Below are 71,927 nucleotides of genomic sequence, written 5' to 3'. Positions count from 1 at the left end.
GGGAGAAGCAGACTCCCTGCCAAGCAGGGAGCCCGATGCGGGACTCGATCCCGGGACTCCAGGATCATGACCTGAGTCGAAGGCAGTCGCTAACCAACTGAGCCACCCAGGCGCCCCCACACCTTCTTTTTTTTTTTTTAAGATTTTATTTATTCATTTGACAGAGAGAGAGACACAGCGAGAGAAGGAACACAAGCAGGGGAAGTGGGAGAGGGAGAAGCAGGCTCCCCGCCGAGCAGGGAGCCCGATGCAGGGCTCGATTCCAGGACCCCGGGATCATGACTCGAGCTGAAGGCAGATGCTTAACAACTGAGCCACCCAGGCACCCCTACACCACACCTTTTTTATCCATTCATCTATCAGTGGACACTGGGCTGCTTCCATAATTTGGCTATTGTAAATAATGCTGCAATAAACATAGGGGTGCATATATCTTTTCTAATTAGTGTTTTCATATTTTGGGGGGTAAATTCCCAGTAGTGGAATTACTGGATTGTGGGGTAATTCTATTTTTAATTTTTTGCAGAACTTCCATACTGTTTTCCACAGTGGCTGTACCAGTTTGCATTCCCACCAACAGTGCATGGAGGTTCCTTTTTCCACATCCTCATCAATACTTGTTGTTTCTTGTAACTTTGATTTTAGCCATTCTGACAGGTGTAAGGTGATACCTCATTGTAGTTATGATTTGCATTTCCCTGATGATAAGTGTGTTGAGCATCTTTTCATGTGTCTGTTGGTCATCTGTATGTCTTCCTTGGAGAAATGTCTGTTCATGTCTTCTGCCCATTTTTAAAATTGGATTATTTGGTTTTTTGATGTTGTCTTGTAAAAGTTTTGTATATATTTTGGATACTAACCCTTTATTGGGTATGTCATTTGCAAATATCTTCTCCCCTTCAGTAGTTTGTCTTTTAGTTTTGATGATTGTTTCCTTCACTGTTCAGAAGCTTTTTATTTTGTCATAGTCCCAATAGTTTATTTTTGCTTTTGTTTCCCTTGCCTCAGGAGACATAGCTAGAAAATGTTGGTATGGCCAACGTCAGAGAAATTACTGCCTGTGCTCTTTTCTAGGGTTTTGATGGTTTCAGGTCTCACACTTAGGTTCTTAATCCATTTTGAGTTTATTTTTGTGTATGATGTAAGAAAGTGGTCCAGTTTCACTCTTCTGCATGTAGCTGTCCAGTTTTCTTAGCACCATTTGTTAAAGAGACTGTCCTTTTCCGTTTGCGCATTTTTGCCTCCCTTGCTGAAGATTAACTAATCAGATAATCATGGGTTTATTTCTGGGCTTTCTATTCTCTTCCATTGACCTAATGTGTCTGTTTTTGTGCCAACATCATACTGTTTTGGATTGCTACAACTTCGTAGTATATCTTGAAATATATTGTGATACCTCCGATTTTGTTTTTCTTTTACAAGATTGCTTTGCTTTTGTGGTTCCATACAAATTTTAGAATTGTTTGTTCTAGTTCCATGAAAAAATGCTCTTGGGAGTGCCTGGGTGGCTCAGTCGGTTAAGCATCCAACTCTTGATTTCAGCTCAGGTCATGATCTCGGGTCATGAGATCGAGCCCCGTGTTGGGCTCCATGCTGGGTGCATGGAGCCTGCTTAGGGATTCTCTCTATCCCTTTCCTTCTGCTCCTCCCCCGGCGGTCTGTCTCTCTCTCTGTCTCTAAAAAAAGAGAAAAAAAAAAAAAGAAAAATGCTCTTGGTATTTTGATAGAGATTGCATTAAATTAGCAGATTGCTTTGGTTAGGATAGACATTTTAACAGTACTTGTTCTTCCAATCCATAAGCATGGAATATTTTTTCATTTGTTTGTGTCATTTTCAATTTCTTTCATCAGTGTTTTATAGTTTTCAGAGTACAGGTCTTTCACCTCCTTGGTTAGGTTTATTTCTAGGTATTTTATTCTTTTTGGTGCATTGTAAATGAGACTGTTTTCTTAATTTCTCTTTCTGCTACTTTGTTATTAGTGTATAGGAATGCAACAGATTTTTTATGTTGATTTTATATCCTGTGCCCTTACTGAATTCGTTTATCAGTGCTAGTAGTTTTTTGGTGGAGTCTTTAGGGTTTTCTATATATAATATCATGTCATATGCAAATAATGAAAGTTTTATTTCTTCTTTACCGATTTGGATACCTTTTATTTCCTTTTTTTTTTTTTTTTTTTGGTCTGATTGCTGTGGTTAAGACTTCCAGTATTATGAAATAAAAGTGTTAAGAGTGGACATCCTTGTTTTGTTCCTGACCTTAGGGGAAAAGTTCTCAGTTTTTCACCACTGAGTATATGATGTTAATTGTGGGGTTTTTATATATGGCCTTTATGATGTTGAGGTATGTTCCCTCTAAACCGACTTTTTTGAGTGTTTTTTCCCTGACTGGATGTTTACCTTGTCAAATGCTTTTTCTGTATCTATGGAGATGATCATATGTTTTTTATCCTTTTGTTGTTGTTATTGATGTGATAAGTCACGCTGATGGCTTTGCAAATGTTGAACCACCCTTGCATCCCAGGAATAAATCCCACTTGATCATGGTGAATGATATATATATATATATCATATATATATATTTGATGAATGATACTTTTAATGTATGGTTGGATTCAGTTTGCTAATATATGTCGAGGACTTTTGCATCCCAAAAATATTGGCCTGTATTTCTCTTTTTTCTGTAGTGTTTCTATCTGGTTTTGGTATCAGGGTAATGCTGGCCTCATAGAATGAATTTGGAAGCTTTCCTTCCTCTTCTATTTTTGGAATAGCTTGAGAATAGGTATTAACTCTTCTTTAATGTTTGGTAGAATTTACCTGTGAAGCCATCTGGTCCTGGGCTTTTGTTTATTGGGGATATTTTTTTTTTTAAGATTTTCTTTATTTATTTGACAGAGAGAGAGAGAGACAGCAAGAGAGGGAACACAAGCAGGGGGAGTGGGAGAGGGAGATGCAGGCTTCCTGCCGAGCAGGGAGCTGGATGCGGGGCTCGACCCCAGGACCCTGGGATCATGACCTGAGCCTAAGGCAGACACTTAATGACTGAGCCTCCCAGGCACCCCATTGGGGATTTTTTGATTACTGATTCAATTTCATCACTGATCATTGGTGTGTTCAAATTTTCTATTTCTTCCTGATTCAGTTTAGGGAGGTTATATGTTTTTAGGAATTTATCTATTTCTTCTAGGTTGTCCAATTTGTTGACATATAATTTTTTATAATATTCTCTTATAATCCTTTGTATTTCTGTGGTGTCAGTTCTTATTTCTCTTCTTTGAGTTCTCACTCTTCCTTGCTCCCGCCCCTCTTTTTTTTATGAGTCTGGCTAAAGGTTTACCAATTTTGTTGATATTTTCAAAAACCAGCTCTTCTAACCAATCTGTTCTATTTTATTTTTAGTTTCTATTTCATTTATATCTGCTCCAATCTTTATTATTTCCTTCTTTCTTCTGGTTTTGGGTTTTGTTTGTCCTTTAGGTGTAAGGTTAGTTTGTGTATTTGAGATTTTTCTTGCTTCTCGAGATGGGCCTGTATTGCTATAAATTTCCCTCTTAGAACAGCTTTTGCTGCATCCCAAAGATTTTGGACCATTGTGCTTTCATTTTCATTTGTCTCTGTGTATTTTTTTATTTCCTTTTTGATTTCTTGGTCGACCCACTCATTGTTTAGTAGCATGTTATTTAACCTCCATGTATTTGTGTTCTTTCCAGATTTGTGTGTGTGTGTGTGTGTACATGTGCATGTGCATGTGTGGTTGATTTCTAGTTTCATAGCATTGTGGTCAGAAAAGGTGTATTGTATGACTTTAATCTTTTTTAATTTGTTGAGGCTTGTTTTGTGGCCTAACACATGATCTATTCTGGACACTTGAAAAGAATGTATATTCTGCTGTTTTAGGATGGAGTGTTCTAAATATACCTGTTAGATCCATCTGGTTCAATGTGTCATTCAAAACCACTGTTTCCTTGTTAATTTTCTGTTTGGATGATCTATCCATTGATGTAAGTAGAGTGTTAAAGTCCCCTGCTATTACTGTATTAGTATCAATTACTTCCTTTATGTTTGTTATTAGCTGTTTTATGTATTCAGGTGCTCCCATGTTGGGTGCATAAATATTTATAATTGTTATATCTCCTTATTGGACTGTTCCCTTTATAATTATATAGTGTCCCTCTTTGTCTCTTGTTATAGTCTTTGTTTTGAAGTCTATTTTGTCCAATGTAAGTGTTGGTACCCCAGGATTCTTTTCACTTCTGTTTGCATGATAAATGCTTTTCCATCCCTTCACTTTCAATTTGCATGTGTTTTTAGGTCTGAAAAATAGTCTCTTGTAGGCGGCATATAGATGGGTCTTGCTTCTTTATCCATTCCATCACCCTATGTCTTTTGATGGGAGCATATAGTCCATGTACATTCAAAGTTATATTGTTAGATATGTATTTATTACCATTTTGATATGCTTGTTTTAAGTTTGTTTTTGTAGTTCTTTGCTGTTCCTTTCTTCTCTTGCTCTTTTCTCTCATGGTTTGTTGGCTTTCTGATATACTTGGATTCCTTTCTCTTTATTTTTTGCATATCTATTATTCATTTTTGATTCATGATTACTGTTAGGTTTATATACTACATCTTATGCATATAGCAGTCTATAAACAGTTGGTTGCTTAAGTTTAAACCCATTCTAAAAGCACTAAATTTTTACTTCACCACCCTCCACATTTTAGATATATGGTGTCATACTTTACATGCTTTTATTTTGTGAATCTTTTGACTGATTTTTATAGATACACTTAGTTTTACTGCTTTTGTGCCACCTACTTTTCTTACTCCTGCTATGGTCTTTCCTTAACACTCAAAGAATCCCCTTTAACATTTCTTGTGAGGCTGGTTTAGTGGTGATGTATTTCTTTAACTTTTGTTTGTCTGGGAAACTCTTTTATCTCCCTTCTATTCTGAATGGTGGCTTTAGTGAATGGAGTATTCTTAGTTTCAGTGGGTTTTTGTTTGTTTGTTTGTTTTCTCTTTTCTTTCAGCACTTTGAATATATCATGCCACTTTCTTCTGGCCTGCAAAGTTTCTGTTGAGAAATCTGCTGATAGCCTTATGGGGTTTTCTTTGTATGTAACTGTTTTCTTTTCTCTTGCTGCTTTTAATATTCTCTATTTATCAACTACTTTTTGTCATTTTAAATACTGTGAGGTCCTAGTGTGGACCTCATTGGGTGGATTTTGTTGGGGGCTCTCTGTGCTTCCTGGATCTGGATTTCTGTTTCCTTCCCCAGATTTGGGATTTTTTTTTTAGCTGTTATTTCTTCAAATAAATTATCTGGCTTCTTTTCTCTCTCTTCTCTTTCTGGGATGCTTATAATGTGAATGTTTTTATACTTGATGGTGTTGCTGAGTTCCCTTAATCTATTTTAATTTATTATTGTTATTTTTTCTTTTTCCTGTTCAGCTTTATGGCTTTCCACTATTTTTTCCTTCAGGTTGTTGATCCTTTCTTCTGCTTCCTCTAGTACTATTTATTCCCTCTAGTGTATTTTTAATTTCAGTTACCGTGTTTTTCATCTCTGATTGGTTCTTTTTTATCTCTTTGTTAAGGGTCTCACTGAGGTCCTCCACTCTTTTCTCAAGTCTAGTGAGTATCTTTATGACCATTACTTTAAATTCTCTATCAAACATATTACTTATCTGTGTTTCATTTAGCTCTTTTGCTGTGATTTTGTCCTGTTCTTTCATTTGGGACATATTTTCCTATCTCCTCATTTTGTATAACCCTTTGTGTCTGTTTCTGTTAGAAAGTCAGCTACATCTCCTGCTCTTGAAAGTAGTGGCCTTATGAAGAAGAGGTCCTTTAATGTCCTGTAGTGCAATGTCCTTCGTTCTCCAGAACCTGGAACTTCAGGGGTGTCTCCTATGTGTGTTGTATGCACCCTACTATTGTGGCTGAGCCACATTTGCCTTCAGTCCAGTTGTCTACAATGGCTTTCTTTTCTTTTTGTGAACAGGGTTTGGGCCCTGTGTTGTTAGTGGGCCAGTCTGGGGCTACCTTGGGCTTGAGTTTAGTCAGACCAGTCATTTGCCAGAGCTGCGGTGGCACAGAGCTGCCGGGCATTCTCCCTGTGCTGTCTCCTGAGAAGCTTTCCTTGGTGGGTGGGGCTTGTAGTCAGACCAGATGTCTTCCCCCAGCCCGCTGCTGGGGCTGCAGTTGGATTGGTGGGTGTGGGTGTCTTCCCCTCTCCCTGGGGCAGGGATCACTTTGGAGTGGTGCTGGCCTCTGTCGGGGATGCCTGCACACTGCCAGCCTCATGGTGCCACTTTGGATAGACTCTTTGCAAGGGTGTGTTGGAGGAGGTGGATCCACCGAAAAACGTGGAGGGGGGGCACATGGCACCAGCAAGGTCCTCACAGGTCTAGTCTACTATGGAAGGGCCCTGCAGCTGTGCAGGAAAATCCTGCCCAGGCTGGGATGGAGGGGGTGGGTTTGCAGAAGAATGTGGGGGTGGGGCATGCTTTTGTCAAGCCAAGTGGACAGTGTTTGCACTGTGCTGTTTCCCCAGGTGTCCCTGGTATCTAGGTTGCCGGGGGTGGGGGGGGCAGGGGATGGAAATGGCACCCTCCAGCTCTTTTGTTCTTGGAAAAGTCTCCCAAAGATTCCTGCCTTTCTAGCACTTGCTCTGAGATTAGTAAATAAATCTCCTTCTCATATACCCCAGGCATTTTTCAAACTGCTGCTTCTATGCTGTCTTAGCAGGGCTGTTGGTTGTGCTATCTTGTTAAGGGGCCCCCAAACCCTGACAAACACTTGCACTTCTCTCGTGTTCTTAGAAGTTGGATAAACTTAATCACAGCTTTTGGGACAACAGGTGTCTTACCTGGCCAGATGACACCCAAAAGCTTACTGTAGTATCTGGGTCTTGAATTTTCTGTGGGTTTGCTGCCCATCCTCTCCCTCACAGATGTCCAGCAAAGCCCACAGGGTATCCTGCAGCAGGGGCAACTCTTACACATTAACATTATATCATCCATGTAATGGACCCGTTTCACTGATGTGGGAAAAGAGAACAGGGACAGGTCCCCCATACTATCCTGTGACACATGGTTGGGCTGTGCAGATAGCCTTGGGGGGTGGTGCTGGAAAGGTTTATTATTATCCCTCCCACGTGAAGGCAAACTGATCTTATCTACTAGAAACCTGTCAGAGTCTTTTTCACGAATCTCCTTGAAGATGAAGCACTTTTGCAGAAACGCTTTTTGCCAAAGCATCAGATAAAACAGTAACTGTCTGCAAATGACAAAAGACTTACAAATGGCCATGGTTATAGATCTGATGAGAGTTCATTATAATGCAATTGACCGGGGATTTGGTTATTTCTCTAACATACATTTAAAAATTATGACGATACCATTATACTAGGACATTCCAGAGTTTGGGCAATTTCATACAAATATACCCTAAATAAAGTTTAGCATTGCTTCTTATTTGACAATGCTTTCCATGAAATTTAACATGTAACAAAAGTTACAAAGTTGTAAGCAACTTAGCTTTTTTAATAGGGGAGACTTAGTTTCTTGAGTAATCAAAGAGCTGATAAAGACAAAAATGACAAAACACAGAATCTTTGTTTTCCAGGCAGATTACATCGAAGGTAAAGAAAAGCCTTTGTTTACATTTCTTATTAAGAGCAAACCAATCATCTAAGAAAACTTTCTCCCTTTAACACAAAGAAAATTCTAATTTTGTACAAGTGTACTTTTGATAGTAAAACTGTTTTCTTTTTAACTTACGTAAGTCTATTTGAATCATAGTTCAACTACATATAAAATTCCTTTTTCAATATTTCTTTTCCACAGACCTTCTCCAACTTTCTGTATCTATTCAGCGTTCATTCCCAGTCTGTAGCTGTGACTCAGATCCTCACTTCCATGGCTAAAGCTTTTTACTGTTATTTGTGGTCTTTCGGAGGCTGTGGACTGGGTTCTGGGGAAGGGAGCTCCTACAGCAAGCAGTATTTTAAATAGCCTCCCTCCCCCGCTCCCCCTTTATTTTCTTCAGTCTCTGTGAGCAATGATTTGTTTTCTCTTGGGCTGTTTACATTTCTTTTTTTTTAAAGATTTTATTTATTTATTTGACAGAGACAGAGACAGCGAGAGCAGGAACACAAGCAGGGGGAGTGGGAGAGGGAGAAGCAGGCTTCCTGCTGAGCCGGGAGCCCGATGTGGGACTCGATCCCAGACCCTGGGATCATGACCTGAGCCAAAGGCAGTTGCTTAACCAACTGAGCCACCCAGGCGCCCTTGGGCTGTTTACATTTCAAAGACACGATAAGATTTACAACATCAAGGGAAAGAGAAAGAATGCAAGTTTTCCCCCTACTTTTTTGGGATCATTGCAATTTAAAAGGTTCTTTCCTATTACTGGTCGGAAGGCAGGGCACATTTTATCCATTTTCTCATCAGTTACCATAATATCCTTCTTTTCATTCTTATCACATTCTCAGAGATGCCATCTCTTAACTCCTACTCAGGCTTTGTCACAAATGCCCAGATCTTAATCCAAAGCATCTGGAGCCCTCCTAGCTTTTTACACAGGGTATGCTAAGACCTCTTTTTTTTTTTTTTTTTTTTTTTAAGTAGGCGCCACACGCAGCTGGGAGCCCAGTGCAGGGCTTGAACTCACAACCCTGAGATCAAGACCTGAGCTGAAATCAAGAGTTGATCGCTTAACCGACTGAGCCCCCCGGGGGCCCCTAAGACCTCTAACTTACCATCCTGCCCTCCCACCTTGTCTGCCAGCTCTGAAGCCTGCAGACTGGTGGACACCAGCACGTCCTCCCCTGATAGCTGTAGCTTGCTGACTGGAGGGGGGCGTCGGTGGTGGCGTGGCGGTGGCTCGAAGAACTGCCCGAGGCAGAGGCCAGCCCACTGCATGGCCTTGCTTCCCTTCCCTGCCGAGGAGAACTGTGTGCACTTCCTCAAACAAGCCCCTTCGAGCAGCTGGTGTTGTCAGGGTGTCCTGTACTCATGCAACAGGCCACAAGCATCTGACATGTGGGCCACCCCTGCCCACACAGAAGTCACCGGCTAACCCAGGATTTCCCTGCCATGGCCTCATTCCCAGGGCCCATTTCTGCCTGGCTGGCCTACCCGTTGCTGGTTTGCAGCCTCCTCTGGAGCTTCTCCAGGGAAATCTGAAACCAGCGTCTGTTGGAGGAGGGCAGGGAGGGACTGAAGAAAAAGGCAGGCCACTCTAGGGTTGGTAGGTGGCAGTTTTAATAAGCAAGGGAATTTACATACAAGACTTGGCTGGGGGGGGGGTGCAGCAAGGCGAGTGGATCCCCACACCCACCCACCCACTGCATCTTAAAAGTTTAGAAAGAAGCCTTAACTGGGTCAGTCATGTATATCGTGCAGATGTTCTCGACACATCCCTATCTCAAGGCTGTGTCCTTGGAGCAGGCTCTGGGAGCAGGGAAAGGCACGCGGAACCCACATTCCAAGGACAGAGGAGGGGGTGAGGAGCCTCCAATCACTTGGGTCGGGCTCACACGTCAACTGGCGATCACATCTCTTGATGACCTCGCCCAACCCCTACTCAACACTTCCGCTCCAATCCCATTCCAGTCCTCATGCTGCAGCTCAGGTACCAAGTCCCCATTTTGCTTGGACAGCCTAGCACTTTGTCGGTGGAAGACCCTCAAAAAAGCCTTTCTGCATCCTTAAAAACTCCCAGATGCCAGTGCTACAAATCTGTTTGTCCACATTTTTCTCTCCTGCTCCCATGACGGAGCTTTGATAACGGTATGACTGATGTGAAAATTTAGGCTCTCCCTTAATAGAATAATACTGGCTGGAAGCAAAGGCACAAAGAAAAGTGTGGCTGCTTCCCCTGCATCCATTCTCCCTTCTCTTGGTAATGACCTACTTTTCATTTGGGTCTTACTCTTATGTCCACTCCAAGCAGCCAATGAGGGAAGTTGGTTCTACTCTTGGTTCGAGAGGTGGGGTAGATGGCTCAGGCCTAAGGAAATAAGCATCGCCTTACATCCTGTGGCCACAGTGCAGACCATGAGGCCTCATTTGAACCACTGAGACCAGAGAAGCCTGTGGTGGTGCCTCTTTGCTTGCACACCTCAGGGGGGATAGATGAGGCAAGAGGGGCTGGAGTTGCATAATTCCCTTTCCCATGTGGGAGGATAGAGCAGGTCAGAGTTGGGTATTTCTGTTTTTTCTGGTTGCTTAGGTAAAACCCAAGGTAGTTAGGAAAATAGTTTCTCCTGAGGACAGGCCTTGGTAAGGCATTTCAAAAATGGTTCCTTTCTCCCTCCTCCTGTGAAAGCATGAGGTGCTTGTATGTTTAATGTTTTGAGGAACCACCAATCTGTTTTCCACAGTGTTCGCATCTGTTACATTTCCGCCAGCAATGTACAAGAATTCCTGTTTCTCCACATCCTTGCCCACATTTGTTATTCTCCTTTTTGCTGAAAGTCATCTTCCTGGGTATGAAGGGGTATCTCATTGTGTTCTGTTTTTTTTTAAGATTTTATTTATTTATTTGACAGAGAGAGACACAGCGAGAGAGGGGACACAAGCAGGGGGAGTGGGAGAGGGAGAAGCAGGCTTCCCGCGGAGCAGGGAGCCTGATTTGGGGCTCGATCCCAGGACCCTGGGATCATGACCTGAGCCGAAGGCAGACGCTTAACCATCTGAGCCACCCAGGCGCCCCTCATTATGGTTTTGATTTGCATTTCTGGAACGACCAATGATAACATGTTTGTTAACTATTTGTCAGGACCTCTGTACATTATTAAAAAGTATTGAGGAGGGGCGCCTGGGTGGCTCAGTTGGTTGACCATCCGGCTCTTGATTTTCTTTCAGGTCATGATCTCAGGGTCGTGGGATCGAGCTCTGGCATTGGGCTCAATGCTGGGCATGGAGCCTGCTTAGGATTCTCTCTCTCTCCCTCTCCCTCTGCCCCTTCCCACCCCCACCCCCACCCCTGTGCTCTATATCTCTAAGGAAAAGAAAAAGAGTATTGAGAATCCCAAATTCATCTGTGTAGTTATAGCTAGTGATGCCACATTTAGACACTAAAACCAAGAAATTTAAAAAATATTATTTATTAGTTCTCTTATAAACAACAGTAATAAACTCATTACATGTTAACATCAGAGCAATGACATCATCACATATTATGTAGTTTCTGGAAAACTCCACCATACACTTAGAATGAGCATGAAAAAGGTAAATAACATCTTAATTATTATTTAAAACATTTGATTTCATAGGTCTTCCTCATCCCCAACTCCAAAGTGAGTCATGATAATTCAATTCAGTTTTACTCAAGATAAGTAAGACTAAAAACAAAAATTTATTTTCTGGTCTGAGATTCCTCTCAACCCAGAAAACATGTACTTGGGGCGTGGGCAACATGGACACTGGAATCTGGATTGTACTTGGTTAGTCATAGAAAGGGCAGAAAATAGTTCTTTAATCTGGATATGGACCTGCTGACGCCTGCCCATTTTAAAAATAATACTTTTCTGGCCTTTCAGAAATGAAAACTGGCTGGTTTTAACCTTTCATTAATCTCCTTAATCATGTGATTTTTGAGAGTGGGTGGGCATGGAGACCTAGAACCCAGTGGTTCTCAAAGTGTGGTCTCCAGACCACTCTCAGCAGCATCACCTGGAACTTGTTACACGTGTAAATCCTCAGCCGGCCGGTACCTGCTGACTCAGAAACCCTGGAGATGCCCCCCACCCGTGGCCGAACCAGGCCTCCAGGTAATTCTGATTTGCTAACCATGTTGCTAACAGTTTGAGGGCTACTAAGGGGCGAACTTTTCCATGTTACCTTCTGTCAGTGTGATCTCCCTCCCTGTGCCATACTGCCTTCTTCTTTCCTTCCATCCATAAACATTGAATGGATTGATCCCTTATCAGTGCTTTTATAACACTGATTCGGAAATGTAAGCATTCGCACATGATGCGTCTGTGAACATCACATTCGTGCAGACCAAATTCAGAGCATCATTTATAGCAATCCCACAGAAACTAACTCATAAGGGGGTGTGTTAGTAATGTACAGGTAGAGTTTTTTACTAGGTACAGTTCATTACCTGGGACTTAGTTTACCCTTTTTTTCCCAGCATACCTCTAGTAAAAATCCTTTTAAACACTGAAGCTCTGTGATCCCCCAGAGGCTTGGCTGCCCTCTGTCGGTGTTAGCCAAAGATTACTCTGCTATGGCTTCTGTTTAGAAGTTCAGACTGAAGGTTCAGTGAAAGGGGGCTAGTTTAGAGGACGGAGCTAAGGACAAAAAGATTCAGAGTTCTTAGAAAGCATTCATTAAGGAATGTGGCCAGGAGAATGGACTAATCAACCGAATCAATCAGAAGCTGGGGAAGGATCTCAGTCAATCACAGGATGGGGTCCAATTACATAGGGTAAGGAGTGTGTGTATATGTGTCTATTTACATTCCTGCTAGGGTTTTCCTTGGGATTTCTAAACTGGGACGTTAGGATGGAATTAACATGAAGCCACTGTTCTTTATACCATATATGGTGTGGACAGAGTCCCATGCTATTCAAGCTTGAGTGACCATGTCGACATGAAAGTAAGACCTACAGTTCTGGCGGTTCTTTCCTGTTCTTCCAGTGACCTTGGAACTACTGCTGAGAAGCAGGTCGAGTTCACTCATTGATACTACAGAGCTGGTTTTGTCATGAGGTTGCAGTTGCCCGGTGTGTCAGCGTGGGACTTCAGAGTTTTCCAAAACCGGAGAGATCACGGGAGATGCCTCTTGGGTAAGTGTTCGACTTCTTTGATTTTGCTCGTGCTTTATGACTTCTGTGAGCTGTTCTTGGCTTCTTACCACTCCTGGTTTTCTAGATTGTTCTTCTCCTCTTCCTCCTGTAGTGATACAGCTAAGTCACAGTCATAGGTGTAATAATGCACCAAGAAAAAAAATGTGATCCCCACCCTAAACCGATGTGCCTAGAGCCTTTCACATAAACCCCACTGACCTGCTAACTTAAAATTCCACCCCTGGATCCTGTTACCTTCCCACAGGCTGAAATCTGACCCCAAGGCCTCTCGGTGCCTCCAGAGGCCCAGACTGGCTGCCCTGTGGCTCCTACAGCAGGATGATGCAATCATTGTGCCGTGAGTAGATCTTCCATTTCCTTGTCAGCTCCAGGGCTGGGTGGTTACGGGTGTGGAGCCTGCGTGGATCTCAGGACTGCAGGATGGGTTCTGCTTTGGGGCTGATCCCCCAAGGGGTGTCCTGCTATTTGCATTTATTTCATCCAGAGGCTAAGGAGTCCCTCTGTCATACTCGAAAATCTGGGGTCATCCCTGCTCCATCTTCCTTAACCCTTAGTGCCAATCAGCTGGAAAATCCTGCTAATTGGACCCCCTTTATGTATTTCTTGATTCTTGTCCTCCTTTTTAATGTGTGCCCACTGACCTAGCTCATGCTCACCGTGTCTCTCCAAATATTCTGTCATAACTGCCACCATGATTCCTTGGTCCCTTAATCTAGCCTCTGTTGTAGCCAGACTGTCCGAAGGGCCAGTGCTACCATTTGTCCCTGGGTCAAGCTTCTGTGGCTCTCTGTTGCCCTCAGTATAGGGTCCGAACCCCTCTGTCTGACCTGTGGGTCTGATGGTCAGTGTCCATCCCTACAGCACTGCTCTCACCACTGCCCGTGCACCTCACAAGCTGATGTTGAGAACTGCCTGACTTCTCCGGACATTGTCCTTACCTTACCTCTCCCCTTGCTCCCCCCCGTCCCCACTTAGCAGCCATCTCCCGTCTTCCTTTATCCGGCCAGAGGCCCCGTCAACTCTTGTTGGCACCCCATGTAGGATTAAGTGTCCTTCCTTTTTGCTCCTATAACACCTCAATCTTGGGCTTTAAAAATTTGTATTTGCACTCTCTATTTTTGGCCTCTTCTCCTCCATGGGTCTGTAAGCTCCTCAGAGCAGGGGCCATTTGCATTCATCTTTGGGTCCCTAGCAAGTGCTTGGCACATAGCAGATATTCTTGTGACAGTGTTTTGTTTTGTTTTGTTTTAATTGAGATACGATTGACATGTAACATTGTGTAAGTTTGTGCTATACAACATGTTTATATATTTTTTACTATATTGTATTACTGTATTGCAACATGATTACCACCATAGCGTTAGCGAACACCTCCATCGAGTCACATAATTATCATTTCTTTTTTGTGGGGAGAACATTTAAGATCTAGTCTCTTAGCAACTTTGAAGTATATAATATGGTATTGTTGACTATAATCACTATGCTGTGCATTAGATCTCCAGAAATTATTCATTTTCTTTTCTTTTTTTTTTTTTAAAGATTTTATTTATTTATTTGTCAGAGAGACAGAACACAAGCAGGGGGAGAGGCAGGCAGAGGGAGAAGCAGGCTCCCCGCCGAGCAAGGAGCCCGATGTGGGACTCGATCCCAGCACCCTGGGATCATGACCTGAGCCGAAGGCAGACGCTTAACCGACTGAGCCACCCAGGCGTCCCGAAATTATTCATTTTCTAATTGCGAGCCTGTGCCCTTTGCCCAACATCTGTATAGGAGATATTCTATAAATTTTTTTGAATTATGTGGAGGACAGAAGGTGCAGAGAAGGGATAATAATAGTAGCAGTGCTAAGTGATTTTCATGAATTGATAGCTCCTAGTTTCTAGCCAGCACTGTACTATAAGAACTTTCTGATGATGGTAATGTTTTGTATCTGTGTTGTCCAATAAGGTAGCCGTATGAGGCTATTGAACACCTGACATGTGGCTAGTGTAGCTGATGAACTGAATGTTTTATTTTATTTCATTTATTTAAGTTTAGACTAAAATATCCACCATGTGGCCAGTGGCTACCGTGCTGGACGGTATAGTCCTAGACCTTCCCCAGCCCTTACTGAGTCCACAGGAATATCTCATCACTTCCTGCCTTGCTCAGAGCTCCCGTGGGGCAGGGCTGTAAGAATGGTGTGCTGGTAAATGATTAACAACCAGCTCTCTGAAAAAGTTGGCCTATTTCCATGGTGTACGTATCCCACCACGCCCGGTTTCGAGCTACCAACGTGACATAAGTGAACACAGAATTGGGAAGAGGTATACAGTAGCAGACCATCATATTGCAATTCCTCGATACAGATACAATAGATTTAAATAACCCTGAGAACAAATAAAGTAGTAAAATAATTAGAAAGTGGCTACTTTGGAGTATTTATTAACTTTGTTTTTAATATAACCTATGTAACTATGTTTACATACTGAATTTTCGATAATGGCTGTGCTTAAAAACAGTTCACAAAATTCATGAAAATTCAGCTTTTGGTTGTCAGGAGCCAGGGGAAGCCAACAGCTGTTGTTTATCACTGGCTCCTAGTAATTGGTCCAAAAAAAAAAAAAGTCAAATGTAGGATTTCTGTGTGGCCACAAGAGGGCACCACCAGGTGAAATTAGATTCTAGGAAGGCTTTTCTCCCTAGCTAGACCGGGTGGCAGAAAGCTCAGTTTGAGGAATGAATGTGTGTCTCCTGAAAGACCGTAATTCTGGGAGAGCTTCCGGGAACTCATCTAGTTTCAGGGTATTCGTTACGTCACAGCATAAATTCCAAACGTTTACCACTGCCAAATACCTTTGTCCCTTTGTGTCTGAAGGCTTTTTTTTTTTTTTAAGATTTTATTTATTTGACAGAGACACAGTGAGAGAGGAAACACAAGCAGGGGGAGTGGGAGAGGGAGAAGCAGGCTTTCCATGGAGCAGGGAGCCCAATGCGGGGCTCGATCCCAGGACCCTGGGATCATGACCTGAGCCGAAGGCAGACGCTTAACGACTGAGCCACCCAGGCGCCCCTAATTTTTATTTTATTTATTTATTTAAATTTTTTTTTTTAAGATTTTATTTATTTATTTGAGACAGAGAGAATGAGAGACAGAGAGCATGAGAGGGAAGAGGGTCAGAGGGAGAAGCAGGCTCCCCGCAGAGCAGGGAGCCCGATGCGGGGCTCGATCCCAGGACCCTGGGACCATGACCTGAGCCGAAGGCAGACGCTTAACGACTGAGCCACCCAGGCGCCCCTGTGTCTGAAGGCTTTTTATCTTGAAGCTACCAAGTGAAAATTTCCTTGAAGGGTATTAGGTCTTGTCAGCGCAGGGAGGGGAGGACCGACCACGTGTTGGGTTCCCACAATGTACTGAGTACCTGACCCACTTCATCTCACATAATCCCAAAATAACGCCTCAGGAAGCAGCTCATACCGTAGAGAAGTGGGTAGACTGTCAGGTATTTACATGAGCAATTCCTAATACAATAACCCTAGGGGGCTTATCCTCTGCATTGCACTAATTGGCACTTTTTAATCCACATGAGGGAAATCAAGAGTATTTGTGGGCCCGATGACCAATAGAACAATAAAAGACATCTGATGGTTTTTCTCTGTCTGGGCTAATTGTAGGATCTAAGAGCTCTGGGTTTTGGGGGATGAATCTGTGTGTTCTCAGGGTCTTCCTGGGGAGTTTAAATCAAGGTGGGTTAAATGGCACATTTATGGGATGTCCTGGATAGTCAGGACAGTGACATAGGAGGTCTGTAGGCTACTGTCTAAAGGGAGGGAGAAACTGGCCTTTCTGTGTGTGTGTGTGTGAAATGAATTCACTCTCTTGATCCTTCCTGCTATCTGTCTAGTGCAGTGGTTCTCAAAGTTTGGTACCTGGAACAGCAAGCATCAATATTACCTGGGAATTTGCTAGAAATGTAGATTTTTTAGGCTCCACCCCAGACCTGCTGAATCAGAAACTCTGGAGGCAGGGCCGGGCAGACTGTGTTTTAACAAGCCCTCCAGGAGCTTCTGATGAACAAGCCCACTCAAGTTTGGGAATTACTGGCCTAGCACAGAGTTGTCAAAACTGGATGCATGTGTATTGGGTGCCTCTGAGGAGTTTTAAGGAAATACCAATGTCTTAGTCACAAAAGTTCATATACTGTATGATTCCATTTATGTGAAATGTCCAGAACAGGCAAATCCAGAGATGAGAAGTGGATTTGTGGTTTCCAGGGAATGGGGGAATTGGGGAGTACAGGGTTTCCTTTTGGGGTGATGGAAATGTTCTGATGTGTAATGAGTTAGTGGTGGTATATACACAACGTTGCCAAAAACCACTGAATTATGCACTTTAAAATGGTTAGAATGATGAATTTTATCTCAGCTGGAAAGAAAAAGATTGATGTCCTAGAGATTCTGGTTGGAGAGCAAGCACTGGTTTAAAAAAAAAAAAAATCTCTCCTGGTTGTTCTAATCAGCAACTTGAAAATCCGAGTTAATGCAACTAAGGCCACATGTGGGTCACGTCCCAGTCAAGGGCGTTCGGTCTGAGTGTCCGCAGTAGGTGTAGTGGGGAGCGCCGGAGAGGAAAACCCAGGGGGACACTGCCCTTGATTTCCTTCCAGCCACGTGATGGGAGCAGAAAGGTCTTGGGCTCTAGATTCAGGTTGCAGTTTTGGCCTCTGCCATGCACACCTGTTTGTGTTGCTTGATCAGGGCACCTGTAGTTGTTTCAAATGTTCAGAGAAGTTCAGGAATGTTCATTAGATACGCATCGAGCCTGGCATACAGTAGGCGCTCAACCAATGCTAGTTTCCTTTGCTTTCCCATTTCCCTGCGCTTGGGTTCTTGTTGGGCACTTTGGGGATGTGTGGGTTGACCAGTTCTCTCTATGACTCCCCAAACCGCTGCAGGTTCATAGGAGAAGGGGGCGGGCGGGGGGCGAGGGGATCTCTGCCCAAGCTCTTCCCACACCAGGCTCCACCAGCTAGCTCCGGCCAGGGCTTCGTGACCCCGACCGCCTGGACTCACCATCTCCGCCGCCAGGTGAGCCCGCTCAGAAGGAGGACGCCAATGAGCAGGAGAACGCAGCCGGCCACTGTCAACAGAGAAGCAGTTCAGCAAAGGTGCCCGCTGGGCCGGGTTGCAGATCAGGCTGAGAAAATCCCCGCAGAGCAAGGGTTTCCCGAAGAGGGGTGCACTGGCGTTTCTGCCTTCCCTTCCCAGAACGCAGCTCCCACCCGACATGATTTCCTAGGAGGCTCAGGGACTGGGGCTGGAGCCCTGGGGAGGTGGGAAAGGGCTTGGCGCCTTTCCTCGAGGGGCTTGGCTCTTTCTGAGGGGCATGAAGTAACTGACAAGCATGCTCTTCACCAAGGTTCAGAGGCCTCAGTTAAGGGGGCCACCAGGGAGGCCTGCGATGGGTGAAGGAAACGTCGAAATACAAGGAGAAAGGATAGACACATAAGCATCTCTTTAAAGTGTTCCTATTTCCCAAATGCTGCCTTCCTCTGGTGCTGGAGCCACCTCCCTGCCTGCCCCACTAACCACCCGTCTTGCATGGGCTTCACAGTGCATTTTTCCTTTTCTTCCCCAAACTGTCCTGACACGTAACCGACATTTGCGGCACGCAAGGGATTGATTTGATGTGAGTGTACATCACAACACGATTAGTACCTTAGCACTAGCTAACACCTCCAACCACCCCTCCTGTCTACCGTTTCCTTTTTGCGGTGAGAACACTTGAGATTTACTCCTTCAGCAAATTTCGAGTATATAATACCGTACTGTTAACCAAAGTCACCATGCTGTCCATTAGCTCCCCAGGACGTAGTCATCTTCCAACTGGGAGTCGGTGTCCCTCCACCAACATCTCCCGGTTTCCCCCTGACCCACAGCCCCCACAACCACCACTTTGCTCTGTTTCTATGAGCTCGTTTTTTTCTCCCCCTCTCAAAGCCTGTTTTTCTCTCCTACCAGGAAACAACTGTGGGGTTTATGGGGTATTTTGTCATTTAGGATCCATTCAGGAGGAGCTTCTTGGGGCTGCTTTGAGAGTTCACAGTCCGCTTACTATGACTGATTACTGTGAGTTTGTGTTGTTAATATCCGGATTAGTCTTTTACTCGTGTAACTATTAAACAGTGTAAGGAGTGGGGCATTTTAAGCTAACCGACCAACTGACTGACCCACCAGACCACCAAGCAACATATCCCACAGTCTCTGTCTGGGGTGTGTTTTGTCAACAGAAGGCGTGCCCCCTACCCACCTGCTATCTGATACTCGGTTGTGAATATGAATGACTCCACGGTGGTAGCCGCTTCTGTGAGTTTGTGGAAATCTGTGCAGAAGAGAGATGAGAAGATGCTCGGTTTGTGCTGATTATCAGACTGCGCTAGCTGGAGAGCTTAGGACCTCTCGTGAGCTAGAGCCTCGGAGCCTGGCAGAAGGCATCTGACGGACAATCATTTCTTCTTCTGCCTTGAGATGCCATCCTCAGCCTGGCTTCTCCTGTTTCCGACACTTGCTTTTGACATGTTTGTTTGTTTTAAAGATTTATTCATTTATTTGAGAGAGACAGAGAGCAGGGGGGAAGGTGGAGGGAGAGAGACAAACTTAGACTCTACACCCAATGTGGAGCTGGACACGGGGCTCGATCTCACAACCCTGAGATCACAACCTGAGCCAAAACCAAGAGTCAGACGCCCAACTGACTGAGACACCCCGGTGCCCTGCTTTTGCTGTGTTTGAGGGTTGGGAGGTCAGAGGGGAAGGTGCTATTGCTGACCCAGCTGCGGGAGGGGCCGCCCCAGGCAAACGGTCTTCCTTCTCTTGCCTGACCTTCAGGGCCGAGCTTTTATCCTCCCAGAAATTCTAGTCTTACCTGTAGCACTTGTTGTTATCAAGGGACAGGAAGTGTCTCTCCCAGGAGGAGCATGGGTGCTTGCTTGAGGCTCTTCTTCATCACCTGGTGGAGAGAGGAAGTGATGAGGGTGGGGAATGCGGGTTTCCTCAGCTGACCCCAGACACAGTGGGGTGCCGATCTCCATTCTCAGCACTTTGTCTGGGGGTCCCACACAGTGTGGCTCTACAGCAGGGTCTGGGGCAAGTGGGTAAATGGCTCCAGCAAAGCCTGGTCAGAGGGAATTTTGACCCTGATCCTGGCTCTGTGGAATCCTGAGCAACTTCTCATCCCCAAGCTTCCTCTTCAGCCCTGGTTTCCATCTGTGGCTTGGAAACAGGTCATAATAATCCAGATACCACCGAAACATCAAATGAAGTAGAAATGCACAAAAGGACAGCTTCTCTCTGTGACAGGTTCCCTGTTCTTTGCGGGGGTTTCCAGTTACCCAGGACACTGCCCTGTCATCCTCTTCCAAGGGAAGCGACACGCGCGGCAAGTGCCCCGGCCAGCCATGTGGCTCCCTGCAGGCACACTGCCAGGGAATGTCATCAGAAGGACTCGAATGCCAACTGACCCATGGACCCAGGCACTCGGAGGCTCCTCACCCGCTTCCCTGTCCTGAGAATATGACTCCCGCTTGCCTTTCCCACTCCCAGAGGCTTCTCCAAGGACACAGCCTTGAGCTAGTGACGTGGTGTCGAGAACACCTGCAGCGTCTATGTGACTGAACCCGGTTAAGGCCTCTTTATAAACTTGTAAGATCTGGTGGGGGAGCGCGGGGATCTGTTCGTCTTGCGGCCAGCCCCACAGGAGCCCTGTATGTAAGTTCCCTCTGCTTACTCAAACCGCCACCTGCCAACGGTGCCCTGCCTCTTTCTCTGGTCTCTCCCCGCGCTGCTCCGCTTACCGGGCTGGTTTCAGATTTCACCCAGGGAAACTCCCGGGAGAGGCGGTGAGGTAAGAAACCGGTAACACTTGGGTTTAAATGTGAGCGGCTTTTGGTTGTAAAAATAGTAATACGCTTTCAGAATGAAAATAGTAGACCTCCGCAGAGGTGGGCTGTACATTTGTCTGAATGAGTGTGTGTGCGCGTGCACATGCCTGCTTGAATCAGCCCCTTCCCTGCACATTTGCACTTTTATCAAAGCTCAGGGGGGAATTACAGGAGAAGGAGCATGCTAACAGTGGAGTGCCGGACAAATAATGAGTGTGCATTATATATCAGTAAATTAGAACCGCGTGGGCGGCAGGCTGGACTTGCCCTTTTGAATGAGAGGAGGTCTCGGTAGCTTAGAAGAAGAAGTCGAATTTCAGGATCGGCTAGGACAGGGCAGCATCGTCTCCAGTGAAGTAGCATCTGGGATGCTTTGCAACACTCGAGAGATCGTCCCTCCTCTTCCACCTTCTACCATTTATCCTCACTCAGGGTATAGGGAACCTTAGGTGATAGAGACCTTAGTGTATCTGGTCTATTTTCTAGAATGAGAGAAAACGGAGGCCCAAGGAGGCGAAGTGGTTTGCCCGCGGTCACATAGCTGGTGGGTCAGGAATTCCACTCCGCTCAGCCCGATGGAAAGAGCAGGGTGATAGAGCCCAACCAGGTGCCTCCACACCTGGAAACCAACCGTTCTTACTTTCACTTATGCACTTGAGCTGGGGCTGTGTCCACTGGGTCTTCCCTGAGATGGTTTTGCAGATGCTCTTGTCAGAACCTCTCCGCAGGGCCCTGAATCCCTGCGCGCACTGGTAGCGAACTGTCTGCCCCACCACAAAGTGGTAGATTCTCTTTGAATCTTCATGTTCCCAGGAAGGAGGCTCCCTGCAGTGACCTGAAGAGGGAAAGGAAGTTCTGAAGGCATCCTGAGTGAACCCGAGTTCGACTTGCCTCTTTGTACACACCGGACCTTGGTTCTCATTTTGTTCATTCATTCAGTCTTTTTTTTTTTTTTTTTAAGATTTTATTTATTTATTTGACACAGAGAGAGAGCACAAGTAGGGGGAGGTGTAGGCAGAGGGAGAGGGAGAAGCAGGCTCTCCGCCAAGCAGGGAGCCCAATGTGGGACTCGATCCCAGCACCCTGGAATCATGACCTGAGCCGCTTAACCGACTGAGCCACCCAGGCGCCCCCATTCGTTCTTTCTTTTATTCGACCAATATGTACTGAGAACTTCTGTGTGTCAGGAACTTTGCCAGGCATTTGAGGGAAGGCACACAGACCCCATCACTCCCGTGGGAGTGGACGATGGATTGAATGAGGAAGACATCTGAAGGCAGAATGTGCTGAGTGTTATTGCTGAGGAGCAGACATTTGCTGTGGGAACCCAGAGGAATGTGCAGTTACTTGTGGTGATGGCCAGGGTTCTCATAAGTGGACAGGAGTGGGAAGGGCAGTCTCAGCTGAGGAATAAAGGTAGGCTCAAGCCCACTGGGGTCAATGAAAGGTGAAGCCCACCGTGAATGAGGAGGCACATCCCCGGGTGGTGGCTCCTGGTCATCTTGGGGCTATGGCTGAAGGACTGGAGATAGAGCCAAAGTCAGAAGGAGGGAAGGGCTGAGAGAATCTCAGGGAAATGGAACCTGGATCTCTGATCAAGCCATGCCTAAAGCTTGCTCTATGTGAGCCCTGCCAAGGCCTCTGAAAGTTCTCCATGCCCTCAAACCTTCCACTCGCCCAACTAAAACCCAAGCCTGACTGGTCTTTAACCCCAGTGATCATGTCCTGCTCTGATTTGTTCTCAGGATTCCCTACCCCACCCCAAATCTGGATATACGGGACCACATGTACCCTCTCTCCCCAGACATGTGCTCTGACCTTCCAGACCTTCCACAATCTGAATACCCAATACGACCTTTAAAAGGATCATACACATCACCCCCCTGCCCTTGCAAATCATGGCTGAACTTGTGCTTTAGTCTCAGAATAAAATTTCTTTAACAGCCAATAAAATCCATGATGGTCTGAACCTGTTTAAATTACATGTGCTTCTCTCAAATGAAAACATCCCATTAAGAGGATCTGTGGCCAGAACCAGTGGTTATCTCTTGAATAAGGACAACAAACATTGACCTCCTGAGAAACCTTGAAATAACCATTCAGGGTAATATGGGAAAAAGAGAGAAAAACAAACAATTAAATGTGTTTTGAAATGCCATTCAGACCAAAGTTGGGGTACAACATAAAAACATCATATTGCAACAGTGTCCCTGGATTTGTCTTTTTTTTTTTTTTTAATAATGGAAGCTGCAAAGAAGTTAAAATTAATTTAAAAGAAGTAATCAGTAGAAAGGTCCCTAGTAAGACCTGAGGACTTCCTCCTAAATGTGAGTTTATCCAAGTCTTTTAACTTCTCTGTGTCTCATTTTCTTCAGTAAATCAAAGTAATAACCCTGCTCCCTGACTCATTAGGTTGTGAGGTTCAAAAGAAATTATATACAAGATGATAAAGTGTTTTTGGAAGGTAATACAATTAGCATAGGACAATAGGGTCTTGTAAAGGTCAGTGGGTCCCCCAAAAGCTCAGGTTTTCCTAACGGCTCTATGTCCTCGCGACATGAGGACCCAACTTCACCGTGATTCATTTTGGAGTTGTGCTCGCTCTCCCACATCCCCTTAGCTAAGAGGTTTGCAACTTTAATGCTCACCAACATGGCACTGCATGTTTCACAACCCTGTTTATAAGGTAAACATTTTGAGGTAAATTGCTTTGCTGGCAGTTGATTACCTTGTATTGAAGGGGAAAACACAGAGCATTTCCTCGAGGGCAGGAATGGCTGTCTACAGGGCTGGGCACAGAGAGTCCCAGTATACATGCTTTTGAACTCAGATCAGTTGCACTGCGTTGAATTGAATTGAGCCCAGTTCTACTTGGCCAACTCCCAAAGCAGGAGGAAGCCCAGAGCCCATGTTGGCTTGAAATCCTGAGTGGCGCTAGAGTCCACAAACACTGCACAATCGTTCTTGTTTGCCTGATATCCTGACAGAGGAGGATTGTGGAACAGACTTCCCTCCTCCGGGGAGCACGGGGTATACCCGCGGGAGAAGGGTTGGCTCCCAGGAGTCAGCGAGACCGCGGTGCAGATCCGCCTCTTACCTGGAAGGTTACCTTGGTCCATGGGTGGCGTTTGGCTCTGCATTTCCTTCTGTTCTTTGGGTTTAGGAGTAACTTGTCCTTCTGTGCTCTTGGAGGCTAGAGAATATAGATAGAAAGAAGCAAATAACTTCACAGAGGCTTAAAATAGAAAACACTCTTTGTGTATTCATTTATTCAAAGAGCACCTTTCCACTGCCTGTGACATGCCAGGCAGTATTGGGGTGCAGGGGTTACAAAGAAGAGCCACACACACACGCGCTGCCCTTGGGGTGCTCTCAGTGGGGCCTGGCAGTATTCCCGTGCATGATGTCAGTGGCCCACAACGTGTTTCTGAAGGAACTGAAAGATTGTCTGATGCATGTGTGTCGCCCCTAAAGGGACTCCATTCCTGCCACCCACCTGCCAGCCTTGTGCGCAAGCGGCGCAATGGCCGGGAGGAATGGTGTGACTCCCCTTGTTTCCCGAAAGCAGTCCACTTAAAAGGTAAAGGGATTCAGTCTTAAAGCAAGCACAAGAGAAGCCTCCTACCACACTCCTCTCTAATGTGAAGACTTTGGCAAAGGAGTTGAGTATGGGCACCGCCGTGAGGGGCTCGGGATTCTAGCTGAGGGTCCGGGGAGGGTCTGCTGGGAAAAGAGGCAATGGGGTGCTTCAGCAGAGGTCCCCAGACCTTGCAGTCTGTGCCTGGTGTGGATGGCACAGAACTCTCTGTGGCTCACAGACACCATCTCCAGGGCTGAGGAATAAAAGGACAAATGGACCCCCCCACTTTTCACCACGTTCTAGTATCACAGAGTGGACAAAAGACCTGGTAGAGAAATCGGGCTTGTGAGAGAGCTTTCAGGATTCAAAGAAGAACACAGAATAGCAAAATCAGCGCAACTTAGGTTTAGAAAGCCCCTCGGGGGTCATTCCCTCCACATTCCACTCCAGGAAGGTGACCGGCCTACAGTCTCCTAGCGAGCAGTTCTGCCTTCTCTGCTCGCCCTTGCCAGCAGCTATGAGGTTCAGGACCCTTAGTCCACTGCTGATTCCAGTCACGTCTGGCAGTGAGGGCCACAGGCTCTCAAGCCAGGGTAAAAAGTCCAGAAATAAAGACATTCGAAGGGAACAGCTTCCTCTTCCTCTCTGCTTCCCCAGTGTAGATTTGGGGTCTCGCCCACACACCGGCCTGACCTGCCTTTGGACTTGATTTTCTCCCTGTTCCCCCAGCGCAGCCAGGGTCTTGCAGGACTGGAACAGGGGACAGTGGGGTCTTTGGGGGAATTTATTTCTCACACTCTGGAATGCCAGTTCCTGACACTGGGCTGGGAAGACCCTGGACTGACAGTCCTTTCTGCTTGACCATGTATTTGCCCTCTGAAGAAATGCCCAAAAGGCCCCATGGGAGTCACACTGAAAATTTCCGTAATAGGGGTGCCTGGGTGGCTCAGTTGGTTAAGCGTCTGCCTTCGGCTCAGATCACGATCCCAGGGTCCTGGGATCGAGCCCCACATCGGGCTCCCTGCTCAGCGGGGAGCCTGCTTCTCCCTCTGCCCCTCACCCCGCTCATGCTTTCTCATGTTTGCTCTCTCTCAAATAAATAAATAAAATCTTAAAAAAAAAAAAGAAAAAAAAATTTCGTAATAGATAAGACTCTCTGACTCAGTAGCATGAGCTTCTCTTCCCTTTATTTTTAACTCTCATCAGGGAAGGAAATGCCTCGCCCACTGCCTCCACTTTTCCACCCAGAGCTTCTTCCTTAGGGTTGCGGATATGGACACTGAAGAGGGAGGGCACAGAGGCATCCTGGGGAGCTGTTGGGAATTCACGCTGCCATGTTGCTGGGGGTGGAGCTAGGATAGGTGAGTGGCACCAGTCAGCATATGGGTGGCATGAGGTGTGAGCTTCTGTCTCCCTCTTTGCTGGGGTTCTTCTCTTTCCCTCGGTGTCACAAAAGGAAACACTTACATGTACTTATGCATTGGCATTTGTTTTCCCAGGAAGCGTGGCTAGAGTTTCCTGCACAACGCATGAAGTTGCTTAGTCTGCGGAAGCCTCTCTCACAGCCGCAATTTAACATCGTGCCCGTCTTGTATTGGAGAGCTCTGTATGTGGCATGCTGGAGGTTTGGTGGGTTATCGTCACAAAGGTCTGCAAAGAAAGAGAGGTGTGTTAGGAGTTCAGGAGGTTCCACTCTAACACTCACATACTTAACCCTGTGATGATTTCGTCACACACTTCACTTTCTTTAAAGGATTTATGGGTGCCTCCACCTCTTCCCAGAAAGAAATGAAGGCTGTCGCCACCGTCCTTTAGAAACCTTTGTATCAGAGATGGTGCAAACTTTGACTTCAACCAAGTTCCTCTCCACATTACAATTTATTTCAAACTAAATGAATAGAAACGAATGAGGTTTTATTCTGAATATGCCTCATGCTGAACAAGTATAGAAAGAGAGAAGACGACCAGAAGATATGAGGAAAAGAAGGAGGAAAGCCATGTAAATTTAATTGAGGGACATGTGTCGGCGAGAAATACTTTTCAGGAAATAAGGATTGTCAGAATTTCTATAATTAATGATTCTGTACCACTTTCCTTTTCTTTTCCTTTCCTTTCCTTTCCTTTCTTTTCTTTTCTTTTTGAGAAATATATGCAAAGTGCTCTACCCAAAGTCTGGCAAGTAGGAAGTATGTATTTTTCACTCACCTACACACCACTGAGTTTACCAAATTCCTTCTCATACCACAAAAACTTGACCCTTTCTCAGCCCCCTTCAAAAACAGACACTGGTTTCCCACCAAGGACACCTGAAATAGTGGCCAAATGCCCAAGTATTAAGGAAATAAAAGGCGCTGCTCAAATCAGAAAAATGATTCCATTGCATATCTTGCAACAAGTCCTGCTTCGAGAGATTAGATTTTTAGGGAAAAGCCACAGGCTGGATAAGGAGAGTGGCTAGGAAGGATCACAGGAACCAGCACAGGCACCACATCCAGCTGGTTGCTGCACTCGTTGCTGGCAGAGGACAGTCCAGCGATTGCTTATTAATCATCACTCCATTGGAGTGAGACTTCTCTTTGTCCTTACGCTGTGCCCAGCGTCTTGCCGTGCTGAAGACCACCCTTGTCCAAGACTCAGGATACTCCTGATCTCCGAAATCACGGAAGATGAGGAGAGTGTGGACAGCTCACCCCAGCTCTCACCAAGAAGGGTCTAAATGGAAACAATTTGAATGGCTCAAAGGGCCAGTGATTGTGAAGGGACATGTAACCTATGTACTGAATAAATACTGGTAATCATAATAATCATCATATTAAGGCAAGAAAGGTAGCATGGTGGAAAGGGGAGAAAAATGGGCTTCTAGATCCTAGCTCTACCAGCTTACTAGCTATATAGTGTCACTGCTTTTACTTATCTAAGGCTTGGCCACTCTTTCTGTAAACTGGGTATTATAATCATCGTCATCATTTTACTGTTTGTTTTATTTGTTTATTTTTATTTTTTTTAAGATTTTATTTATTTATTTATTTGACAGAGAGAGAGAGAGAGCACAGGCAGGGGGAGTGGCAGGCAGAGGGAGAGGGAGAAGCAGGCTTCCTGCCGAGCAAGGAGGCCGATGCGGGGCTCAATCCCAGGACCCTGGGATCATGACCTGAGCCGAAGGCAGATGCCCAACCAACTGAGCCACCCAGGTACCCCTTACTGTTTGTTTTAAAGATTGCATGAAATAACATACAAAGGTAACTTGCAGAGCACCCCGCACATAATAGACAAAAAATAGATGCCCGTTCTGCTTCCTTCCTTTTTTCCTCTGTCCAGGAAAGGAGAATGGTAATTCAGATAGAGGCAGGGCTGAAGTATACCTTGACTCTGTCTCCTGCAAGAGGTCATCTCTCTCTACAGCCCATATCCTCAGTACCATTCACTGATACTTGTTGTACATCAATACCAACCTATGTTTTGAGTATCAGAAGGTAAATCTGTTGCTAAAACAAGGTAATAATAATAATCCCAAAAACCAATGAAAGAACAAGGCAAGGATGTACCCTCTCATCACCACTTTTCAACATGGTGCTGGAAGTCCTAGCTAATGCAATTAGAAAAGAAAAGGAAATAAAAGATGTACAGATTGGGGAGGAATAAAACTTCCTTTTGCAGATGACATGATTGTCTACGTAGACAATCTGAAAGAACAGACAAAACCCCTTGTGGTACTAATAAGCAATTTTAGCAGGGTTGCAGGATACAAAGCTATTATACAAAAGTCGGTTGCTTTGCTATATACCAGCAAGGACAAATGGAAATTGACCTTAATAACACAATACCATTTCCATTAGCACCACCACAATAAAGTGCTTTCGTATAAATAGAACAACATATCTATAAGAACAATATAAGGAAAACTACAATACTCTGGCATAAGTAATCAAAGAACTCAATAAATGGAGAGATATTTCATGTTCATGGATAGGAAGATTCAATATTGTCAATATGTTAATTCTTCCCAACATGATCTATAGATTTAATGCAATCCCAATAAAACTCCCAGTAACTTATTGTATGGATATCAATTCTGATTCTAAAATGATTCTAAAGTTCATATGGAGGGGCAGAAAAATCCAGAATAGCCAACACAGTATTGAAGGAGAAGAACAAAGTTGGAGGACTGACACTACCTGACTTCAAGATTTACTATCAAGCTACAGTAATCAAAACAATGTGGTATTGGCGAAAGAATAAATAACACATAGACCAATGTAACAGAATAGAGAAATAGAAATAGAAATAGACCCACACGAATATAGTCACCTGATGTTGGACAAAGGAGCAAAGACAATACCATGGAGCAAGGGTAGTCTTTTCAATAAATGGTGCTAGATCAATTGGGTATGCACACGCAAAGAAACGGATCTAGACACAGACCTTACGTCCTTCACAAAAATTAACTCAAAATGGATCACAGACCTAAATGTAAAACACAAAACTATAAAACTCTTAGAAGATAATATAAGAGAAGTCTAGATGACGTTGGATTTGGTGATGACTTTTTAGATGCACCATCCAAGGCACAGTCCATGAAAGAAAGAATCGAGAAGCTGGACCTCATTAAAATAAAAAATTTCTGCTCTCAAAAGACACTGTCAAGGTAGTGAAAACAAGCCACAGACTGAGAGAAAATATTTGCAAAAGATATATCTGCTAAAGGGCTGTTATGTAAAATATACAAAGAAGACTTAAACCTCAACAATAAGAAAATGAACAACCTAGTTTTTAAAACGGGCCAAAGACCTTAACAGCCACCTCACCAAAGAAGATATGTAGATGGCGGGCGCCTGGGTGGCTCAGTTGGTTAAGCAACTGCCTTCGGCTCAGGTCATGATCCTGGAGTCCCTGGATCGAGTCCCGCATCGGGCTCCCTGCTCAGCGGGGAGTCTGCTTCTCCCTCTGACCCTCCCCCCTCTCATGCTCTCTCTCTCTCAAATAAATAAAATCTTTAAAAAAAAAAAAAAGAAGATATGTAGATGGCAAATGAGCATATGATAAGATACTGCACATCATATGTTATCAGGGAAGTGCAAATAAAACAACAAGGAGATACCACTACACACCTTTAGAATGGCCAAAATCCAGAACACCAAATGCTGGCAAGGATGTGGAGCAACAGAGACCCACATGCCTTGCTGGTGGGAATGCAAAATGGCACAGCCGTTTTGGAAGAGGGTTTTTACAATTTCTTACAAAACTAAACACACTCTTACTGTGCAATCTAGCAACCATGCTTTTTGGTATGTACCCAAAGAGTTGAAAAGTTATGTGTACCTAAAAATCTGCACACAGATGTTTCTAGCAGCTTTATTCATAATTGCCAAAACTTGGAAGCTACATTCAGCTGTCCTTCAGTAGGTGAATGGATAAGTAAACTCTGGTCCATCCAGACAATAAAATAGTATTCAGTGCTAAAAAGAAGTGAGCTATCAAGCCAAGAAAAGACATGGAGGAAACTTAAATGCATATTCCTAAGTGAAAGAAGCCGATTTCAAATGCTACATACTGTGTTATTCCAACTGTATGACACTCTGGAAAAGACAAAACTATGGAGACGGTAAAAAGATCCTGGTTGCCAGGTGTTAGGGAGGAGGGAGAGGTGAACAGGCAGCATACAAAGGATTTTTGAGGCAGTGAAAATACTCTGTAGGATACTATAATGGTGGATACATGTCATTATACATTTGCCCAAACCCGTAGAATATGCAACACCAAGAGTGAAGCCTAATGTAAACTGTGGACTCTGGGTGATAATGAAATGTCACCGTAGGTTCATCAACTGAAACAAATACACTACCTGGTGGGGGCTGTTGATAATATGATAATGTGGGAGGCTGTGCATGAACGAGGTCAGAAGTATATGAAGAATCTCTGTACCTTTTGTTTGGTTTTGTTGTAAACCTAACACTACTTTAAACCATAAAGTCAATTAAAAAAAAAAAAACTTATAAGCAATGGCTATTCCCTGAGCTAGATAAAATAATTGAAGGGGGGAAAAATCAATGAGGACTTCTGCCTCTAGCCATGACAAAATTTTGGTACCAAAACTTACCCTCCTGCTGAAAACAACTTTAAAACCAGACAAAATGTGCAAAGAAAGTGTTTCCAGGTATTTAGTAACAGACAGTACAGCACTATATTATTTGAGAAGAGGGAACCATGAAGTGAACCCCACCATTGCCATGGATTCCTTCATGGCCACTTTCCTGCCAAGTCGCACCAAAGCAGAACCCAAGCAGAGCCATGGTCTCACTGCCTGAGGAGAGAAAAAAATCAGAGTTCTAGGCTGCTGGCATGGCTGGAATTTGGGTACTCCCCCAAACAGACCCACCCTTACAAAGACTAAAACCAAACCTGTTAGATAGGAGGATGCACAGGTAATTGAACTGCCTGTAAGAACAAAATTCAATACCTCTTAAAGGAAGACAACATATTCCAGACCTTCTAAATGTATAATTCACAATATCCAGCAAGTTTTTAAAAATTCTGGACATGTGAAGAAATAGGAAAATGTGATCTTTTTTTTTTAAGATTTATTTATTTATTTATTTATTTGAGAGAGAGAATGAGATAGAGAGAGCATGAGAGGGGGGAGGGTCAGAGGGAGAAGCAGACTCCCTGCCGAGCAGGGAGCCCGATGCAGGACTCGATCCCGGGACTCCAGGATCATGACCTGAGCCGAAGGCAGTCGCTTAACCAACTGAGCCACCCAGGCGCCCGGAAAATGTGATCCATTTAAAAAAAAAAAAAGGAGTCAGTTGAAACAGACCCTAAAATGACCCAGATTTTGGAATTAGCAGACAATTGATTGCCATTTATTTTTATAAAGAAAGTTTTATGGGAACAAACCCACACTCATTCATTTACATTTTGTCTGTGGCTGCTTTTATGCGGTAAAGGCAGAGTCGAGTGGTTGCAACAGAGACTAGGTGGCCCGTGAGCTGAAAATATTTACTCTCTGGCCCTTTAAGAAAAAAATTGTCAACTACCAATTTCAAGGAAACATGGCCATAATGAGTGAATCAATAGGATATCTCAGAAGACAAATGAAAACTATAAGAAGGAACCAAATAAAAATTCTAGAACTGAAAATTATAATATCTGAAATAAGCTTCACCACACCTTGAAGACAGATCAATAGAAATTATCAAACTGATGAGCACAGAGAAAAAAATTTCAAACAAAAATTTGAATAGACCTTCAGTAACCTGTGGGAAAATATCAGATAGCCTATCATATTTAATTGAAGTCCCAAAGCAGTGGGACATTAAGAATGGGGCAGAAAAGATAGTTGAAGAAATAATAGCCAAAATGTCTGAAATTTGATGACAAACGTTGACTTAGAGGTCCAAGATGCTTCAAGCAGTGAATTCCAAGCAGGATAAATATAAAGAAAACCACACCTAGATACATCATAGCCACACTGCTGAAAACTAAAGATAATGGGAATATCTTGAAAGTAGCCAGAGAAAAAGGACACACCACATACAGGGAACAATAGTGAATAATGGCTGACTTTTCAGCAGAAACAGTGGAAGTCAGAAAATAATGGTAGAACATATTCAAAGTTGTAAAAAGGAAAAAAGCCTGCCAACCTGGAATTCTTTCAAAAATGAAGATGAAATTAATATATTTTCAGATAAATGGAAGCTTAGAGAATGTATTACCAGCACACCTGTGTTATAAAAGATAATGCTGAAAGGGAATTCTGCAGGCTATGTGGATAATTATAACAGAAATAGGTCTACAGGAAAAGAATGGAGTGCTGGTAGATATTTAGGTAAGTAGAAAGATCATCTTTTAATTTCTTTGAAAAAGAACTATTTAAAATAAAAATAATAGTGCATGGTGAGTTTTATTGCATATGTGAATGTAAAATGTGTAACAACTACAGTATAACAGTTGGGGTAAGTGGAATATTTCTTTCATAAAGTTCTTATATGTGAAATGATACGATCCTAAGTCTAAGGAGATCGTGATAAGTTAAGGATGCATACTGGAAAGCTTAGGGAAGTTGCCAAATAACAATACAAAGAATGTAGCTAAAATGGCAATAGAAGACATAAAATAGAGTATTAAAATACTTTTTTGGTTAGCCAAAATTAAGAGAGCAAAAGAAGAATAGAGGAATACAAAACCAAATGGGACACCTGGGAAACAGGGTAGCAGAAGGACAGACTTAAAGCCAACCATGTCAGTAATTGTATGAAACATACACCAAACACATAAATTTAAAGATAGGAACTTTCAGACTGGATAAAACAGCAGGCCCCAACCCTGTACTGTCTACAAGAGAGCATACTTCAAATACAAAGACACTGATAGATTGAAAATAAAATATATATAAAGATACATTATGCAGAGGTATGCATAAGAAAGCTGGTGTGGCTACATTAATATCAGAAAGTAGATTTCAAAATAAATGTTATTCACAGATGGCTCGATTGCTTACATAAAATTACTAAGAAATCTGAAAAATAACTACTACAACTTGGTAAATTTAGCAGTCTTAATATACAAAAATCACTTGTATTTATTTCTATATACTGGAAGCAACCAATTAGAACATTAAAAAATTTAAAAACAATCATTTATGATAGCATAAAAAAATAAAATACTCATGAATAAATTTACTAAAAGCTCGCAAGACTTCTGAACTGAAAACTCTGAAACATTGCCAACATAAATTAACTACATAAATGGAGAAATGTACAATGTTTATGGATTGGAAGATTCATTCTTTGAAAAAAGACATCAGTTCACCTTAAGTTGATCAACAAATTCAATGCAATTACAATTTAAAAAAATCCAATACACTTTTTGGTAGAAATTTGACAAGTTGATTCTAAAACCTCTTTGGAAACACAATAGACTAAGGCTATCTTAATAAGATTGTACAATTTTGGAGAATTCATATCATCTGATACCAAGACTTCCTATAAAGCTGCAGTAACCAAGACAGTTTAAACTGGTAGAAGGATAGACAAATAGAGTAATGGAACAGAATAGAAAGGCCAGAAATAGACTCACACATGTATGTTCAGTTAATTGTTTTATAAATATGCCATGGCAGTTCAATGAGGGCAGGAAAATCTTCTCAACAAATGCTCTGGAACAAATGGATAAATTTATGGGGAAAAAGAACCTTACTTCACATACAAAAATTAATTTTATTATATATCTGAACATAAAAAAATTCATACCCTAGATTTATCCATGATAGGTATACACATAAGAGTTAAAATTATTAAGCTTCTAAGGGCCAGTGAAGGCAAATAGCTTTGCAAACTAGGGATAGGCCAAGATTTCCTAGAGAGGACCCAAAACGTACCAACTGTAAAAGATAAGTAAATCAAAAACTTCTGGTCATCCCAAGACATTAAGAATATGAAAAAATAAGTGATAGACTGGAAGCATATGTTTGCAACACGCACCTCTGACAAAAAGGCTTGTGTCCACATTATCTAAAGAACTACAAATCAATCCTAAAAAGCAAACAACCCAATAAACAGATGCGCCAAGACTTGAGCAAGTCACTCCTCCAAAGAAGACAGATGATTATCCGTAAGCACTTGAAAGGATGCTCCACATCCATAGACATCAAAAAAAGCAAATTGGAAACCACCACGGAATATTCCATCAGAACAGGTAATATAGGTAAGACTAACAACAACAAAAGCAGGAGAGAAGGTAGAAGTACCAGAACTCTCTTACATGACCGGTGGGAGTGTAAAATGATAGCATTCCTCAGAAAGCTGAGAGTTGTTTTTGTTTTTTTAGGGAAGTTAACTATCTATGTCCCCATCCTAGGATCCAACCATTCCACTCCAAGGTATTTATCTAAGAGGAGTGAAAGCATATGTTCACAAGAAGACTTATACAAAATATTTATAGTGGCTTTAAATACTCTCAAAAATATTGTGTTGAACAAAAGAAAACATACACAAAATCATACATACTGTTTGATTCCATTTGTAGGAAGTTCGAGAAAAGATAGAACCAGTATACAGAAAGAAATCAGAGGTTACCTGTGGTTCATGGGACTGGCTGGAAGAAGACAGGTGATGGAAATGTTGATTATATGAGTGTACATATTTGAAAACTCATCAAGTTGTACACTTGAGAGCTGCACTTCACTATAATTTTGCTTCAGGAAAATCAGTAAGAAGTATACTTAGCAACTCTTGTAATTATTCATTAGCGCAAATAATCAAGGATTGACCTCAGATGCATTTGGATTCTGGTAACTTATTCACAAACCAAGAACATTTCTAAACACCTAAATCTTTTTTAAGGCAAATTGCCTTTGAGGCAACTTTGTGTCCTTAAAAACTGTTGAATTACACAACGATATGCTTTTCTAAATAAGACCATGGAAATTCCCAGAGTCATTACAAATTAGCTTGAATATCTCAGGATATTCATCATGTGGGGACAAGGGGAATTCCAGAAGTTCTTTCTCCCACAGATTTCATTTTCATAAAAGCATCTTTCCTGGAATTTAGAAACACTGAAACTTCTCTGATCTGTATAAGAACAGGTGAAGAGCTTGGCTATAATCCTTTTCCCTGGAATGCCTTGCCAAGGGTGTTCCAGATAGCATCTGAAGAAATAGGAGGTACAAGAGCATGGGAAAGGTAGCCCTGAAACATTCCTTTTTCTTAATCTAACAAGAGTAAGTCTGGAATATTTTTAGCCCTCCTAGGTATCATAAAAAACAAAACAAAACAACAACAACACAACCAAAAAACAAAAACAAAACAACAAAACCCCAGCAGTACAACATCTGGGGGCAAAAAAAAAAAAAAAGAATCAAAACCACTGTCTATTCCGAAGTCTTGCACAGGAGTAACGAAGAATTCCGCATATGTGACTCAGCAAGATGTCTTTAAATACTTTTCCCCTATATTATCACTTACAAAACTTCTTCCCACACAGCATGGCAGCCACATCCATTCACTAGGTTTACTCACTAAAAATTCTGAATATTCTTCCTTGAAATTCAGCCAACAGGGGCTTTTCTCTTTCCAGATCCATTTCTTGCTTCTACCAGCGGCTCTGACTTTTTAAAAGAAATTGTTCTATGCTCTCAGTTCTACTCATTCTCCTGGCTCACCCCACAAATGGGCCTGGAAGCTCAGGAAACAAACACAAATTTTCTTTTCTTTTCTTTTCTTTTCTTTTCTTTTCTTTTCTTCTTTTCCTTCTCCTCTCCTCTCCTTTTCTTTCTTTTTGTTTTTTTTCCAGAATTTTCTTTAGAAGGTGGGTAGGGGAAGTTTCCTCTCTGTAATTTTTCAGTATTGGTCTAATTCTGGATTTAGATATCATTTTCTCTTCTGAGAGTAAAGTGTCTGTTTTCTATGGAGTGGAGGAAACTTTCAGATTACTAACTTGGCATTGGATGGTATCGGCAAATGCTCGGAGCTTGAAAAATGGGGCTCCGAGGACAGGAGTCCTACCTACTGTAGGCTCAGGCTCATAATATTCCTGTGGCCTTGCCTTTTAGCTCTTGTACCTTTTATGTGGGCAGAGGGGAAAAGAGACAGACAATGCCTATTATTAATCCTGAAAATCCCAAGGGCTTTGTCGTGTACTGAGAGGGAGTTAAATTAAGCTTTTCTGACACTGACAGTGTTTCACATCTTGTTTTGGAGTTTTGCTCTGAATGGTAATTTGAAAGACACAGGCAGGTTCCCAAGTGTTTCCCCTCTTTCTCACACTTCACCTTCATTCATCACTGCTCCTGCAACAGTCATGGGGCATCTTCCCTTGGGATATTTGCAGGTTTGTTGCCTCCGGGAATTTCCTGCTCAACTCAAGTGCAACCCCCCTTGGGTGCTTTTGGCTTCTTCAGCTGACATTAGCGACAGTAACTAGAGCCACCTTCCTCTGGACTGTATCACCAAACAGGTCTGGGGAGAAGGGTGAGTGAGGATGAGGAACCCTAGGACACTCTTCTCTTTTCACGGTTGTTTTGTTTGGTTTTTGTTTTCCCTCCAGTGGATTGGGAGGCTCAACGTCCCCATCTCACCGTGCCCCTGCTAGGCGGGGAAAGATTAGGTATTTGTAGTTCTCGTGTCGTGGAGGACAGGAATGACAACCAAGATGCACAGCAACAGATTTAGAAGTTCAAACCAGCTTTTCTGTCTCTCAGGCATCTGTTCTCTCAAGTATTAGGCCATCCCATCAACTATGCACCACTGTTCCCAGGAGGGCACCTCCGCAGCCTCTCTGCTTGGGTTTCAAATAAAAGCTGAGAAACTTGGTGAAATGAGGTACTTTCTTCCTGTAAGGGGTCCTGTCACACAGTGAGAAGGATAGGAGCGAGAGATGCAGACCAGGGGATCCTAATTGGATTTGGAATCCTGACACCCCCTTTATTTCACTTCTCCACATGCCCTCAGCTCTCTTCCCCCAATATAAAGCTACTCCTTTATCTTTTACCCTTTTGTTTTTGAAAGGGCAATAGTACTAAAATGAGTTCTCTGCTGATGTTTCTGTGTCCCTCAAGTGAACCAGAAATACTAACACCGTAGGTCATTAGATCTGAGAGAGTGACGTCTAAGGTGGATTCTCTGCAAACAGTGGGACTATGCTTATGTTGTCCATGGGCGTGGTTCTCAAATGTTACTGTGCATACAAGTCGCCTGGGGGTCTTATTAAAATGTACATTTGGATTCGGTAGGGCAAGCTTGAAGGCTAACGTGATTTCTGACAAACTCCCAGATGCTGTGGGTTCTGCACAGTACCGGTGTCTGCCACATCTCCCCTCTCCATCTGCCCCTTTCCAAAGGACCTACCTGTCCCCTGGTGGACAGGGAGCAGGACTCAGGTGCTAGTGATCCTGTTTACAATGCACTTTGTTTCCATGTGCCTTACTCAGTATCTAAGAGGATGCAGTGAAAACTTACTTGGCTGGAGGAAAGGTGGGTGGGTGAAAAACGGTTGTGGGCTAGGTGATTTGTTTTTCTTCTCTGATGTTGTTCAAAATGAAAGAGAACTCTTCTGGCCCTTGTGGCCAATGTGAGCAACATGAAAGACAAGGAAAATAAAGGGGATTCAAAAGGATGTGGACAGAGTCTGAGATAAGATTCTTTTCTCAGTGGGCGAATCAAGGTCAAGTGATGTTTACTCACAGCCCAGCCAGCACTGAGTAGAAGGCTTCAACTTTGTGCCTTCCTTTTCTCCACCAGAACAATTAACTAAGCACAGAAACTTCTAGATGATGATTTACTAGGCTTACATAAAGGACATAGGAGTACATCAAGAGCTTGGTGTACCTGATAAAGAAATAATCTGGTTCTTGAACTAAAGCCATTCATTTCCTCTGTCAGATCTAAGAAAAATCCCCAAAATTGTACCTAATGTCAAAGATAGTCTCCAACTTCCTTGGCAAACCCATCCAGCAGTTTGGGCCTTATAGAAAGCAAGTGTTTTGGTACAAAATAAAATACCATAGGACATGTTGAATATTCCTCTTAATAGGATCCTAGGATCTGAGAGCTGAGAGAGACCCTAAAGATTATTTAGGTCCATCCACACATTTTGTAGGTAAGGAAACTGAGGCTGTGTGTCATGCCTCAAGTTTTGGCAAGCCTGACAATAGAGCAGGACCCCTGATTCCTAGGTCAGTGCTTTCCCATCACGTAGAATCATAATCTTCAGGAACGACGGTGCTTTCCACCCAGTGGTGGAAGGTTCTTTCTTGTGAGAGGTAGAGCTACGTCTAAACTATCTGGGTCACTGGGAAGTGTTTGCGAAATGTTGTGGTTTAATTCAGATCATTATCTTTGAAGAAGTCAGAGAGCTCAGATCCTGCATTTTGGGCAATATATGTATATATATATATATATTAGTAACTATGATATCTGAGCCCTGCCTGTATGCTGCTTCTTTGTATAGATTACCTTTAAAGCTCACAACAACCCTGAAAGGTAGATATTGTCATCCCACTTTACACATAGGAGGAGATTGAGGTTCAGAGGGCTTAAGTAAATTGTCCAAACCACACAGCTCAAGGTGGTGGGACAGGAATCACAAGAAAGCCTAATATTGCAGCCCTCATTTCTGCCTTTTAAAAAAAAAAATCTCACTTTTACTTTCAGAAAACGCTATCAAATAACAAACTTAAATGTGTCAGGAAGAAACAAGAATGAAGAGGACAGAAGTGTAGAAAAAAGGTTTTCATTGACATGAGGTCACCACAAACACTCAGAGGACAATGCAGTTGGTTTCTCTGCAGGAGCAGGACTCAAAATATTGAAGAAGCAGGCTTGCAGGGTCAGGAACCAATGGGAAGAGACGCCATGAGATTCTGGAGGGTCCTGGAGTCCCTGCATGCCAGGGACTAACCCTTTACAGGCATAACTCGAAGATATTGCAGGTTCAGTTCCAGACCACTGCAATAAAAATATCACAGTAAAGCAAGTCCAGTGAAATTTTTGGTTTCCAAAAAAATTGTTTACACTATACTGTGGTCTACTAAGTATGCAATGGCATTACGTCTTTAAAAAACAATGTTTTTTACAACCCCTATGTTTATTGCAGCATTATCTACAATAGCCATGATACGGAAGCAGCCCAAGTGTCCATCGGCTGATGACATGGATGAAGAAAAGGGGGTGTATATACACAATGGAACATTAGTCAGCCATAAAAAAGAATGAAATCTTGCCATTTGCAACAACATGGATGGAGCTAGAGAGTATAATGCTAAGTGAAGTAAGTCGGTCAGAGAAAGACAAATACCATATGATTTCACTCATATGTGGACTAAGAAACAAAACAAACAAGCAAAGGGGAAAAGAGAGAGAGAGACAACCCAAGAGACAGACTCTTAACTCTAGCGACCAAACTGATGGTCACCAGAGGGGAAGGAGTAGGGGGATGGGGACACAGGTGATGAGGATGAAGGAGAGCACTTGTGATGAGCAGCGGGTGATGTATGGAAGTGTTGAATCACTACATTGTACACCTGGAACTAGTATTTTACTGTATGTGAACTAACTGGAATTTAAATAAAAACATAAAAAAAATAAAAAACAATGTACATACCTTAATTAAAAATACTTTATGGCTGAAACAATGTTAACCATCATCTGAGCTTTCAGCAAGTTGTAATCATCACAAATCACCATAACAAACATAATGACTAAGTTTGGAATATTGTGAGAATTACCAAAACATGGCACAGAGACACGAAGCGATCAGATGCTGTTGGAAAAATGACACCCACAGTGTTGCTCAACTCAGGGTTGCCACAAACCTTCAGTTTGTAAAAACAGTATCTGTGAGGTGGAATACAGTGAAGCGTGATGAAACCTGGAGTATTGTTGTTGCTGATGTATGGGTGGGGCAGGGGTAATGAGTTCGGATGGGTCATTTGAAAGGTCTGACCAATGAGCCTAGAAGTATTTCAGTTTTTAAACAACCAACATGCACCCCAATGTTTATAGCAGCAATGTCCGCAAGAGCCAAACTGTGGAAAGAGCCAAGATGTCCATCGACAGATGAATGGAAAAAGAAGATGTGGTCCATATATGCAATGGGATATTACTCAGTCATCAAAAAGAACGAAATCTTGCCATTTGCAACAACGTGAATGGAACTAGAGGGTATTATGCTAAGCAAAATAAGCCAGTCAGAGAAAGACAAATACCATATGATTTCACTCATATGTGGAATTTAAGAAACAAAACAGACGAACATAGGGGAAGGGAGGGAAAAATAAAACAAGATGAAATCAGAGTTGGAGACAAACCATAAGAGACTTAACTTTAGGAAACAAACTGAGGGTTGCTGGAGGGGAGGTGGTGGGGGAAGGGTAATTGGGTGATGGACATTAAGGAGGTGATGTAATGAGCACTGGGTGTTGTATGCAACTGATGAATCACTAAATTCTACCCCTGAAACTAATAATATACTAATGTTAACTAAATTGAATTTAAATAAATAATTAAAAAATAAACAACCAATATGACTAGGGCAGTGATTCTCCAGTCTTTTTATATCAGGACCCCTTTCACTCTTAAAAATTATTGAGGACCGCGGCGCCTGGGTGGCTCAGTTGATTAAGCGACTGCCTTCGGCTCAGGTCATGATCCTGGAGTCCCAGGATAGAGTCCCTCATCGGGCTCCCTGCTCGGCGGGGAGTCTGCTTCTCCCTCTGACCCTCCCCCCTCTCATGTGCTTGCTCTCTCTCATTCTCTCTCTCTCAAATAAATAAAATAAAATCTTAAAAAAAAAAAATTATTGAGGACCTAGAAGCTTTTGTTTTTGTGAGTTGTATCAATCATTATTTACCATATTAGAAATTAAAATGGAAAGTTTAAAAGTGCCTATTTATTTATTCATTTTAAAATAACAATAACAAGCCATCACACTAACAAACAATTTTTATAAAAAATGACTACATTTTCCAAAACAACAGCAACAGAAAGCAGTGGGAAGAGTGGTATTGTTTTACATTTTTGCAACCTTTTAAACTGTCTGGCTTAATAGAAGGTGGATTCTCACATTTGTTTCTGCATTCAAGCTACTGCAATATGTTGTTTTGATTGAAGTATATGAAGAAAATCCTAGCCTCTTACTGTTATAAAATGGAAAAGTATTTTATTTTATTTATTTATTTATTTATTTTAGATTTTATTTATTTATTTGACAGAGAGAGAGAGAGACACAGCGAGAGAGGGAACACCAGCAGGGGGCGTGGGAGAGGGAGAAGCAGGCTTTCCGCTGAGCAGGGAGCCCGATGCAGGGCCCGATGCGGGGCCCGATCCCAGGACCCTGGGATCATGACCTGAGCCGAAGGCAGACGCTTAACGATTGAGCCACCCAGGCCCCCCTGGAAAAGTATTTTAATAGCCTTTTCAGGTAACGATGGATATTCTTTGTTACTAACTCAACAGGGGGTAGTTTCTTCATTGTTAGCTGCAGATCAGTGAGCTATTAGACTAAAATCCATGGGTCTGTCTTAAACTTTGAACTTTGTGCCCATACCTGATTTTGTAGTACCATGCATCAGTCATTTGGGAAAAAATGGTTCACTGAGTTACATAGATCTTCTAAATATCAACACATTCATTATTCAATAACAAAAATTTAGATTTGTTAATGTCACCTCTCTGATCTCATTAGAAAAATCTTTAAGTATTAGAAAGTGGTCAAGGTCACAGTGATGATACAAATTCTAATTTTGCTCAAATTTGATCATTTTATCCAAATTTATCATGTGTCATTATCAAACCTCAAAAGTTATCACAATAAATACTATGAATTGTTTTCCTGGAAGTGACAGGCTTATTTATTCAATTTCAAGAAATGTCTGCAGACTATCTACTTTGAGAACCTCTGTACTAGGTTATTATGTACTGAATATTAGTTACATTTCTCAGCTTCTAGAATATCACATCCTTCTGCATTTGCTGGAAATGGCACAGGATTAGAACGTGTTCCAAGATTCAGGTATGGCAGGTTATTTTTTTTAATCTCTTATGTTTTATTATGTGTTTGGTTCAGCTGACTTGTCTATAATATATGTGGATTATATATAAATACAACTCTGGCTCTTTTAAAGAGATCTGTGCTCCCAGACATGGTAGCAGAGTAGCATGGAATTCTGGCTCCCTCATGCAAACCCAACCTGGAGGGTCACAGAAGAAAAAGGGCTGTTAAGAGATCTGAGGAACTGGCACAAACACGATGGAGAGTGGCTGGATCTTTCTGTTTGTTTGTGTATTAGGAGGTGTGAGGCAGCCAAGATTGGGGGCGTAGGAAGCCACCTTTGGGGGTCAGAGATTTTAATTGTCCTTTTCTCTCCCATATGCTTCCTTCTCTATCACCTCTGTAAGTCAGAAAATCAGCAGCCAGCTACCTCTAGCAGTGGGGAGTGGGCTTACCCCAGGGCAACATTAAGCAAGGCTGAGTGGAAAGAGGGCAGCGATAGCCACAGGGGACTGGCTGGTCCCTGGGCAGTCTCTCTTCCTGCTCTTTGCCTTTGAGGCTAGGTGATTACCACGGAGAAAGACAGCTCTTGGAGAAGAGCAGTGCACTTGTCTTCAGAGAGGTTGCCTGAAGGTGAGGGTAGTGGTGTGGCCAATAGGGGAGAGGGAGGCAATGGACCTCTCTGGCCTGAAGGTTTGCCCCCTTCAAGTCCCAAACTCACCGGCTGGCCATGTCTGGGGCCCAGCCTTTGCCTCTTCTCCTAGGACATTTGGGTTGATATCCCCAGGAACAGTGATCTCAAAGGGGAAAATAACAAAACAAATGAGGAATGCCACCATTAAGAAAGAAAGAACAGCAAACTGAGAAGCCTATACTTGCCAAAGCAGAATCAATAGGGCAGAAAAAAAAAATTTTTTTAATATCCTAAAAGGGATGAGGGAGAATTTGGAAAACATGAGGCAAGAATAAGAACATCTAGAGACTGGTTAAAATAACTGAAAATAAAGGACCTAACAGATGGCTTGAATATAAATATAGCAGAAACATGAATTAGATATTTGGCAGACCCAGATAGAGAAACTCAAAAAGTTGACAATTTTATTAGTTTTTGTTTTGTGTATTTTGAAGCCATGTTATTGGTGTGTTGAACTTTTTTACTACTAACCAACCTTTGGATTTCTATTAAATCTTTTTAACTGCGGAGTTTGGTCCATTTACATTGATTATAACTACTAATGCATTTGGACTGATGCTACCAGCTTACTCTGTTCTAATGTTGTACTTCAAAAAGAAAGGTAGGGCGCCCGGGTGGCTCAGTCGTTAAGCGTCTGCCTTCGGCTCAGGTCATGATCCCAGGGTCCTGGGATCAAGCCCCGCATCGGGCTCCCTGCTCAGGGGGAAGCCTGCTTCTCCCTCTCCCACTCCCCCTGCTTGTGTTCCTGCTCTTGCTCGCTCTCTGTCAAATAAATAAATAAAATCTTAAAAAAAAAAAAAAAAACCAAAACAAAAAGAAAGGTAATGAGTCTCTAGCACTAGGTGTTATACGAAGACAATGAATCGTGGATCACCACATCAAAAACTAATGATGTATTGTATGGTGACTAATATAACATAATAAAATAAAATTAAATTAAATTAAAAAAAATAAATAAAGGTAATGAGCCCAGAGGGAACGTATAAGTTGCAAGAAGAGATGGTGAGTAAGGTAAAGGTAAACTTGTGAGTGAATCTAAACCAATATTGACTGCATAAAATAAACAAAATGTCTATTTTATAGGGCTAGAAGACATCAAGATGGAATTAAAATCTTGGAAGTCAGGAAGCTGAGTGGAGTTAAAGCATTCAAAGGTTACTTATTATTTGGGAGGAAGGTTATGTTATTGATTAAATTTGGACTTTGTAATATCTCGGTTCATGGCAAAATTTTGAAAATGATATCTAAAACGATAGAGTCAAGTGAATACCTTACAGAGTAGTAAAGAAAAAACAATGGAATTGACTAAAAACTCCTGTAAGTCAAAAGAAGGGAGGAAAAATGCATAGAAAGAGAAGATCAGGACAAAGAAAATAAGATAGTGGGAATAAATCCAAATGTATCAGCAATGAGAACCAATGTAAATGGACTAACAATGCAATTAAAGAAAAAGGAATTTTTAAAAATAAACTTATATGATGTTTGTTTATAAGAGACATGCTTCAAGCATAAGAGCTCTGAAAGTTTGGAACTAAAAGAATGTACAATCACAACCCAAAAGAAAGGACAATCACAATCCAAAAGAATTACATTAATTAATATCAGACTTTGAGGCAAAAGTGTTAATAGAAATCCAGAACCTTGGTAAAAAAGTTCAATCGAACAGGAAAATATAATACTTCACTTGGATGCACCCAAAAACATTGCTTCAAAATATACAAAGCAAGCATCAAAAAACAAAAATTCTTTACTCATATGTAACATAGCTTTAAAGTATATAAGGCAAATATTGACAGAACATGAACGAATTTACTAGTCCACCATCATGAGAGATTTATTAAAGCCTTCCTTTGTGATTAGCAGATCAAGCAGACAAAGGAGAGTGGCCGGTGCAGTCAACAGAAATGAGTGTCAGTAGGGTAAGAAATGTGACCATCTTATAGAAGAGAGATTTTTGTCCTCATTTTAAAATGTCAGGTATTGAGCACGATGACTTTGAGTTGAGAGCTCGCTGTCCTATTTGGGTCTACCCCTTAAGTGTCGAGGGAAAGCAAGTCAGCTCTGGGTGTCAGAGACCTGAGTCTTCTTCCCATTCCACTGACTGCTCACTCTGTCCCCCTCTCACCTCAGATGCTCTGTCTGGAAGAGGGAGTGGGAAGAATTCCTCCCAGATCCCTGGTCAAATTTCACAGTGCTTTAAGCTCATCTGCCTCCAGTGGGAGACTAGAAGGAGGACATTGGAACCAGAGGCTATCTGTGATAGTTGGTGAAGTTTATGAGAATTTGGGGATCCTTGGGTTGGGCTTTACTAGCTGGAAAATTATAATGTTATCTTTTGGCACACAGATTTTTTTTTTTTAAGTTTACCCAAGATTTTCATAACATCCCTTTGAAAGGAATGGCATCTCACTCATAGATAGGGAAACACAGGTTAAGAGTGAATAGCATGTGCGGAGTGAAATAGAAATCAGAAGATTCGGTGCTACTTCTGCATTCCTACTACTGCCCAACCTTAGCCACACTGAGAGTTTGTCCACATGAAGTATTAGCTTGATCGCCCCTTCTCACTTATTCTTTATTTGTCCCCTTATTTCTGAACTTCCTCAACTTTCTTTCTGTATCTCACCATTTCCCCATCATGTCCCCTTTAAGGCATCATAGGCTCTTCCTTCTGTCTTTCCACGTAAACCACATTCCTGGTCTCGCTAAGGCCAACATGGTGTGCCTCGGATCACTTCCTCTCTGCTGCCTCTGGAGTGGTGCCCCATCAGCTGCCCCCCTCTGGCATCCCCAGTCTCACCACCACCTCCTCAGCCTGGAAGCATCCCAGGTACTTACAGCCGCCCCAGCAGTCAATCTTCATTTCCTTCCCTCGGGATTCAGTATCTCATGGGAGTCCTGCACCTCATGGTTCCTACATCCTCCCTTCCCGCTCACTCCATAACTGTTCAGTGTGCCTTTGGCTTGCACTGGAATGATGTTTTTTTCAGTGACGCTTGTTCGCCTCAAAGTTTGGTTCCTTTAACTCTGGTTCCTCTAGCATCTGGTTCCTTTAGCTCTTACTCCTTGAAACTTCATTCACGGTATCGTAAAACATCATGACCCCCTTATTCTGTGTCTCCTTGGCTTTCTTTCCCTGAATGCTCACTTTACGCTTGTTTTATACATCCTCTGACCCGAGTTTTTCCTATTATGGATATCTTAGTGTGTATATTTGTCACCACTAATAACCAATATGGATACTTGATTATTAACTAAAGTTTATACTTTACTCAGATACCCTCAGTTTTCCCCTACTGTTCTTATCCTATTCCAGGGTCCTATCCAGGATTCCAAATTTAACTGAGTTGTCATGTCCCTTCAAGCTCCTCTTGGCTATGAGGATTACATGACAGTTTCCCAGTTTCCTTGTTTTCGATGACTTTGACAGCTTTGAGGAATACTGGTTGGGTATTTTGGAGGATGCCCCACTATTGGAATTTGTCTGATGTTCTTTGCATGTTCAGACTTGGATTAGGAAGGCGATAGCTTTCATAAGAGTCTTAAAGGAACCCGTGACCCAAAAAGTGTTCAGAAGGGTTCAATGGAGGAGTTTCCCAATGATTTGACCTTGGCTCTTGCCATTCTATTCTCAGGAGGCTCATTGTTTCAAGTCTTACCTCTGTGCTGAGGGCTTCCACATGATAAAAGAAGACTTAACGCTTACTGAATTTCTTACCAAGTTCAAAAAGCTGTTCTAATCTCTTTACATATATTAACTAATTCAATTCTACGGTGAAATAAATGTTATAATTATTCCTGCCATTTTACAAATGAGACACAGAAAGGTTTGATAAACTGCCTGCAGTCACCCAGTGAGGTCACACAGCTAGAGGACCCAGGAGCTAGGAGTCTCAGAGCCTATGTTCTTAACAGTGATGCCCTGCTGCCTCTTCCAGATTCCTGTCTCCAGCCCTGAGCTCGGGTGGAGACGTAACGCTGTGCTCTTTTACCTTTCCACCTCCAGTGCTTCAACTCTATTCAAAACTTTGTTTCTAGGTAAAGACACTATTTCTTCTGCTGCTTAACATTGCCACTGAGGTTTTAGCCAATGCAATCAGATAAAAGAATGTAGAGGCATAAAAATTGGAAATAAAGGAAGTACAAACTATCTCTACTTGTAGATTATATGATAGTGTATCTGGTAAACCCAGAAGAGTTCATGATGAGAGTAATAACATGATGAAATTATTTTAAAAGATAGCAATCCATAGAGATACCAAAAGAGTGTGGGGTGGGGCTGGGGAGGGGAGAAAGCTCTCTTTTACAGGAAAATGCCAGCTAAGAAATGCAGAAAGATGGATCTCAAGGGAATTATGTTGAGTGAAAAAAAATCCAAATTCAAAAGTTACATTTTGTATAATTCCATCCCATAGCATTCTTAAAATGACAAAAATACAGAGATGGAAATGGTATGGTGCCAGGGACTAGGAAGGAAGGAAGCAGATGGTTGTGGCTACAAAGGGTAGCTAAGGAGAGATGCTTGTGATAGGAACTCTTGTGTATCTTAACTGCGGTGGTGGTCACATCTAATAAAGTTGCACGGAACTAAATACACACAGACACTATTCATATCAAATTGGTGAAATCTGAATAAGATTGATGGATTGTATCAATGTCAGTTTCCTGATTGTGATATTGTGCTATGGTTATGGGGGAAAGTACACGAAGGCCGTGTTGGATCTCCCTATATTATTGTTCACAACCGCATGTGAAGCTACAGTTATCTCAGAATTAAAAGTTAAAAGCAAACGCACAGTCCTCTCTTCCTCTTCTTGTCCTTATTTCTCTTCATGATCCTTATATTCCCATCATCTTTGTCACCTAAGCTTGACACTTCAGCATCCTCTTTAAATTCCACCCCCTCTTTGCCCTCCTATCGAATCACTTCCCAAGAGTTACGATTTCTGCCTCTGCCATCCCTCCTGTACACACCTCCTCTCATGCCCATGACCTTCACACTCTGCTCACCTGCCATAGCAGCAGCCTCTTACTATTCCTCTCCACCTCCCATCTCTCCACCCCTCCAACATGTCTTTAAAATGTTGCCAAGTCAAGCATCCTAAATTACAGAACCAATTGCACTAGGAGCATAGTAAATGGCCTGGAGGTGAGCTCTAGGATGTTCTCCGCCCCTGTGATTAACCTGTGGTTGTGACAGTAAGCCTTTAACCCTCTGCGCCCCCCACCCCATTCCCAGCCCTGTGACTTCGAACGTTGTTCCTGCCACATTCCAAACCTCAGGAGGATCCAGAAAGTGGGTTTGTTGAACATGGACTGAGTTTTGTTGGGAGGTACTGACAATAGTTCATTGCTCTAGTTTGGAGATGGAGTCTGCTGATCAATCAGCAGGTGGCAGATTCCTCAGGGTCATTAACTGACCGTGACCGTGGGAGCTTCTTAGTCACTCCAAATCATTGCTTTTTGCTGTGCTCATTGGTCTTCTGGGCCTCCGAACATGGTGGCCCCTGCCGGGGAATTGTTCCCTGTCTGGGAGCCCGGTAAGGAGGAAGGCTGCTATTGACTATACCATGTTTGAAGGGCAAATAGGGTTCACCTGGCAGGTTCAGCAGATGAGGTACCCCTGGCAGAGGGACTCTTTTGTGTTCAAGGGGCTACGAGTCGAACGTTTTGCTGGCGTGTGAATTGCAAGGGTATGAATAACAGAAATGCGTCGGTGGAAATAATGTGAGTGAAGGCTCTTGAACTCTGTAAAATGCCCACAAATCTTCATTGTTGCTCATACTACCCTTCGAGCAGTGTTGTTTTCACTGCTCAAAAACAATATACTCTTTCAGGACCAAATGATAAAACGTGTAAGGTTACTTTGTGAACTGGAAAAAAAATATTTAAAATGTTAATTACTTAAACCTTGATCGTGTCAGAATGAGGAAATGGAGTTTCTTTGAATTCATCTTCTAAGAACTGTTTATGATAATTCTCTGTGACTTTCCTTCTTCTCACCTATGTTCACATGCATAGCTTATAATGGATTTCAAATCTGTTAAAACATGGTCCATTTCCTGTTCACCACCAACCGATCACCACGGTCTGGTTTAAATACTTCCAGTCATTTCGGGTTGTTGTTGGCTGCCCACATCAACTTTACTTATTTAAATTATTTCATCACTGTGGGCAGCAGGAGGCACTAAATAAATGCATGGGTGTATTGGTATTGGCAGTATTGTCTATTCATTCATTCATTCATTCATTCATTCATTCATTCATTCAAACATCCATCTTCCCTGGGCAGGCATAAATGCAGCAGGGAACGTGGCAGGAACAACGTTCAGTGTCACAGGGCTGGGAACTTGGGGGGCACAGGGTTAAAAGAAGTGAGTGAGTGAGTGCCATCAAAGAAAATGTGTGTGGTCCCTGGGGGAACAAAGGGGGAGGCCGTGTGCTCTGAGGAAGAACATCTCAGTGCAGATGGGCACATCCTACAGTCAGAAGCACCGACCATCTGTGACTCACTGTGTTATCAGACCCACTGTTTCTGAGGTCTGGCTGCACCTGGCGAGCCACATGGTCAGTTCCCACAACCCAAGAATGAGTGACTTACAGGGTGAGACCCTTTGGAGGACAGATTGTGCCTTCCTGAACACTTGTTACCAAGGGGGAAAAAAAAAGGAGCGGGGGTGGGGTGGGAATCCAGTTACTTTCTGTTTACCTTGGAAGGGAGGAAGGAGGCAGGGAACCAGAAATAGTCTTCCCAGCAGCTGTCTCTGATCAACAGGGACATGTTTGGGGATCTCAAACGCCTCTGCAAATGAAATGGGCAGGAGGTGGTTCTCTTTGGCTCCAGGAGCCTTCTCAGTTGGCAACAAGCTTCTGTTCATGAAAGAGTTAACCACATGCTTACCACAGAATGTCAACCTGATGAAAATTAAAGCCTTATGAGATAAGAAAAACAATATACTCTTGTTCTTTGAAATCTAGAAGCAGTTTTTCTTCAAACCTTTGAAACCTATTTCTTGGGATGGAATGATATTTTTAGTAGAAATATGGTACGTCGGTGAATCCCACCCAGAGTCTGCCGCAGGGACTCTTCTGCGAAATAGAATCAAGATTTTCAACTGGAAAGCAACAGAGTTTCCACTGAGATTTCAAAGAAGACCAGACAGGTTAAGTATGATGCTGGTAGAAACTTAAGACCAGAAGGGAAACATAGAAAGAAGGAATGAGGAAAAAGTCTCGGGACACGAGGGAGGCAAGGGAGCCTTCAGGAACGACATGCTTTTCCAGAGAACCACAGCCCAGCCTGGGTGTCAGGCGAGGGCAAGCCGGGCTGACGCGGGTCCTAATTGTGTCAGGCACAGTGAATCCATATGCTCAGAAGCCCGGATGGCCCTGGATCCAAGGCGGTCAGCAGCCACCCCTGTGTCCCGGCGGTCCCTTTTGTCCTCCTCACTTGGAGGGCACTCTGCCTTCCTGCTCTCCAGAATCACTCCAGTTTTAAACAAGACATTGTGTATACTGTTTGGACTGGGTATTTGCACCCCTCCCCATATTCATATGTTGAGAAACCCTACTGCCCAATGTGAGGGTGCAAGGAGGTGACGAGGTCATGAGGGTGAGGCCCTCTTGGATGGGATGAGTGCCCTCACGAGGGCACTCTCGGAAGAGCTGGCTTCCTCTCTGCTTTCCACCATGTGAGGACACAGTGAGAAGGTCGTCTGCTGCCCCCAGCGAGTCCTCACCCGAATCCCATCATGCTGGCCCCTGATCTGTGGACCAATAGATGCCAGTCTATGGTACTCGTTATAGTGGCCGGAATGGACTGACGTATGCACGATGCATTTCACAGAGCATGACGATCCACACATGGAAATGCAGGTCACAAACTAACTGAAGGGGGACGTGCTTCTTTAGGTCCCGGGGTTCTTGGTGCTTTGGCAGGGGCCCGATCTGCTTGTCTACTGTGCCTTGCTCATGTGCGGGTAAATATCAACAAACAGCAGCCTAGAGGTGTTCCCCAAATCCACGTGTTGACAGGTGCTACCCCACAGACAGAAGGACAGGACATTTCAGTGTGGGTGGGATGACGGGGCGGACCACACAGCACAGGGAGGAGGTTAAGACTGTCCATTTAATTATACCAAAAGCCCTCACCTGTGCTTGAGAAACTGGCCTCGGAAAAGCAAACTCCACTTAGTGGCTTTAGCTGAGTTCAGTCTATGGGCTCAGCCAGCGCTGAAAGAAATACAGCCTTCCACGTTCCCTAGAGCTCCCTGTCCAGTGTCGGCTCTACACCATTCGTGCCTTCCATAAATTCCTAGTTAACACACAAAACCACAGTCTCTGATCCTTTCAGTGAGCAGATGCTATTCTTTTCAACAGATACCTCAAAGTTAGCGATCACAGGGCGTAATCACAGGTGATGATCCTGCAGTGGGCATGAGTATCGGGCTTGTTGCCGAATTTAAACCCGAGGTGGCTGCATTTTTCAAGGACGTAGGAACTTAAAGTCTGTTACCATGATTCACTGGGAATTGCTTTGTGCTGCAAAGTGACAAATGGGACTCATCAAGGATGTGGTAATGAAAGCATGAACTGGATACACCTTCTTCCTTGGCTTGAACAATGCCTCGGTGCTGCTCAGGAACGGACCGGATGCAGGTCGCGAGCTTGCTGTCCCGCGGGGAGGTTAAACGGCTTAGTCAGCACAGCGTTGAGGAGATACTACTTTTCACTGTGCTCTAGGGCAAGTATTTAGTCAGCGGCAGATCACAGGGGCTCAAAGGGGGCTTGAAGACCCTCTCTGTCCATCTGCTCGCATGCATTGATGGTGCACACTTTGTCTCAGAGTTACTGCATGCCCGATACTGTTCTAGGCACTTTATACCTGTGCACTTCCCACATCCGTCCAGCCAGCTACAAAGTAGGCTATTAACAATATTAGTGATAATTAACACAACTATTATTTTATATTATTATAATTAAAATATAATCAAATATATAAGTATGTAATAAATAATTACGATATATAAAATACTATAGTATTAATAGGATTATAAATAACACCACTTGATAATTAATTATTAGGTAAGTAGTTACTGTCTCCATTTTATAGACGATAGGAGTGAGGCACATGGCTCCGTGACCTTCCCAGAGTCGCACAGCGGGCTGATGACAAAGCCAGCGTTTGGACTGATGCGAGTGGGTGCTCATAAACCCTCCTGCATCTCCTCCCTCCGTGTCTTGGCTGGAGCCTCTGACCTCCCACTGCCCTCGTCCCGCATCGGACCCGCGTTGTGGGAAGGCTATGGCGGGCATCTTGGCGGGGGTGATGAGAGGGAGCATGGAGAGATGGTGAGGGCTGGAGTCAAGTGGGGGGGAGGATGGGGGTGCCCTTCACTGAAACAGGAAACAGAGGACAGAGAGCAGGCCCAGGGGGGACAGTTCTGTGTGTGTCGAGTTTGAGAAGCCTGTGAGATATCCAGGGGGAAGGCCGTAGCGTTCATGCTGGGCCTTGGACTATGCAGATTAGAAGTCCAGCAAGTCATGTTTATCAAGCACCTGCTATATCCTGGTCACTTTGGGCAGGCTGCCTTGCAAACCTTGCAACCACCCAGGACGGGGGTGTGATATTCCCATTTCATTTTATTAAGGATTTTATTTTTTAAAGGAACCTCGACACCAACGTGGGGCGCGAACGTACAACCCCAAGATCAAGAGTCGCTCACTCCAGTGACTGAGTCAGCCAGGCGCCCCTGTTGTTCCCATTTTATACCCACATTTATACCCACGGAGGCCCTCGGAGGTTTAAAGAACCCATCTCCATCAACTCTTACCTAGACTGTTGAAAGCACGGATCGTGTCTTTCCCTTGCCTGATACCACTCTGTAGTATTCTGTTCGTTGCAGAATACGGTCCAGAGCCCTGTACTTGGCAAAGCTCTGTGGCTCAGCTCATGCCCAGCCTCAGAAATCTCCCCCTCCGCTGCCCGCCTGAACTCTCCAGTCTGCTGGAAGTCTGTGCAGCTCTCAGAACTCACTGTGTCTTTTGTCTTTGGCCTTGCTCGGGCTGTGCTTACAGCTCAGTCCCCGTCTTCCTGACCCCTGCCTCCCCTGCAGGCCTCCCTCAACGTTTTTCTCTAGGAAGCCTTCTGGACCCTGCTGTCTGGTTTTGTGACAGTCCTCTGCACTCCCAGAGCACCCTGCTGTTTCTTCGCCCAGTGCCTACCACCCTGTGTCAGTCAGATGCCCATCCCCTTGCTTGGGCCTGCAGAGAATGGCACCCACCAGTTGTTCTGAAGGGAAATAGAGTCACACAAGTCCAAGCGAGTCTTTGGATTCAAGCCTGTAGACTCCCGAAGTCCTGAACCCTTTCTGCTCTCCCAAGATGCTTTGCAATTGGGAAGAATGCCAAGCAGGCAGAGGAGACGTGGAAGATTATTCCAGTAAGAGGGGAGGTGCCCCTAGGGGCCGAGCTTTGGAACCACAGGTGAGGAAGTTGTGTTTGCAGGTCAGAACTGCTGGCTGGGATGCATGAAGCTGGGGGGGTCCTGTGAGCAGAGGACATGCAGATGGTCCCAGGTAGACAGAATCTTGGACACCAGGCAGAGGAAACGGACCGGGTCCCAGAGGCAGCAGGGAAGGATTTGAGCTCTTGGGTCAGGGACAAGGCATCATGAAAGTCACTTTCAGGGGACTTAATCTGGGGATGGATGAAAGAGAACTTAAAATGAGAGACTTGAAGGCTTGCCTAAGAAGCCCCTGGGACTCAATGACACCTGTTGACAGCTTGCTTCCTTTATACGGGGATGGAGCAGACAGCCCAGCTCGGTCACTTTCTCGGCCACGTGAGTTACTGCCTCAACACTCTGGATGCCTCATCTGTGGAATGGGAATGATAGTGGTGCCCATCTGGCGGGGCTGCCGTGAGGGAGCCTGGGATGGTGGGTGTGGAGTCTGCAGCCCCGCGGGGCTCGGTGGCACGCACCCGCGGCGAGCTCAGGCCGGAGGCCCTGGGAGTCGGAAAGTGAAACTGACAGGCTGCCGGGTGAAAGGCGGTGACAGTCAGTGAAAGCCCCAAAGTGAACTCTACGGCACAGGGATGGAAGTGAGCTGACATGCTTACCCTTTGCGGTCTCTGTGCTCCCCCAGGCATTAGCGGGGTGTCTGAGGGAACTGCCTTTCATTTTACAAAGGTGTTTTTTTTTTTTTTTTTTTTGGTAGTTGTTTGTTTTGCTTTCCACTTAAAATGAGGAGTTTTCTCTTTACAAAGGTCCTTTTATTCTAAATCAGGCTCTGAACAGAGGTGTCGCTACCACAGGGGCCGGAAGCAAGATACCACACGGCTGCTCAGCTGGGTTCAGGGCTCCGGCTGGCCTCACCGGCGGGGAAGCCACAGCGGCCAGGACAGCTGTCAGGTGCGCCATCTCCTGCCAAGTCAGCGCCCCCAAAACTCCCGGGAAACTCACCGAGCTGCCAGACAGGAAGAGGCTGACGTCAACTTAAGTTTCAGGGCTTCAAGCAAAACTCTTAGAAACGATTCCTACGCCCTTTACTTGGTATCATCACAAACTGATCTTTCTCTGTCTGAGGAGAGGGGCCAGTTCGCTCCACGGGGGCTCATTTCATTTTGAAATGAACAAAAAAACACAAAGACACCGTTGCTTTGCTTTTAAGTAGTGATCAGGTGCTGTTCATCTCTTTCCTGGAGCGGCACCTGCTTTCCGGACATCCAGGGCTGGGGACTTGCTCACACACAGTTGGGGGGGCAGGGGGTTGGCCAGTGAGGGTCTCTATGTGCTGCTTCGCAAATACTTGGGGGCTGTGGGAGCAATCAGTTTGTTCTTAAAGGAATGTCAGTACCCCCACCTGAAATGTTTCCGTTTTCTCCGTTAAGGACTTTCTTGAGCAAAAGAGAGCATCTGCAAATCCTCTGTCTGTAAGGAGTTTCTTGAGCAAAAGAGAGCGTCTGCAAATCCTCTGTCTGTAAGGACTTTCTTGAGCAAAAGAGAGCGTCTGCAAATCCTCTGTCTGTAAGGACTTTCTTGAGCAAAAGAGAGCGTCTGCAAATCCTCTGTCTGTAAGGAGTTTCTTGAGCAAAAGAGAGCGTCTGCAAATCCTTTGTCTGTATGATTCGAATAGTAGTGTAATTCGACATCCGTGGTGTTTGGTTGTAATAATTTTAGTAATTAATAATGACAACACAATGCTCTCAGCGCTCCTTCCTGTTCGTGTAAACGGGAGGCGGTTCGTGACCCGGCTCGCAATAAGAAGGAACGTCTGTGGCCCACCCGCTCTTCCTTCACACTTAGATCTTAGGCCTTACCGTGTGTTGTAATTATCTCTGCAAGTTATTTCTCTCCTGCTGGGTGAGGAGTTCCCGGAGGCCCAGGAACCGGGCTGCCACATTCATCTCTAACCCTGTGTCTGACCCACAGTAGTTGCTCCATAATGACTCGCCGAATGATTAATACATGAAGGAATGAACATGTAACTAAAAGCCCTGCCACAGACGAGGCTGGCCCCAGCCACCCTACCCCTTCCCTCTTCCACCCGTCTATCCACTGTACCTTGGCGGCAATGTTTGCTAAACTCTGAAAAACTCCACAGCCGAGAAAACTCCCACTATCACGCCTCGGGGGCATACACCTTACCCTCCCCTTGTTTTTTTATTGCTGAGAAGACCAAAAGCAGTGAGGCTTCTCGAGAAGGTATCTATTTCGGGCCCAAGCAGAGAAGAGTGGGGGATGCTGTGGGCAGAGATTCCTGAACATGGTGGGGTTGACTCATGCCTGAAGGTGCTCAGAATTTCCTCTTGTTTTGTGGGCGGCTGGGGCAGACTCGGCTCCACTGAAGCGCTTTCTTTGAAGTAGAGTCAAAAGCGAGAAAGGCACTCGAAGCTGCTCTTAGGGGCAGGGGGCGGGGGGTGGTGGTGGAAAGAACACGGGAGGGGAACAGCAGGATTCAGAGAACTTAAGACTCCAAGGAAGCGATGAGACTTGAGAGGTCAATTCGGGCCCTTGAGCAGATGCAGGGGCAGCTTCGCAGCATCGGGGTTTGGTTTTGGGGAGCACAGACACGGGGATTTATACAACCACAGGAGGGGCAGGACATACCTCAGAGACACGTATTTCAACTTCCTTATTAATACGGCACATGAATTTATGACCTTAGCAGCAGTTTAGAAGAATAGTAAAAAATTCAGTCTCAAATCCTAGCTGTTCCCTAGCTGTATTACGCTGGGCAACTTAACCTCTGTGAGCCTCAATGTACCAGGTGTAAAATGGGGAGAATAAGGGGGCCTACCTGATTTTGAGCATTAACTGAAGTGACACTCTGCCTTCCCATTATACCTGAAGGAGTGCATACAGGCCATGAATATTAGCGCTTGTCATTATGATTCCTGTTGAAAAAGTTTCTCGGAACAAGGCTGAAAGCAAATCAGCCTGCAAGCAGGCAGCAAGCATTGGTATGAGGGTTCATGGGCTGGCTTGCCTTCAGTGGCCCTCTGTTCCCTGTTCCCAGCTTACGGTTTCGCTCACCTATTTCTCTCCCGCCATAGGCGGCTGGGCTTACTGGAGATGGGGCGATTCTCTCTGCTCTTCAGGGGAAAGGAACCAATTGCCTCTTTAGAGCTTCCTTTTTATTCTTTAGAAACCTACTGCTCTTTCTTCTGCTTTTGGGAAAATGCACTCAATTGCTCCTAGTCTCCCGGCACCAGCTTACTTTCTCACTGCATATGGCAAGAGACAGGTGGGAAACTTGGAGAGAAAACAAGCCCGAAAAGCACGTCTGACTAATCTGCCTCCCGCCTCCCACCCTGGCGCAGGCCTGCTTAGAGGCACAGAGCTCTGATCGGCACCTAACTCCTTCCCTTCATCTTGCCAGTGAGGTCGCCACCCACACTTTGGTGCCTTAGAGTTTTCTACTGTCTGAAATGGTCCTGTTTGCAGGATATCTGGCACGGAATTGAGTTGCTGATCAAAAGCCCCAAGGATTGGGTGCATGGGGGCATAAGGATGGGTTGTCAGGAGGGAAGCTCCTAGAATCTAGCCTAGCTGCAGCCAGGTCAGGGGCAAAATTTGGATGTAGGGGAATTAGACCCCAGACTTCTGGACTGTTATCAGGGGTGTCATATGGTACTGGTGATGCCCATCCAATGATTCACCATGTGAAAGAAATCCACCAGACACCATTGACATGTGTAGACACCTAGAGGATGAAAATGAGGGGAGGACTCAGGTGCTTTTTGTCTGAGCAAAAGTATGTTTTCCTCAGAGAACAACCAGTCACTTGAGTCTCATTTTGCTCAGCACACACACAAAAGCTTTGGTTTATACATGAAATATGGGCCATCTATTTCATTGCCTTCAGAAACTCCTCAGTTTTCAGTCTATTACTCACAAAGCATGATCCATGTATACAACTTTAGCCAAAATCATTAGAAAATACTATCCTCCACCCCATGTCCTAATAGTCATTATGTCCTAGGACCATGTTCGCTGAGAAGCCTTTCCAGACTCTCCAGGAAGCGTATTACCCCCCCATTCGGATCGCTAGGGCATGCGTGGACTTTGCCATGTACTACATTGTGGTATTTGATCTTGTGTCTTTCCCAAATTGGTTTTCCCATTTTAGTTACAAGTTCTGTGTGGGTAGACACAATGTGTGTTTCCTCTCTCACATGGTAGCCTTGCTACTCAAAATGGGGTCCATGCACCAACAACATGGGCCTCATACGGGAGCCTGTTTAAAAACAGAATCTCAATCCCCACCCCAGAGATCCTGAATCAGAATCTGCTACATAACAGTATTCCCTGGTGATTTGTAAATACATTAAATTTTGGGAAGTACTGCGTTAAGGCACCTATTCTCAGTGAATAGAAATGAAATAATGGAATCAGACCAACCATGAGAGTCATCGTTCTGTGGATTTCAATCCTAACTGTGTCCTAAAATCTCTTAAGGAACTTAGAAAAAAAATATTGTTATGTCCAGTTCTCATCCCCAGAGAGTCTACCCTAACTGGTCTTAACTGGTCTTGGATGGGGCTTGGATATCATTTGTTAAAGCATCCCAGATACACACTGGGAACCACTGCTGTAAATACATTTCCCAGTGAGACTTGTGTTCTCTTATTGATGGATGCAAATCCGAGAGGAACCATAAAATACGTCAAATAGCCAAAAACTATCTGAGTAATTGTAGAGAGGAAAATACCTAAAATACCTAGAGATGACCGCATTATTGTTTGCCCCTAAGTGGGTGACTTATTTGAAAGCCTGGTGGGGGTTCAGCGATGGGCATTGACTCATCGGCAGACACTGTTGGCTCTCCTTCAGCTGTCTTCTAAAAGGAACTGCTCAGCAGATGTTTCATCCCCATGAGCAGCTTGAGGGCAAGGACCACCCTCTCTTTCATATTGGTGAGGCTAACGTGCAGATGGATGGATGGATGTGTATCACTGAGAGTCCATGTAAAGACATGCAGGAGGGCGCCTGGGTGGCTCAGTTGGTTAAGCGACTGCCTTCGGCTCAGGTCATGATCCTGGAGTCCCGGGATCGAGTCCCGCATCGGGGTCCCTGCTCAGCAGGGAGTCTGCTTCTCCCTCTGACCCTCCCCCCTCTCATGCTCTCTCTCTATCTCATTCTCTCTCAAATAAATAAATAAAATCTTAAAAAAAAAAAAAAAGACATGCAGGAATATTAGGCTGGAATTTAAGAGGCCGGGATTCTAGTCCTGGTTCTCCACTTTCCTTGCTTGCCTGGTGTTTTTGGTTTGTCATTTTCTTGCTGTCCTCCCTAGGTACAACCATGCCTCTTAAGTTGCCTTTGCCAAGCCAACTACAGATCTCTTCCCAGGGAGGGTAACTTTCTGTGTCTCATTCTCTCTGTTCATGACTATGAGTGTTAAGATGGTAAAGAACAGTTCAGAGGTCTTACTGGGTGACCCTGGTTTACAGGGAGGCTACAACCCAGAGAATTATACTCCAGATTTTGTGTCTGTGTACATTTTTCTGAGGAGACAGTTAGAGCTCATCAAATTTTCTCAAGGACTCACCACTCAAAAAAGATTAAGAACCAAAAAGCTAGATGGATTCTTGCTATCACATTGTTCTCCCTGTTGAGATGTTCAGGTTCTGTGTATAAGAGTGACAGATGAGTTGATCTTTATGCAATGAGGTTCTCTGGGCTTTTTTTTTTTTTTCCCCTTGATGCTACCTGGGGCATTGGCTGACTCCACCAAAGAAGAACTTCCCGAAGAAATTATTAGGAAGACAGGAGAAGAGGAAGGTATTTAAGGGTCTTTGAGCTTTCCTCACCTGATACCTGCCTAGATGAAGAGCTGAACAAGAGACGAGGATCTCAGGAAGTTTAGAGACCCCCTCCGAGAGCTTTTGAGGGCCCCCGCGGTGGGCCACAGACTGTCAGCCTGGAGAGAAGCAGTCACAGATTCTAAGTCCAAAGGGATCAGAGGCTCTCACTTCAGCCTCCTGCCTGGTCTGGGAAATCTCTCCACCCATGTTTGACAACCCCTCATTGAGGCTTCGCTCAACCACTTCCAGAGAAAGGGAGCCCTTGACTTTGTGGAGAGGAAAGGGGTGGAGGAACTTTTTACTCCGAATGTCTGGCTAACTGGAAGTTTGCTGAACACAAACCTATGGTTCAAGTTTTACCTTTTCAGAGGCTTCCCCTTGCCCAGTCTCAGTCATCTTCCTTTTCTGTTTCTCGCCACTGTCAGAGTTTGGGGCGGGGGGCAGACAGTGGACTGTGCTTTCTCTCCTAGAGCCAAAAATCTGCACTCGTGTGTGATCTTGGATTTGAAAAATGTGAAAATCACATATCCTTAATTTCATTTTCTAGAAGGGGAAGTAAAACATATTGGAAGGAGGCAGAGGAGAACCAACGTGGATGGTTGGAAAGAGGCCAGAAGGCCACCCTGTCCCTCTTCCCATCCAGCATGGGCACCCCTTGCTGGCATCCCCCAGAAGTGGCCAGACAGCCTCTATTTGAACATTTTCAGGGATGGAAGGCTTATAACTTTTGAAGCAATCAATTGAAGGAAGACCTTTCCTTTTCTCACAGGAAATGGCCAGCAATAAAGAGTAGAGAAACAGGTTCCCACTCGTGTAGGACCTCTTCTGTGAGGAACAAGGAAATTGTTTGAAGACGAAGATTCCCTGAGGAAGCAAACAAGCAGCAGAACACCTCAGCAGCCCTCAGTGGTGTTTTGCCCTTCATGCTTACAACTGCAGCATGTACGGAAGCAGTGGGTCATGTCTGAGTGCAGTGGAGTACCTTTCAAGAGTTGGAAATAACCTGCAATGAGATGTTGGGCTTTGGTACTCCGCCACTTAAATGTCTCTTTAACCCAGACCCTGTGTATATGTCTTCAGTCTGGAAACTTTTTCATCTGAAAATACCCCAGCTTGAAAATGCCTTTTAAGCAGACCTTATTTTCTTTCCTTTTCAGAATTTTTGACAAAACAAGTCTCAAAATCATCTCTATCAACCTTCTCATTTTACAGAGAGAAACCGAGGCCCAGGGAGGGAGAGCAATTTGTCAAAAGGCATGCTCTTCACATGTCTTATCTTCCATCCTCCAACAATGTTTGTTAGGAGGTGCCTTGGCCCACTTTCAAAGTTCAGTTTTCTCCTAATTCTTCTCTTCACTGACCTCAGGTGACAGACCCTACTTTCTAAGGGAACTCTTAATTTTTGAAGTTTCTACTGGCCTCTGGGCAATGAGGGGAGCAAGGAAATTCACTTGAATGGCCACCATGTTGAGGGATAGCCTGACTCAAGGGTGACTCTATTACAGGAATGACTTCCACAAGACATAGCAGAGAAGTATCCAGAATGCTCAAGACTTAGCCAAAGAAATCTAAGAATACTTCTCTTTGAGATGAGTGGGATCAAGTGGTAGAGTTGTAGGGGTCAACAATAGTTCTGTACTAGCACCTCTAACTGACCATGAGTGAAATCACTTTTTTATGTGCCTTGGTTTGTTCAAATCTAAAATGGAGCGTATGTACAGTGATATACAGCACTGCCTATTTAAAACATGCTGTTTTAAAGAAAGTAGCAACTGATCTATGAGGTATTCCCTAAGCTTACCAAAGCCCTGTCTCTCCAAGGTATATCTTGAAGATGATCAAAGTTAACTATGATAGCAACACTTCGGGATCTAAAGAAATTGAATGATTAAATGTGGAGAGTTAAACATTTTGGGTTTTAATGACAAACCTGAAGATGGGAAATTCCAGTGTGGGCAGTAGTCTTTACAAGAAGGGATAATTAGACAAAAATATCATCTTAATGGGTTTCCATGCTTTGGGTTTCTCTTTCTTTCTTTCTTTCTTTCTTTCTTTCTTTCTTTCTTTCTTTCTTTCTTTCTTTCATTCTTTCTTTTTTTAATCTAGGGGATGAAGATTTGATCACAGAATTCCTAGAATGAAAGAAAGATGATCAAAGCATAGATAAACTTTCAGAATTTCCACAATTCTGAGAAAGGTGCCTTCACTAACGTGCCATGTTGGTAACATCAGGATTCTCTTTTTAACCACATCCCAGGACCCAGTAATATAGAGACTAAAAACACCCAAGTTGACTAATACATCCTCTGCAACCCATCACAATTTTAACTGGTGGCTTTGGAAATTTTCAGAATGAAAATCTGCCTTATGAATCAGCTAGAAATTGCATCTGTTGACAGTCTGTTTGATTTCATTAGAGACCTCTCCCCCCTGAGGAATAAAAAGTCTTGTTTATTTTAAGACTGGGTTCCTTCTCTTGGAGGAAAAGGTCTGAGATGAGATTCTTTCTTATCCTGGGGTGGTTCCTAAACCATATGTTAATCCCAGAAACTCAACCCACTTCACTCTCTTTGGCCACCAGGTCCTCATTTGCCTCTTGACTGGACTTAAAATTTTAGGGGCCTCACAACTTATCTCTGTGCACCTGATCTCCCTCCACTCTATGCCAGAGTCACCTCCACAGAGGTGTCTGCAATGAATGGAAAGAGCATAAGTCAGGGAGCCCTGGGTTTGAACGTCAACTCTGTTCCTGTCTGTGTGACTTCTGAGTTTTGGGTCCTTCATCCAGTGAGTTTGTGACATCCACACTGTGAAGCGGTTATGAAGATGAAAATAAGACTTACATGTCTGGCACATAGAAGGTACTCTTTAATGGTCATGGCCATTTTTATTTTCTAGTAGTCATTCACTGACTACCAAATGAGGTTAAAGTTTTTAACTTGCTATCTAAGGCCTTGGATCATTCATTTGACCCTATCCTATCTTTTCAGACTTGATCCCCAACGTCCCCACATGCCCATCCAGTGTTGGGGGCCACAGCAGACCACTTGCTCTTCCCTCATCCTCTGCTGTGTCTTTGCTCATAGGGGCCTTTCTATCTGGAATGTCCACTTGGGGGAAACTTACTAGTCTCTCAGTGCTCCTTTTGCATGCTACTCTCATGAAGCTTCTCTGTTAGTCCTGCTCACATAGATCCCATCAAATTCTAATCTGTAGTACTGTTATGATACCCATGCCTTTCTCTCCCTTACTAAGTTTTAAGTCTCTCAAGGATTGAGACTATGTCTTGTTCATTTTCATATTTCCTACAGTGTTGAGATGGGGACTAAGAGGTATTGAATAGATTTTTGGAGACCTGAGTGAATGGAAAAGTCCTCGTAATACTCCCACTTGCCACGCTGCCACCAAGACCATTCATATCTTCAGATAAGTCACCAGTAGCTAGCAATGACACAAGTTTACTTGAAATGTGTTTCCCAGAGATATTGTAAAGGCTTTTCGGTTTTAACTTGGACTGTCCTCCCACTTCGCAAAGATTGTGCTGAAACAGAAATCTTCTTATAAGCCTTCCAGAAATTATGCCTTCTTCAACTCCATAGTGAAGAAATTCCTACCCCTGGGTCAGTTCACAGCTCAACATAACCTAGTTACTTCACCAAGTAAGCAAAAAGGCGCCTTATATGCAACAACATGTTTCACTTAACACATCTTTCTATGGCCAGTTAGCATTATTATTCATCTAGAAATTAAGGCTATGAAATTGTAGACTTTGATATCTTATCTGTCTTCCTGGTAAGCAAGGGAAGAAGTTATTAGAAAATTCACACTCAATTAGGAAAGGTGGTTTGAGGTAGAAGTTAGTGGTTTCTTATTTGTTAAAAAAAAAAGATCTTTGACAAAACCCATTTGAAAGGATGAATGAAATCCAAAATTTGCATATGTGTGTGTGTGTGTATACACACACACACATATGTATACATGCATATATACACATGAAAATATAAGAAAAAGTAGAGTTCTGAAAGTGAGTACTCTTACGCTTTCTAAAATTTCTATAACATTGCACATGTAAGGAAAATCCTAGGCATTATTTCCTGAGGCAGTAAAAAACAGCATATACATCCTTGAAGCAAAACTTAAATTATCCCGATGTTTCCTATATCGGTTACTAGCATCTCAGGACATTACCCTGGTCTTAGAGAGATTCCTAGTAGATTTTTAGTGTTATCTTACAGCTGGTTGGTGCAGTGAAAAACTGAATCCATTGGAATATAAGAGAACATTTCTTGAGGAATCTGCTCATTAGTATCCTGTTAACATTCAAATATCATGCCACTCTATTCACCCCAGAGGTAACAAAGACAGAGTGGCAGAAGATCCCACCATTTCAAGCTCTGTTTATAGATCAGGGATGACTGAAGCATGACATGGGGCCCTGGTGGGTCATGGACAAGGGGTAGACCCCGAGATTCAACCCCTTTGTCCGCATTTTGTACTTAGGTGCCCTCCCCCTGATTCTGTGCTGGGAAGAGGTAATATCCATTAGCCTTCCCAAGATTCTGAGGGCACCCGTGACCTCTTACCTGTCATGTAGCCAGATACTGTGATGAGTGTAGAGATTCCCCACATCAGCAAGCTTGGCTCCATCTTCCTGGCACGTGGGATCAGCTGAGGGCAGCAAAGAGAAGGTGTTTCTTTGCAGAAGGCCGAGTTTCCTATCAGCCTCTTATTTACATCATGCTGGGAGGATGGGAGATGAAAGGATATCAGCCTGTTCAGGGTGTCAACCTTGCTGTGGTCCCTCTAGTCTCTGTAACAGTCTGGAGTTGCTCTCTTTAAGTATTAGGCTGCTTTGTTCAGTCAGGAAATTGTGCCTAGCCCTCTCTACTGTCAAATATAGGAAGTGGTTTTAACCAGGTTTTTTTTCAAGTTCAATTGCTGGGAGGTGTGGGCTGGGGTTGGTGAGAAGGATTGGACTTCATTTATGAATCCTTTCTTCAGCTTCACCCAGAGAAGGGAAGGGAGATTCCCCTGCTGCTGAAAGAGGGTGAGCAAGCATTTCTTGGCAGTGGTCTCATTTAGCATTTCATAAATTGACATCACTGTGAAATTGAGGTCCTCCGCCAGACTTACTGCTCCCTGAGGAGTCAGCAGGTGCCACACGAGATGGGGGGAGGGACCATGGCGGGGTCTTCAATATTGAGGTAATTGAAAAGGAAGCAGAAGACTGACCCATACTCAGAATTCATGAATTGTCTCCCGAGATCTATATTTGGTAGTGGCTATAATCATTTCACCATAATGCCCAGGTTCTTGAATGTGAATTGTCATTTTACAAGATATTTTGCCTCCAGATTTGTCTTTCTCTTAAAGGATCATACTAAAAGTGGGCTTTGGGGGCACGTGGGTGGCTCAGTTGGTTAAGTGTCTGCCTTCAGCTCAGGTCGTGGTCCCAAGGTCCTGTGATGGAGTCCCGCATCGGGCTCCCTGCTCATCAGAGAGTCTGCTTCTCCCTCTCCCCTGCCCCTGCTCCTGCTCTCTCTCTTTCTCTCTCTCACTCTCTCTCATGCATGTGCTCTCTCTCTCTAATAAATAAATAAAATCTTTTTTAAAAAGTGGGCTTTGGTTTTAAACTTTGGATTTTTTTTTTTTTTTGCAAAATTAAATCTTTCTTCCTTGTTTAATTATCAGAGTTATCTTCTGCTTTTCATGAAATGGTTGACTATGTTTTACCATCTGGAAATTCATGTCCATTAGCAATCATCTAGTTATAGTAAAATAAAATTTTTTAAAATATTCAAAAGCAAGCAAAAGAAGACCATCTGTGCAAACCGAAGCAGTTCACGGTTCCAATGTGTATTATCTCCACCTCTGACATTCTCTCAGAAAAGTAACTACCTCTGAAGAGAGCCTTGGAATTCTGCAAATGAACTAAGAGTAGTTTCCAAGCTGAGTACCAGACTTTGAAGAGAAAAATAGTCAACTGATCTCTTCCTGGGAGTGAGATGCTTATCAAAGTGTGACAAGATTATTTTTTTAAGATTCCAGAGAAGGTTTAACCTCACTGCTAGAAACATTTTCAACCGTATGCATTAGTGCGGCAATCCCTGTTATCCCCAGAGTCTGTCCCAGTGATTAAAAGCTCTAGCTTAGTGGAGTTTTGCTAGATAGAGTTATCATTGTATAATTTTGAAACAAACTTACAGAAAAAATTTTAAGTATAATACAAATACCTCCTCCCAATAAACTATGTAAGAGTAGTTGCCAGTGCGATGTTCCTTTGCCCCTGAATACTTCAGTGGGTATTTCCTACCAACAAGGAAATTCTCCAACAGCACTACAACCATCAATTAGGAAACAATGTTGATGCATTACTACCATTCAGTCCTTAGATCCAAGTTTCTCTAGCTGTCTCAGTAACGTCCCTCACAGCAAAAGGATCCAATTCAGAACCATTTGTTGCATGTAGTTGTCATGTGTCTTTAGCAGGTCCTTTGTCTTTTGTTGGTTTTCAAGACCTGACATATTTGAGGATTACAGATGAGTCATTTTGTAGATTATCTCTCAATTTGGATTTATATATTGTTTCCTCATGATTAGATTTAGGTTTTGCATCTTTGGCAGGAATAACCAGAAGTGGTGCTGTGTTCTTACCATCACACCCTTTTATCCCATTACTGATGATGTTTACTTTGGTCACTTGATTAAATAAAGAGGTATCTTCCAGGTGCCCCCACTTTAGAGACAGTTTTCCTCTTTGTAATAAATATTTTGTGATGTGATGTAAATATCCATTATTTATTCATTTATTTGTATCTATGTGGACTCATGATTTTTTATTTTATTCAGTGGGTTATAATCTATTACTATTACTTGTTTCAGTGCTTAAATTGTCTCCATTTGTCAACTGGGAGCCCATTCAAGCTGGCTTCTGTGTCATTTTGATGTGCCCCATCATTCCTCTCGAGTACTTCTTGCTTTGGGGGCATAAAAAGATTTTCTGGGCTGATCTTTGACTTTCTCTGTCCCAGCCCTGGAATCAGCCATTTATCCAAAGAGCCCTGGTTCCTTTAGAGGAAAATAATCTTTAGAAGCCAAGATGTGCTCATTGCCATCGGGGAAGAACTAATCCCAGGCTCTTCCAGTGGACAAAGCTAGGGAATATATGCATATACAATATATACATGTACACATGCATGCACACACACACACACATTCACCCACTCACCTTTGCATCTATATGTATTTCTATACCCATCAATACATATTGAAAATCATGAGTTCACGCTGACATATCCCAACATCCCAATTCCAATCTAATACCACAGAGTTGAATTCTAGTTTTTTCCTTTCCTACATTTGTAACTCCCTTCCCTGACAGTGGAAAATTTGGTTTCCATTATCTCTAGTCTCTTTAATTTTTGATAAATCCCCCTTTATGTTATCAGCCTCTGATCCCTGCCACCATCCCTTGCCCCACATGGATTCCCTTCTTTCCCTGCTCAGATGCTGAGTTCCTATTCTGAGCCAGCCCCCAAACTCTGAGGGAATGACCTCCTCCTGAAAAGGCTCTGACACCCCTTAACAGGCTAGCCCCCCACACCTCCACGGATGTCCTTTTGACCCTGCTTGGGTGCTGCGCCACTGGGCTGGGCCCCTCCTTTTGGGGATGATCTCTACTTGCTTGAGTTCTGCTACCAGCCCCATGTGTGAACCTCCTTCCCATCCCGCTTGGGCTCAGAGAGCCCCTGCCAATCTGCCTTTGCTAGTGGACCCCTCTCACCCTGATCAGGTTCTAACTTCCTCCACGGGCCGCTCCCTGTGGGGACCCCGTGTTCCACTCTGCTTGGACCCTGACTCCTCATTCCAGACCGTCTCCCCAGGGAGACTCCTTCCTCACTACCTTTGGGCTGTGAGCCCACCACCATTCTGGGCTACTGTGCCACCTCCCACCAGAAACCACATTCGTCTCCCTTGCTTTGCTCTGCCTGAAAGCTTTAGGACTGAAATGTTCAAAAAAGGAAGAAGAGACAGGTTAGTGGCTACCAGCAAGAGCAAAGTAGTAAAAGGAAAATAAGGCCGCAACGTGAAATCTGGACTAGCTCAGAGAGCGAGCATATATGTAATGAAGAAGCAAATAAAACCACGATTACCTCCAAGATTTGTAATGTGCTTCATGTTTTTCTTAAACTCTAGGAGGTCTAAGGAATTAATATTTCTTTTTTTTTTTTAAGATTTTAATTATTTATTTGAGAGAGAGACTGAGAGAGAGAGAGCATGAGAGGGGGGAGGGTCAGAGGGAGAAGCAGACTCCCCGCCGACCAGGGAGCCCGATGCGGGACTCGATCCCGGGACTCCAGGATCATGACCTGAGCCGAAGGCAGTCGCTTAACCAACTGAGCCACCCAGGCACCCCTAGAAAAATAAGGCCGCAACGTGAAATCTGGACTAGCTCAGAGAACGAGCATATATGTAATGAAGAAGCAAATAAAACCACGATTACCTCCAAGATTTGTAATGTGCTTCATGTTTTTCTTAAACTCTAGGAGGTCTTAGGAATTAATATTTCTTGATGGAAAGTGACAATTACCTAAAGTCCACTAATACCTTCAATTTTATGTCAGTTTCTTTTTCTTTTATGAAGTTAAAGAAAAATTAAATTTAATGATATTTATTTACAAATTGTTTGGGGATCAAAGAAATACTAACCAGGACTCATAATGTACATTTGGGTTAAAGTAGACAGCAAAAGTTAATCTCACAAATTAATTAATTTCTTTATAAAATAATCAAAATTTGAAGCATGATTTGTTTTTGCTTTACAACAAAACCTCCCTCAGGTCCGCCTCATAATAATTCGAAGAGCTAAATCTATTTTATTTTATTAGTAACAAAGTGATAAAATATTTTTTTTAAAGATTTTTTTATTTATTTGAGAGAGAGAATGAGAGAGAGAGAGAGCACATGAGAGGGGGGAGGGTCAGAGGGAGAAGCAGACTCCCCGCCGAGCAGGGAGCCCGATGCGGGACTCGATCCAGGGACTCCAGGATCATGACCTGAGCCGAAGGCAGTCGCTTAACCAACTGAGCCACCCAGGCGCCCCACAAAGTGATAAAATATTAATAAAATAGGTTAAAGACCTTTTATTTTTCATTTTTATGATTTAAAAAAGTATAAATTAAAAATATATATATTATTTATTATTTTGAGAGAGAGAGAGAGCACATGCATGCACGAGTTGGGGGAGGGAAAGAGGGAGAGAGAGACTCTTAAGCAGACTCCCCACTGAGCCAGGAGGCTGATGTAGGGCTCCATCGCAGAACCCATGAGATCATGACCCGAGTTGAAACCAAAAGTCGGCCGCTGAACCGACTGAGCCCCCAGGCGCCCTGGTACACAAACTGTTAAAATGAAAATAGTGATTCAGGGGGCCTTTAAAACCATATAGCTGTCATTTTTATGAGGTGTGTTGGCTTAGTTAGATCCTCATAACAGAGGCCACATTTGACAGTCCTACAAACTGTCTTACACTGGTATGTTGGGGGAAAGAGAGGAGCATAGAAATTGCACACTGGTCCAAAAAAACTATCAGCTGATTTGCCTCCATTTTCAAGAAATTTCAGGTTGCATTTTTTCATTTTCACTTGGAAATGTTAGAGCTTGTTGCTTGTTCGTGTCAGTCCCAGTGGCAGAACCATGTAAAATTTTTAGTCACAGAAGTGAGTCAGCAGGACTTTGTGATATAAATGTTGGGTATTCACCAAACTGAACAATGTCATGAACACATGATGAAATTAAAACTCAGTTACATGACAGACCAGAGACCAGTAAATGACAGCCACAACATGACAGTGTGATGGAGACCACCAGCAGTTCACCAAAATCATTCTTCCTTTCTTCTTGGGCAAATGAAGAGAACACATTCCCTAGCCTCCCGTAGCTAGGTATGGTTCTGGGATGAACTTCTTGCCAAGAAACGTTAGTGGAAGTGATGTTTTGGACTTCCACCTCATTTGTTTTACTGGAAACCCTGGTATTTCTTCTTACCTGTAGGCTGGAATGATGTGACCAGAGTAATTTTGGAAGCTGGGTGTTGAAAAGCCCAGCACTGTGTTCCAACTGGGTTTCTGAATGCCTGGACGCAGCTGCATAGGACCAGGAATATGTACCTCAAATTGCTATCTGTAAGTAAAATTTTTGTACATTATGCCACATTATTGTGGGGTCTTTTGTTACAGCAGCTTAACTTGCCCTGACTAATATAATTGGTCTCAATGGACAGATCAAACATCACCTGCTCCCGTATTAATGATTTCCCAGGGGATAGTAGGCTTGCTTAAGAATGGCTCAACAAGGGGGCGCCTGGGTGGCTCAGTCGTTAAGCTTCTGCCTTCGGCTCAGGTCACGATCCCAGGGTCCTGGGATCGAGCCCCTCATCGGGCTCCCTGCTCTGCGGGAAGCCTGCTTCTCCCTCTCCCACTCCCCCTGCTTGTGTTCCCTCTCTCGCTGTGTCTCTCTCTGTCAAATAAATAAAATCTTTAAAAAAAAAAAAAAAAGAATGGCTCAACAGGGGCGCCTGGGTGGCTCAGTCCTTAAGTGGTTAAGTGTCTGCCTTCGGCTCAGGTCATGGTCCCAGGGTCCTGGGATCAAGCCCCGCATCAGGTTCCCTGCTCCGCAGGAAGCCTGCTTCTCCCTCTCCCACTCCCCCTGCTTGTGTTCCCTCTCTCGCTATGTCTCTTTCTGTCAAATAAATAAAATCTTAAAAAAAAAAAAAAAAGAATGGCTCAACAATTTTCAAATCACATAAGAACAACCATAACTCACCATAAATGGGGGAAAAAAAACCACAGCATTTATTAGCTTCTAAGCAAAAATGTCTTCACTTTATCTTTCCCAAATATGGGGGCTCTGCCATTTTGCTTTAAACAATAAATCTAAATGATTCCATTGTCTGACATGTTGTAATTTGAAATTTCTTCCTAATATTAAAGTTTCACATGAATGTAGCTTGACATTTAAAACAAGATGTTGTTGAAGGTCAAGCAGCTAAGGAACCCCTAGGACCACTAGTAAAGCAGCACAAAAAAAATGCCTTTAAGTAATTGTCTTTATAAAATATTTAAATTCATATTAACAAAATGTTTCAAAACAATACCATATCACGAAGCCCCCACAATTTTTCTGACAAAATAAGAGGACCAACTCTTGGTACTAAGATGGATTAATGTAGAACAAATAACTTAGTTGACTTTTACAGTTTGCACTGAGTGAACTTTCAGTCCTCGTTTCCCGATCTTGAGCTTTCTAGTTGATGTCACACTGCACTGTGCAGAGACAGAAGATCTAGGGAGAGGAGAAGGGAGCAGAACCATTTTGTCATGAATTATATATCATCTCACACCAGTGCTCTATATACCAAAACTGCTGTACTTAATGAATGTACAATTGAAATGGAAAGACACATGAGTATCACTTCTTCCAAGAGGTCTTTTCTAATCCTATCTACTCACTGTCATAGTACCTGTCATGCTGTACTGTAATCCACTGTTTATATGCTGTTATACTGCTATTTGTGAAGGCAGTTATGCATAAAAATATAACTAGCATATGATAAAGCAACTACAGACACATTCTTTGTGAGCAATGTCAAAGTTTTGTTTCAAGCCTGCTGCAAGGAGGTAATTTCCAGTGAGTCCAGTTCAAAGATTTTTTTTTCTAGTAGAGGGTTTTGTTTTGTTTTTGGAAGAAAAAGTAGCTAGATAACATTGATAGATTAGAAAGGAACCTTTGGTTAAAGGTAACTGAGTTCCTCACAGGACAGACGGTCAACTGTGCAAGTTGAGTCTCAGTTTATCAGGAAATTGCTCAACCCTGTTACCAGAAAAGCTTGGTACTTCCCAGAAGAAACTGTTCCTTACAGACAGCAAATTTCTGACCAACCTGCCTTATCTTAGGCTTGAGAGAATTTTCTAATGGTAAAAAGTGACAAATACAAACGGTCATGATAAGAAGAACAGCAGAAAGTCAGGAAGGGAAAATTTAGTGGGTTGGTATGATCAAGAAAGGCCTAAGAATTGTCCTTGAGGGATAAGTGCAGCCTTGATAGGTGGACATACTGAGGTAACAAGGCATGGTCTGCAGTTGGCCAGAAGCAGAGCCGCGTAGACAGTTGGTAGAAGCTATGGGTAGAAATGTCAGTTAGATTCAAACTGGGGTGGACCATGATGGACGATATAAGATATCTGGACTTTTTTTTTTTTAAAGATTTTATTTATTTATTTGAGAGAGAGAGAATGAGAGAGAGCACATGAGAGGGGGGAGGGTCAGAGGGAGAAGCAGACTCCCTGCCGAGCAGGGAGCCCGATGCGGGACTCGATCCCGGGACTCCAGGATCATGACCTGAGCCGAAGGCAGCCGCTTAACCAACTGAGCCACCCAGGCGCCCAAGATATCTGGACTTTAACCATCGAAGATGTCAAAGAAGGGGTGGGAGACAATCCAAGTGATGCCTGAGCTGGGCGCAGCCAACAGGAGAGAGTAAAGGTGCAGGGGAGATTGAGAGTATAGAGATGCTAAGATAGTCCCCAAGCATGAAATAATAAGGACCTGAATGAAGTGATACAAATTGGAATGGCAAGGAGGAGTGATGTCAGGACATCTTGCAAAGGAAAAATGCAGTTTTGTTACCTGTATACGGGGGCAAGAAGTAAAGAATGGAAGTTGTGAACTTTGGTAGAGGTAACATTCACTGATTTGAGTCTCATCTTTTCCCTTCCTTGAACGTTCCCTGGTGGAGATGCTAGTGAACACAGAATGAAGAGGCCAGCAAGGGCAGATGGGAAGAGACAACAGGTGGTTAAATCCAGGTGCCTGAGGCTGAAGTTGGGTGAGGGGCAGAATGGCAGTGCCTTTAATGGACAGTAGTTAGTTGTTCACTTTTGGTCGTTCTCTCATTCCCACTCTATTGGGTGGTCCTTGAAGATGGGAACTCTGTTTTTGGCATTCATCATCCATTCTATCCTAAACCTTGGTTCCTCCATCTCTTCCGTCACCCCACTAATGAGTAGTTAGCTTGTAGCAGAAACTATTTCTAAGAGTCTAGATAG

General features: G+C 43.5%; 1 protein-coding gene and 1 long non-coding RNA gene across 3 annotated transcripts; one reads left to right on the top strand and one right to left on the bottom strand.

The window, feature by feature from the left end:
* The first annotated feature begins 12,671 nt into the window (after positions 1 to 12,671).
* On the top strand, positions 12,672 to 40,940 carry LOC135364506 (uncharacterized). The gene is made up of 4 exons (XR_010411724.1): positions 12,672 to 12,809; positions 13,075 to 13,167; positions 25,829 to 25,995; positions 38,922 to 40,940. It is a non-coding gene; the product is annotated as an uncharacterized LOC135364506 (long non-coding RNA).
* IL2RA (interleukin 2 receptor subunit alpha) lies at positions 12,778 to 63,733 on the bottom strand. Of its 2 annotated transcripts, none has more exons than XM_064592103.1 (8): positions 63,405 to 63,733; positions 25,797 to 25,979; positions 23,847 to 23,942; positions 21,390 to 21,584; positions 19,735 to 19,818; positions 19,120 to 19,191; positions 17,883 to 17,949; positions 12,778 to 12,915 (listed from the first exon to the last, which is right to left on the bottom strand). In XM_064592103.1, exons 1-8 carry the CDS (start codon positions 63,466 to 63,468, stop codon positions 12,891 to 12,893), a joined length of 786 nt encoding a protein of 261 aa, XP_064448173.1. In that variant the 5' UTR covers positions 63,469 to 63,733; the 3' UTR covers positions 12,778 to 12,890. The 2 variants fall into 2 exon arrangements, 1 of the variants encoding a protein (XP_064448173.1); XR_010411723.1 differs by having other exon boundaries at positions 12,804 to 12,915; positions 17,883 to 18,265.
* Positions 63,734 to 71,927: the final 8,194 nt, after the last annotated feature.

The sequence above is a fragment of the Mirounga angustirostris genome, unplaced genomic scaffold, assembly GCF_029215605.1.
Source record: "Mirounga angustirostris isolate CCGP_5_RB_7025 unplaced genomic scaffold, mMirAng1.0.hap1 SCAF_5, whole genome shotgun sequence".
Taxonomy (NCBI): domain Eukaryota; kingdom Metazoa; phylum Chordata; class Mammalia; order Carnivora; family Phocidae; genus Mirounga; species Mirounga angustirostris.
This window is presented reverse-complemented; position numbering and strand designations above follow the sequence as displayed.

Bases quoted from the DNA above. Each gene is read 5' to 3' on its own strand.
- IL2RA (XM_064592103.1), bottom strand. From the start codon at position 63,468: ATGGAGCCAAGCTTGCTGATGTGGGGAATCTCTACACTCATCACAGTA. The intron at 19,819-21,389 runs GTAAGAACGGTT...TCTCTCCACCAG, and splicing joins GCTCAAGTGCATAAGTGAAA to GTGATGAAGAAGAGCCTCAA. The intron at 12,916-17,882 runs GTGAGTCCAGGC...GTATCACTACAG, and splicing joins CTCACCTGGCGGCGGAGATG to GAGGAAGAGGAGAAGAACAA.